At 43.7% G+C, this 60,948-nt stretch overlaps 1 protein-coding gene across 1 annotated transcript; it reads right to left on the bottom strand.

Annotated features, from left to right (window-relative positions):
- Positions 1-23,458: 23,458 nt before the first annotated feature.
- LOC127193878 (40S ribosomal protein S12-like) lies at positions 23,459-23,999 on the bottom strand. Its single transcript, XM_051151135.1, has one exon. The coding sequence runs from the start codon at positions 23,774-23,776 to the stop codon at positions 23,459-23,461; it is 318 nt and encodes a 105-aa protein (XP_051007092.1). The 5' UTR covers positions 23,777-23,999.
- Between the last annotated feature and the right edge of the window lie 36,949 nt (positions 24,000-60,948).

Genomic DNA, 60,948 nt, shown 5'->3' with positions numbered 1-60,948 from the left:
TACTGTTGCTTTATAGTACAGCTTGAAATCAGGGATGGAGAGTCCTCTGGAGGATCTTTTATTGTACAGGATTGTTTTAGCTATTCTGTTTTTGTTTGTTTGTTTGTTTTGTTTTTCCATATGAAGTTGAGAATTGATCTTTCAATGTCTTTAAAATTTTGTGTAGTATTTTGATAGGGATTGCATTCAATCTGTAAATAGCTTTTGGTAAGATGGCCATTTTTATTATGTTATTTCTCCTGATCCATGAACAAGGGAGATCTTTCCATCTTCTGATGTCACCTTCAATCTCCTTCAGAGATTTGAAGTTTTTTTTCCAAAAAAGTCTTTCACTTGCTTGGTTAGAGTTACTCCTAGATACAGTATATTACTTGTGGCTATTGTGAAGGATGTAGTTTCCCTAATTTCTTTCTCAGCATGATTGTCATTTGTATATAGGAAGGCTACTGACTTTTGTGAGATAATTTTGTATCCGGCCACTTTGCTGAAGGTGTTTATCAGCTGGAGGAGTTCTTTGGTGGAATTTTGGGGGTCACTTATATAGACTATCCTTTCATCTGGGAATAAGGATAATTAGATTTCCTCCTTTCCCATTTGGATCCCTTTGATCTCCTTTTGTTGTCTTATTGCTCTAGCTAGAACTTCAAGAACTATATTGAAGAGATATGGAGAAAGTGGGGAGCCTTGTCTAGTTGCTGATTTTAGTGGAATTTCCTTGAGTTTCTCTCCATTTAATTTGATGTTGGCTACTGGCTTGCTGTATATAGCCTTTATTATGTTTAGGTATGTGCCTTGTTTCCCTTATCCCTCCAAAACTTTAAACATAAATGGGTGTTGGATTTTGTCAAATGCTTTTTCGGCATCTGAGGAGATGATCATGTTGGGTCTTTGTGAGGTTTAGGTATCAAAGTGACTGTGGCCTCATTTCTATTTTGTGGAGTAGCTTGAAGAGTATCAGTATTAGCTCTTCTTTGAAGGTCTGGTAGAATTCTGCACTGAAACCATCTGATCCTAGGGTTTTTTTTTTCTTTGCTTGTTTGGGTTTTTTTGTTTGTTTGTTTGTTTGTTTTTGGGTTTTTTTGGAGGGGGAAGGAGACTTTTGATGAATGCCTCTATTTCTGTAGAAGAAATAGGGCTACTTAATTTGTTTTTCTGATCTTGATTCAACTTTGGCAAGTGGAATTGGTCAAGAAAATTGTCCATTTCCCTTAGATTTCATGGCATATAAGCCTTTAAAGGAGGACCTAATGATTCTTTGTATTTCTTCAATGCTTGTTGTTATGTCTCCCTTTTCATTTCTGATTTTGTTGATTTGGATAATGTCTCTCTACCTTTTAGTTAGTTTGGCTAATGGTTTATCTTTCTTGTTTATTTTCTCAAAGAAGCAGCTCTTAGTTTAGTTGATGCTTTGAATTGTTTTTTGTTTCTAATTTATTGATTTCAGCCCTGAGTTTGATTATTTTCAGCCATCTCCTCCTCTTCGGTGTTTCTGCTTCTTTTTTTCCCTAGGGCTTCCTGATGTGTCATTAAATTACGTATATGAGATGTTTCTAATTTTTTTATGAAGGTACTTAGTGCTATGAATTTTCCTTTTAGCACTACTTTCAGTGTGTCCCATAAATTTGGGAATATTGTTCCTTCATTTTCATTGAATTTTAGGAAGTCCTTAATTTCTTTCTTTATTTCTTTTCTGACCCAGTTGTCATTAAGTAGAGAGTTGTTTAGTTTCCATCTGTGTGTAGGCTTTTTGTTATTTCTGTTGTTGTTGAAGTCTAGCTTTAGTCCATGGTGATCATCTAACATGATACAAGGTATTATTTCAATCTTCTTGTGTCTGTTAAGGCTTGCTTTGTAACCTACTATATGATCAATTTTGGAGAAGGTTCCATGAGATGCTGAGAAGAAGACATAATATTTTGTGTTCGGGTGAAAAGTTCTGTAGATATCTGTCAGATCCATTTGATTCATGATATCGTTAGTGTCATTATTTCTCTATTTAGTTTCTGTTTCATTGACCTATCTTTTGGTGAAAATGGGGTGTTGAAGTCTCCCACTATTAATGTGTTGGGTCGATGTATGGTTTAAGCTTTGTTAGTATTTCTTTTACAAATGTGAGTGCCCTTGTATTGGGGGCATAGATGTTCAGAATTATGATGTCATCTTGGTTGACTTTACCTTTGATGAGTATGAAGTGTCCTTCCTTATCTCTTTTGATTAATTTTGGTTGAAAGTCTATTTTATCAGATATTAAAATGGCTATACCAGCCTGTATCTTGTGTCCATTTTCTTGGAATACCTTTTTGCAGCCATTTACTGTGAGGTAATATCTATCTTGTGGCTGAGATGTGTTTCTTGAATGCAGAAGAATGTTGGGTCTTGTTTATGCATCCATGCAGCTAGTCTGTGTGTTTTTTTTTTTTTATTAGAGAATTGAAACCATTGTTGTTGAGAGATATTAGTGACCCATGACTGTTAAGTCTCTTGATTTTGATGTTGGTTTCAGTAGAGTGTTTGTGTGGTTATGTTTTGCAACAGTGAAGTTATCTATTTCCTGTGTTATTTTTGTTGTAGTTTGTCACTTTGGGTTTGAGTTTTCCTTCTAGTAACTTCTGTAGGGCTGGATTTGTGGATAGGTAGTATTTGAATTTTTGTCATGGAATATCTTGTTTTCTCCATCAATGGTTATTGAAAGTTTCTCTGGGTATAATTGTCTGGACTGGCATCTGTGGTCTCTTATGGTTGGCAGGACCTCTTCCCAGGCCCTTCTGGCTTTTATGGTCTCTGCTGAGAAAGTCGAGTATAATTCTGATAGGTTTGCCATTATATGTTACTTGGCCTTTTTCCCTTACTACTTTTAATATTTTTTTCTTGTTCTGTATATTTTATGTTTTGATTATTATGTGATGGAAGGATTTTCTTTTCTGGACTATTCTATTTGGTGTTCCGTAGGCCTCATATGTTTATATGCATCTCCTTCCTTAAATAGGGGAAATTTTCTTCTATGATTTTTGTTGAAAATAATTTCTGGGCCTTGGAACAGGGCGTCTTCTCTTTCCTCAATTCCTATTATCCTTAGGTTTTGTCTTTTCATAGTGCCTTTGATTTCTTGGATGTTTTGTGTCAGGAATTTTTCAGATTTAACACTTTCTTTGATGGTTGCATCAAATTCTTCTACTATATCTTCTAACCCCAAGATTCTTTCCTCCATCTCTTGAATTCTATTAAAGAAACTTACCTCTGTGTTCCCTGCTTTCTTCTCTAAATTCTCTCATTTCTGGCTTTCTTCTATCTGTGCTTTTATCATTGTTTGCATTTTCATCTTCAGATCTTGACCTGTTTTATTGATTTCCTTCATCTGATTGTTTGTATTTTCCTGAATTTCTTCCAGTGATTTCTTCATTTCCTCTCTATAGACCTCTCTAATGTCCTCAATCTGTTTGGCTGCATCTTCCTATATTTGTTTACAGATTTTTATTCATTTCCTCTGCTATCATCTTCATTAGTAAGGATTTGAGGTCATTTTTTTGTGCTTCAGTTGTGTTTGAGTTCCCAAGGTTGAATTCTTTGAGATAGCTGGGTTCTGGAGATGGCATATTAGTTTAGTTTTTGTTGTTTATGTTTTTACACTGGTCTTTATTCATCTTGCTCTCTCTGACATTGGGAGGTAGTTTCTGGTGTCCTTCACTGGTCATTGATAACAGTTTGTTGCTGAGTTCTATAGGTTGGGAACCCTTACCTGTGGGGATCAAGGAACCCTTCCCTGGATCAGGCAGGTTACTTGGTTTCAGTTAGAGGGGCCTTTGCTCCACACCCTGGGCTCCCCACTGGGTCAGCAGAGCTGGTGCTGGTGTTCTGCAGCCCAAGGATCAGTTTGAGGTAGTGTAGGTATAGTCAGTAGTCCTGCCTTTGGCTGGGCTTTGAAAACCCTGCTGTCAGGCACTGGGGCTTTGGGGGCCTAAGCTCAGTCTGCCCTAGAATGCCAGATCCCCTACTGGCTTGTGGTGGTTGGCAAGGCTTCCCCCTGATCTGCCCAGGCTGTGGGGCCTAGGTTCAGTCCGCCTGAGAAAGCAGATACCACCCTCAGGCTTGTGGTAGCTGGCTAGGCTTCTGCCTGATCCCTCCAGGCCGGTTCAGTCCTGCCCAAGAGCACAGGAACCCCGCTGGGTTGTGGTGGCTGGCTAGGCCTCCACCAGATCTGCTCAGGCTGGTTCTGTCCCACCCAAGTGTATAGGAATAGCCCACCAGGGCAGCTAGCTAGGTTTCTGCCCAATCCGTTCAGGCCTTGCCACCTTAGATTAGTCAACCCGAGAGTGTAGCTATGGAGCTATAGCTGGAGAACATGTCCACAGCCACCTGGGCTGCCACATGGCCCTAGGTTCCTCTGTGGACTGGCAGGATGATCTGAGGTCAAATCTATGCCAGATCCACCCTCTGGGTTCCCTCTGGGCCAGCAGACACTGACGCTGTTTATCTATAGCCCACAGTTCAGTCAGAGAGAGAGAGAAAGAGTGCAGGTTTGGCATAATAGACTGTTCTGGGCTTTGGATACTGTGCCCTTGTGGTCGCAGGCCCCTGGGGCTTTCTGTGGACTGGTGGGGTGGTCTGAGGTCAGATCCACCCATTTTCCTGGTTTCTCCCCAGTCCAGCAGATCCAGACTCTGGTGCTTCACTACCCACAGTTCAGTCCCAGATACCGCAGCTCGCAGGCATGTATGGGTCCAGAGTCCTGGGACTGGGCACCCATCCTCCATTCTCTATCCTCTATGGGCCAGTTGGATGGCCCAAGGCCAGACCCACCTGTGCTCTGCACTGTGCAGACCCTTCTCACCTAGGGCTCTCCAGGTCTTGCAGTATGTAGCTGCCAGCTGGGCCCCTAGTCTCCGTCCTGCAGATCAGATACAGTGTTTGTTCAGAGCTGCCATCTTGGATTCCAAGTGATTGCTTTTCTAGTGTGATTCTAAGTAACAAGTGTGAATGAGGGGTAAATGACCTCGTACATTGTATTCTTTGAAAGTAATAATTTAATCCACACAATATAACTCCAGGGATTAATGCACTTTTCACATTAGGACTGCTCTCCTATCAGCACTTCCAGTAAATTATAGAAAAATGAGCCCATTTACCAGGAGTGCGTTCTAACTATTCCTTTGAGATTGTTCATGGAGACTTTTTAAATTTATAGTTAAATACTCAAGATATACATTACATTTTAATAGCTGAAAACCCATTAACATTCTGGGTAATAGCTTTCTTGTGGCAAACAAAAGGTCTTATTTGGGAAAAAATATGCAAATATCTATAAAAGGGAAGAGAGAGATTAAAATGTAGAAGCAGATGTTGTGATACAATGTACAAGTTCTTCAGAAAAGATCCGAATCAAAAGGTATTTCCACATGATAGCAATACAGCTACAGGAAGAATTCTTGGAATCAGTTCAGTCCTTGACATGTACCTGATTTCTTTTAGCATATGCTGCTTTTCTTTTACCAAAAAATGAGCAACAAATGTCAGGGGAAGAAATAAAACATGATGACAGAAGAGAATATTTAAACCTTTGTATTTTAAAACTTCCTAGAGCTATTTCTTTGTCAACTGCAGAGCCACTATTTGCTTCATTTTAAGCTAATTGAGCACTGCCCCCTATCTCTACTTTGCCCTTTCCTTTCTCTCCTAGCTTATCTGCCCCTACTAGACCTTCTCTGGCATGTTCTGCTACAATTTCCCTCTAGCAAACAACCCAACTGAGTTTCTACCTTGTCCCTAGTGACTTCCCCATTCTGATCTCACCAAACCTTCAGTAGCATGGCCTCCTATAGAGTAAGTGTCTGCTCAAGGCAGACCTCCCCACCTTTGGGACTGGAGTGGTCCTGGCTCCTCCCTCCTTTGACATATACTTACTTTCAGTGCTAGTCCTGGCTCCTCCCTCTCATATCCATTTGTCAAATCCTGTTCTCCATCCAAACCTCAGTTCAAGGGCCTTAAAAATCCTTCCTGAGTCCCTCCTTCTCACTAACCAAAATATTTGTTAATGACTTTATTTACTTTAGTATTTACTTTGCTTTCAGACAAGGCTGGCTCAAATTCGCAGTAATTCTCCTACCTCTGCCCCTGAATGTTGGGGTTGTAGGTGTGGGCCACCAGACTTGGCTTGGTGATGAATTTAAATATAACAGGAACAGACAGCGATCTGTAGAAGCTGGTATCTGTCTTGGTACTAGACAAGGCAGTGTATAAAACGGGAAGTGAGGGTCGCTTACTTTCTACACAATCTCCACTGAATTTCTTATATCAGTTGCATCTACTAACAGAAATCACCGTAAAAAGTTAGTTCTGCTGGTGTCTGGAGCACTTCAGACATTACACACATGCGTGTGCACGCACACACACACACATACACACAGCGTTGGGGTGAGATGTGAAGGGAGAAAGAGGGAGGGGCAGGGACATACAGAACAATGTCTAAACTATCACAACTGAGGAGACAGTTTAGCATTTATTGGCACAAAGACAAAGCTACTCACTAGCTGACCTCAGTAGACTCTTGCATTTATTTCTGAAAATGTGTATAATTTAAGAGTACAATATGTCCTACAGAGCCGTGTCCAGTGTAGCAAAGAATAATGCTGAACAGCTAACTTAGAGCTTCACCCTGTCAGGCTGGTTTTCAAAACTGTCACTATCAACCCCAGGAGGTGGTTCTCTGGTGGCCAATCACCGATGCTTCTCAAGTGCCTGCTGTTTGAGCAGTTGGGTTTCTATCATGCTCAGTCCGGCCTCAGCCTGCAAGCGCTACCACAGCTAGTGTTTGCCTCACTCTGGTTTGGTTGGGAACTTTACATGATTGTGTATTTGTCACTGGACTGACAAGCCTTGGTTCTCTTCAGCAGACACTCCGGTATTTTCTCCCTGGAGGCCATGCTAAATCTTGCTTCCTAACCTCTCTAGTCCCACACTTGATGACTCATTCTCAGCGGATTTACTGGGCTCCAACTCAGCCAAAATGACCACGAGTCTCTGAAATTCAAAGAAACCTCCAGGTCTTTGTAATTAACTTAACACCTCTTCCTAATGCAGAGGGAACAATAAAGGGACCACTGTCTCTTTTGAACACCAGCTTTTGGGGACTTTTGCACATGATTTCTGATCATATGGAGAATTACAGTAGATATTAAACTACCTGCACTATATTATTGATGAGAGCTAAACTTGGAGTGTGGCTTACTGAAAAGTACTCACATGACATTGGCCATGCTGAAACAGGTCAGAGCTCCCAGAAGAGCTCCCACTTCCTCCATTTAGGATGTAAGACTAGAAGAGCAAAGAATGTTCTGTGGCAAGGACTGCTCCTTGAAATCAAAAGGGAGCTGAGCAAAGCACACCTGACTGTAGCACATGATGTGTCTTCCTTCTTAAGAAGTGAAGACACAGCCAAGTCTCTCTGCTACAAGGAAGGAAATGACGGAAACTAGCCACCAGCACCCCTCTTCACTATACTTAGACCCTTATTGCCTTTCCTGTTTCTCTCTCAACAGTTTTTTCTTTCTCAATAATCTCCCCCTGTTCCTGACATCAGAAGGTCTCTATCTTTATAAATGAGCTACCCCTGGCCCTGTTGCCAGTATTGATGTACACAGTTCTAGGGATCAAACGCAGGCCTTGACACACTTCCACCACTGATGACATCTCTGTAGAGATGTCCTACAGTTCTGTTTGCTAGTTTATCCTGTTTTTACTTCATTGGACTTTAAAACTTCTTTGGGCACATTCAATCCAGATCTCTTGTTTTACAGCTATAGACCACAAGACCCAGAGAGGCACAGCACTTTGGACAAAAGTCGAACATTTCTCTTCTGTTTACAAGAGATGAACTTTTCCACTTGCTGAGACTTTACCTTGGAGATTTCCCCTCCAGGTCATATGGCGTCTCATTTATACTGTTCAAATTACTATCACTCAAAGATTCTTCATTTCCTTACCTATCTTTTTCAATTCATAGTCCAGTAGTTAGTTACTCACTCTTGTGACTCTTTTTTTTTTCTCTTCCTCCCTCCCTCTTCTTCCTTCTCTCTCTCTCTCTCTCTCTCTCTCTCTGTCTCTCTTCCTTCTTTCTTTTCCCTCCTTTCTTCTTCATTCCTCCTCCTCCTCCTCCTCCTCCTCCTCCTCCTTCTTCTTCTTCTTTTCTGTCTCTCTCTCTCTCTCTCTCTCTCTCTCTCTCTCTCTCTCTGGAGGTCTGGAGGGGAAAATGTATTTAAAGCCACTCCCAGGAGACAATGAACAGCAGTTCGTCATCTAAACTGAGTGTAATATGTGACCATGTACCTTGCTGCTCTCTCACCAACTTTTCCTTCTTGCCTTGAATTTGTGCATGAATTAAATCTTCTCTGGAAGTACACAGATTTTGCTGGCGCCAATTGAGGTCACAGTCCCACATTTGGGGGAAAATGAACTGACTGTGGTTGCAAACGCATGTCTGTGGCTACTCTGAAAGGCTTTCTCAGCAAATGGTAACCATATTTCTAAAAAGTCTGTTGACTTCAGCACTTCGGGCTGTTACTTTTCTGATTTTAAATGCCAGCCTGCCTCACTGAAGCATTTTCCACTTGCTGTCATAAGCTGTAACATGGAAAAGCCTCTCTCGGCTGGCTTTCCTCGGCTATGCACTGCCAATCTGAAGCATGCATGCTTTGTGTTCCAACGCTTAAAGATTCATCTCAGCAACCCCAGAAGGCTCTGGAGGATTCATGCACTTAATGAAGCTATGAGTCAGTGTGGCCTGAAAGCGACTTAGACACATTCCCCTCCTCCATGAGAACCACTCCATGCTCTTTCCAAGCCCTTTACGTATCCTACGCTATATATGCCAAGGGACTGCTGATTCATTTCAGGTTCATGACTATGGTGAGTGGAGAGCACCGTCTACTTTAACTTCTCCATACACACCTGTGAAGCTGACACTGGAGACACTTGCGACTTTAACATATAGATACTTACAGAACAGGCTCAGCTCGCATCTATCTACAGTCTAGTAAACATCATCACCTGACAAACCTCCTCCGGGCTGATCATGTTTCCAGGAAACACCTGTGCCTCCTTCACACAACATCTTTTTCACATCATTTTCACCCTTGCAAATTATTCGGGGCCAAAGGAGGAATTTCTGACTATGTTCACTCTTCTGAGTTGCACAGTGAGGGCAACTCTAGCTTTTACTCTGCAAGGTGCTAGTTCATATAGAAAGACAACTTTACCTGAACTGTGCACGTTGGCTCTTTAAGAGTCAGCAAACATGATGCCTCAAAAATCTGTATTCAGGAAAATTTCAAAACAGCTAGCTAGATCATCCAGCATCATAGACTGTTCCAGTCAGGACTTCAGTTAAGTTCTGAACTTTCTCAGCATTCAGAGACTGGAAAGCAAAAGTTTCAGCTAGTTTTCTTAATGCTAAACAATATCACAAATTTCTTGGGCCCCCAAAAGGAAAATGACACCCCAAATCATCAGGAAGCAATTTTAAGAGAAATATGCCCTCTTCCTAAGTGGTGGACTGGATGGTTTTATTCATTCTATGGGTGATGGATATTTGTTATTGTTTTAAAATGGCTGGTTATAGTAACTATAACTAAAAGGGTAGATTATCAAATCTACTTTTAGACCAAAGAGCATTAATAAGCCAAAAATCTTACATTGGTATAGCTCTTTGCATATTAATACAGATTTAAGATTATATTTTCTCACAATATGCTAAGGCATTGTACCTTTTTAATTCTTAAAAATGCAGTGTTAAGTTATAGTAATTTTGAAAGCTGCTATAGCAAATTCTTTAGGATAATTAAGAAACGCATATTAGTAGTCAGATATTACCAACATACAGTTCCTAGATAGAACAGATAATAAATAGCTAGGTTCAAACAATTTAGATACAATATAGATAGATGGTCTTCAAAAACCTCAAAGATCTACAGATTATGTCATTTAAAGATAATTTATTAATTTAAGGCTTTTTTGAGAACAAGATAGGTCTGCTCCTGGTAGCACCCCTATTCCACTTCAAAGAACATCAAAGAACCTCCATGAGATCTGCTTCATATGAGGTAACCTAGTTGGAGAAGAAAATGCCCTAGTTTTAACTGCAGACAAAACACTGTCCAAATATGACAAAATTGTCAGAGGAAAGTCAGCCACTAAGCTTTGCAAGGACAATGTAGGCAAGTCCTTCATAATTCCTACTTCAAGAAATCTGTCAGATATTCTGAGGCTGAAGATGATACTCTAACAATATAGAGGAATTTGGGGGAACTTTCCAGGCAATTATATATGTTATTTCTATAGTTTTGGAAGCTGTTTACCTACACTTCCTAAATATCCAGGTAATATTTATTCCTTCCTAAGTCTGGGATAGGGTTGAAGACTAGATAGTTAACAGTCTCATAATTAAACTTAAGTTGTTTAGAATGATAGAAATTGATTTAGGTACAGAACTTTAAACTCATCAAGATAGAATAGATAGTAGAATACTTTATCCATGGGTGCCAAATACATAAATGTAAATCTTACCAAATAATTTTCATAATTATTATTGCATGTAGTTTATTATTACAAGAGAAAGATCCTTTTACTAGTCTAAAAGAGGGAGATGTGGGCATGTTATTGTATACTGTGTAAAGATTCAAATGATGATAATTTATGTATCTCATATACCTGGTTGCAATCCATATTATGAGAATCTCCTGTTTAAACTTTGCTCCTCAACCATCCCCTGATATGTCCATAAAGCAGCTTTACAGCCAATCACTGAGAAGGGGAGAGAATAAGGCTGGACTTCCTGACAGACAGGGAAGGAGAACAGGGAGAAAGAGGGGACTGAGCCATGGGCAGAGAGGTCTAGGAGACATCATGAGAAAACAGCAGTCGGAGCAGAGGAAGCCATAAATGCAAGTATCTCAGGGACTTTGGTAAAGAGGCAGTCAGACTAGCTTAGAGGGCTAAAATAGATTAATAGTGCTCAGTTCTTGTGCTGTAAAGCTTGTTAAATAAATAACACAGTCCACTCTCTCCGTGCCTATTCAATATAGTACTTCAAGTTATAGCTAGAGCAATAAGACAACTGAAGGAGATCAAGGGAATACAAATTGAAAAGAAGGAAATGAAAGTATCTTAATTTTCATATGATATGACATTATACATGAGTAACCCTAAAAAAAAAGTCCATCATGAAACTCCTATAGCTGATAGATATTTTCAGCAAAGTAGCTGGATACAAAATAAACTCACAAAAATTGGTAACCCTTCTATGTACAAATGACAAATGGACAGAGAAAGAAACCAGGGAAGCAATGCCCTTTACAATAGTCTCAATAACAGGAAATAGCTCGGTGTAACTCTAACCAAGCATGTGAAAGATTTGTATGGTAAAAATTTTAAATGGCAAAATGGAAAGATCTCTCATGGTCATGGATCAGTAGAACTAACATAGTATGTAAGAGTATCTTTTATTTGCCTGAAGTAATTGTCATCTTTGAGGTTTACTACCTCTCTCTGCTAACCTAGTGTTGGGCTCAGAGTGGAAGCAAAAAAAAAAAAAAAAAAAAAACAGGGCTGGAGAGATGGCTCAGTGGTTAAGAGCGCCACCTGCTCTTCCAAAGGTCCTGAGTTCAATTCCCAGCAACCACATGGTGGCTCATAACTATCTGTAATGTGATATGGCGCCCTCTTCTGGCTTGCAGGAGTACATGCAAGCAGAGCACTGTATACATGATAATAAATAAATAAATCTTTAAAAACAAACAAACAAACAAACAAAACCCTCACTTCAGAAGCAGAAGCTTAAAATGAAAGCTTTATTTTCTGAGCTCAGGGAGGCAGCCAGCTCAGGATGAGGACTGTGTCCTTGAGGGGACGTTGTATTGCATATTTAAAGGTGAAAATCCACAATTAGCTCATACAGGAGAGTGGATGGTGAAACAGGGTGGTCAGCTCTGACTCAAGTTATTTTGCTAACAAGAAGTTCTAGTTAAGCCAAAACACTAAGAATGTAACATTCATATACTTCCTGACTCTGTCATGATTCTTCTTGCTATAGATAATCTATTATCTATATGTGTAATAATATAAATCTGTATGTAAAAAATAATAATAATAAATGAGAGAAAAAAAGAATAAATGTAAAAATAAATAAATTAAGAAGTAGTAGTAGTTCTAGCTAACCCTGAAAGTGTTCCTGGCAGTTGGGGCCAGCTGGGCTTAAAGTTGGGGAATTTTTTGCTGGGTAATAAGGCCATAGGGTATGTTGATCATAAACATAGTTTATGCATAGAGATTTGTTTTACATCAGCAGTGAGCTGAGAAGATGGGGCTTTGGGGCCTGAAATAAAAATATCTATAGTTATCCTACCCAAAAGGAGCAGGCCTCAACTCTAGCCCTAGTCCTGGAAGCTTCTAGCCTCCATACAATCTAATCTAGGCCTAGAATGTTTTCAGCCTCTGAGATTTACTTCTGAATAAACTCACCCTTTCTTGTTCTTTCTGAACTCTAACTGGATGGTTCAACTCAGCTGTTCTGGCTCAGACTGCACACCCAGCTGGCTGACTGATGCAATCTGGCTTCTCTCAGTATCTGACTTCTTGCTCTGCTTGGCCTCAAGCTAACTCCAGCAACTTGCTTTAATCTTCTGGCTTCTTCTCATTCTCTGCTCATCTCTCTTCACCTGTGACTAGCTTGTTCTCTCTTCAACCTGTCTCTGAAAAACTGCCTCTGAATTCCAGGAACTGAACAGCTAGAAATTCAACTCTACCACACTGCCTCACTATTCACTCCCTCAACCAAACTGCCTGAACAGAACTGACTAGAACTCAGAGATCTGCATGCCTCTGTGTCCTGAGTGCTGGGATTAAAGGCATGTCCCACCACACCTGGACCTAAGCTTTTCTTTACCTGAAACTTGTTCTATGCCAGGCTGTCCTTGAACTCAGAGATCTGTTTGCCTCTGACTCCTGGGATTAAATGTGTGTCTGCATTCTAGCTGGAGCACACAGATCTAGAAGGTCTTTGGATGTGATCTCTTGCCAGAGCAGCCATGTTCTGAAGTAAAATTCCTTTACAATAGGAAAAATGGCCACCCTACAAAAAGCATCTACAGATTCAATACAAGCCTCATCAAAATTCCAACATCATTCTTCATAGATCTTGAAAGAACAATTTTCAGCTTCATATGGAAACAGAACAAGCCAAGATAGCGAAACTATGCTGAATAACAAAGAACTGGGAGAAGTCATCACTGCCTCTGATTTAAATTGTACCACGGAGCTACAGTAATGAGGACAGCATGGCACTGATGCAAAAACAGACACACTGATCAATGGAATAAAACTGAAGACCCACACAGAAGCCCACACCTATGCACAACCAATTTTTGATAAAGCAGCCAGAAAGACATACTGAAAAAAGACAGTATCTTCAACAAATGGTGCTGGTGAAACCCGATGGTTACATGCAGAAGATTCCAAATAGATCCATACTTATCACTCTACCAAAAAATCTCAATTCCAAATGGATTAATGACCTCAACACAAAACCAGATACAGTGAACCTCCTAGAAGAGAAACTGGGGAACAGCCTTGAACTCATTGACAAAGGAGCAGAACACTTTTAGTGCAGACACTAAGATCAACAATTAATACATGGGACCGCGTGAAACTGAGAACCTTCTGCATGGAGAAGGGCACTGTCATTTGGACAAAGCAACAGCCTACAGGATGGGAAATGATTCTTACCAATTACACATTTGATAGAGGACTAACATCCAAAATATATAAAGAACTCAAAAAACTAGTTATCAAGAAAATAAGTAGCCCAATTAAAAATTCTAAGCAGAATTCTCAAAACAGGAAACTCAGATGGCTGAGAGTGAGAGATCTTGGAGCACTCAGACTAAACTGGATGTTTCTATCAAACCCCTCTCAGGGAACCCTGCAGATGAGGAGGGAAAAAAGTGTATGAGCCAGAGGGGAAGGGAGACACCAAGAAAACAAGGCCCTGTAAATCAACAAGATCAAATCTCATGTGAACTCAGAGTCTGAGGCAGCCTGCACAGGGCTTCCAGTTTAGTGTTTTTAATGGGATTCCCAAGTGTGCAGTGAGTCTCTGATTCTTGTGTCTTCTCTAAGCTCCTTTCCTTCTATTTGTTTTGCCCAGTTTTGATGCGTTGGTTTTCTATTTTATCCTATATTTTATCTTATCATTATCCCTTGGAAGCCTTTTGCATTCTAGTGAGAGACAGAAAGGGTGTGGATCCAGATGGGAGGAGAGGTGGGGTGGACCTGGGAGTAGTAGAGAAAGGTAGTGGTAAGGAACCATAATCAGGATATATTATGTGAGAAAAACATCTAATTTCAATAAAAAGAAAAATGTAAAAGAAAGAAAAAGATTCAGCATATGTTCTTAAAGACAGTTCACCAATTGAAAGATGCTTTCTAGGCATAATTCCTTAGATACATATAATTACAGGAACACAGCCAAATGATGTTAAGTTCAATGAAATAATTTCAGTGTCAGAAATCAATTTATTCTAAGTCCAACCACACCACTCTGTGTCTGGAAGCAGCACATCAACACTCTGCAACGTCTTTCACTCAGTAGTTTTGAAATACACATGCTGCCCAGGTGTGGTGGTACATGCCAGGAGGCTGAGGCAAAGTTGGCAAATTTAGACCTAGCATGTGTGAGGCTGTGAGGTTAATATCCAGTACTGGGGTGGGGATATGTATACCTTCTAGGTTTACTCCTGAATAATAAATAGCCACATATGATATAGTTTTTGCAGAAGAATCACCACCTGTGCTGGCTAGTTTGGGAAATTTCAATTGAGAAACTGCTTCCATAAAATCAAACTGCAGGCAAGACTGTAATGCATTTTCTTAGTTAACAATTGATGGGGGAGGGCCCAGTGCACTGTGGGTGGTGTCACCCCTGGGCTGGTGGTCCTGGTTCTGTTAGAAAGCAGGCTGAGCAAGCCATGAGAAGCAAGACAGTGTGTAGCGCCCCTCCATAGCCTCTGCAACAGCTCCTGCCTCTGGGTTCCTACCCTCCTTGTGTTCCAGTCCTGTCTTCCTTCAAAGATAAACAGTGCTGTGCAAGTGTAAGCCAAATCAACCCTTCCCTCCCTAAGTTAGTCATGATGTTTTATCACAGCAATAGTAACCCTAACTAAGACACCGTGAGTGTGTGCACATGTGTGTGAGCATTGTGCGCATGCCTGTGTACACAAAAAAGCCAGAAAAGGGCATCAGACCACACAGAGCTGGAGTTACATGCTCAGCTTCATATGTGGGTGCTGGGGTGTGAACGTCAGTCCCCACAATTGTGAAGCGAGTGCTCCTCACCCCTGAGCCCTCTCTGCAGTGCTTAGCATCAGTTTTTAGGCTGGATTTGTCAGGCCACTGTATCAGCTAGATTGGCTGTCAACCACAGGCAGGACTCTACTTGTCTCCAGTCCCAGTGCTACGAGTCCCAGGCGTCATTTTGAGAGAAGAATCAAAGGCCAGTGCAGATTTAAGCAGAGAGAAACTGACTCTACCAAGATGCAGAAGTGGTAAAAGATTACATAGCAGAGGAGCACAGGGAGATGGGAGACACGACGAGGATCATTTTAGAAAAACATCACCTCCTCCATTTCCCACGTCTTTAAAACAGGACGAGCCTTTTGGGAGCTTTTTCAACAGCTGTGTGCAAGGTCTTAACTGAAGTGTCATGGGATGATGGTGCAGACTCTGAGGCTGATGCTGCCTCCACTCTGCACTGCAGATACAGCACTCTGCCCTATGACAACACCTCTTTGTGGTGGTGTCTGTTATTGTTTGCCTGTCTTTATACATATTTGCCGTGTTTTCCCTCTGACTCTCTACTGTGTTGTTTAGCATGTGTGACCGAGGAACTTGATTTTTACTTCTAGATGACTCAGAATGCTATTTCAGTCTGAAGTTTTAAGAATTCTGCTCCTGTATAGTCAGCCTGGGGTAGACAGAAAATTCCCTCAACCCTTTATTGGGAAAGAAAAAAAACTTCCCTCTCCACCCAGTGTAGGGGTCCGCACCCTTCCATGGCTTGAGGCTTCATGTCTGTAACTACACGTTGGTTCTGTGCATTCTGGGTAACCAGCTGTGGCAATTCCCTTATATCTTCACAGCACAGCACAGGCTTGGTTTTGCATTTGTCTAATACTGTTCTCCCATCAATGCGAGGGAGTACCACATCCTATCAGAGTAACCTCCCACTGTTAGCACTTAGAAGCTCTCGGGAGCAGCAACAGTGTGCACATGCATCAAGGTGGAAAAAGTAGCAAAGACTGTAGGAAGATGACACTTAAAAGAAGACAATAACACTGGGTTTCACAGTCTCAATTTTTTTCTCCCAAGAGCAGGTTCTACCTAGTTGGTGCTGGGCTGAGCAGCTAAAACTTACATTAAATCCCACAGTCTTGCTGGCTAAGGAATCCAAGGTGTACTCTAGGACTAACTGCATACATAGTTCTAGGAGTAAAACAAACAACTTTACAAAATTGACACCCACAAAGCAAGAGCCTATACTACACAGTGCCTGGTGATTGGGTTTTTTTTTTTTAGACAAAATCTTGCTAGGTAACCTTGCCTGGCTTGAAATATTGTGTACACGAGCCTCAAACTGCAGGATCCCCCCTGCCTCTGCCTCCCAAGTGTTGATGCTGGGCTACTTCATCAGAACTGTGCATGTTACAGTGCATTCTTATCAAGTTCAACAAAGACCAGAGACTGAGCTAAACTGAGAGCTTGATTGCTGCCCACCAGAGAAAGTACAGTTAGAGGTTTGGGTTTATCCAGTTAACTGCCTGCTTGTATACAATATTACCGTTCTTCAGGGAGCAGGAGAATCCAGAGCCTTTACAAAGTATGAATCACAGCCCCAAAGTACTCAGCAGGAAAAAAAAAAAAAAGAGGAAATATGAATACACAGGGGAACCAACTGGAATGGGCCAAACATGAGCATTAACAAGCAAGTATTAAAGCCACATTTAGTTATAACTAAGAGAGTAAATACTGTAATAAAATAAACTAAAGGGAAACTTGGAGAAATAGAAATTACTTGAGATAAAAGAGGAGGGTGCTACATCCTGCATAGCTTGTATCTCTGAGCATTGAGTAGGGACAGTGAGGGCACAAAGAAAGAACACAACAAACACACAGAGGAGAGCTGGGGTCAGTGGTCTGCATGCTCTGGTGGAGCCATGCCTACAATGTAACACAACTACCCAGAACCTAGAACAACGAGTCAGCACAGGGGGTGGGGCTAGTCAGTCAGATTCATACTTGCACCACAGGAAGATGACTATGTGCCAACTTTAAGCCTGACTCAGACATATGGGGAAAGGTTTTGCCAATTTAGCAGTGTCTGAGGTTTGGTCCTTGTCATGGCTGTGCCCATGTCAACAATACACATCCATCCATACTTCCTCTGCTCACTACAAAAAAAAAAAAAAAAGTTAGGGCTTCAGACTAATGCACATGAAATGAAAGTGACTAGACTGGTTTAACAGCAGCTTAGAGATTCAAAGGAAAGAATAAGAAGAGATCAGTATTTGCACAGGTATTATTCAATCTGAAAAACAGAAAAAAATAAGTTGAAAGAAATTGACACAGCATCCCAGGTGCTTTTGGGATAAAGTCAAAGGTTAAATATCAACAGACTTTGAATCTAAAAGGGGATGGTAAAACAAAATGAGAGAACAAAGCACTGTAAGAAGCCATGCCAAGCAGAATGCAACCAGCTCCCAGATCTAGCTTTAATTACCACTTTCCAGCTCCTCGGACAAACAGATGCTTACAGGATGGAGCAGGGAAAACACAAGATGAGCCTAGAGGGTGTCAGTTGATTCCACATGGAGTCAAATGACAACCAAGATTGGCCACCACAGCATCTTCCAGGGGGAGGGAGGAGGCACGGACAGGAAGGGAAGCAAACCTCAAGAGCTGCTAAAGGCAGACCCAAGGGGAGCATCAAGTAAGTATTTGGTGATACTGGGTAGGAACTGAGGATGAAAATAGCTCCTATGACTCTCTTCTCATACAAACCTAAGGTCGACTGGCTGGATGAAAATGACTTGGCAAACGATAGACAACAGAAAAGGAAAACTGCTCTTCTCGGTAGAGAAACCCTGGGATCTTCTCAGTCATCACGCCACACCCAGATAGGATGCAGTGAGAAGGGCGCTTTGCATTAGATGGGAGACCCCCTCAGAAAGCAGGCCACACCCCACTATGGCCTCTCTCCAGTTTCCAGTAGTTTCCCTCCCATATTCAGGTGTAAACAAGCCCAGCTCCACTCCACAGCTTGCTATTGCAGGTAGTATACTCCTACCTACTACTGGACCCCTCAGCATGTAGGCTAAGCCAGACTACATTGTGTGGTGTAAAACTTACCGCCACACTCCAGAAACATATGAAAGTCAGAAACCCACTTCTGAGGGAAAAGGAGAGAGTCTGTCCACCCCTTCAGGATCTGTCATGTTGTAACACGGTGGCAGTCTCTCCTGATGAATCCTCTACCAGTTTTGAGGAAAGTTTTCTCTCTCTCTTTAAGATCATGCTCTGCTGTCTCTTATGTTACCCTCCTCCCAACCTGTCTTCTACTTCAAGACTTGCTGTGGGTCTCCCGTACCTAAAGCAGTTCATTTAGCTCACACTCAAAGGTGACCATGTGCTAGTCCTGTCTCAGAGCTGCTGAATCTGACCTACGTTTTTGTGTTATCACACCCAAAGCCACGCCTCCCTGAGCATGAGAAAACACCATACATGCTCACATGGACAGACATCCGAGAGACACCTGGCCAGTACTGAACATCAGGGCTCCGAACAACATGAACGAGACAGTTGCAGAACGGAGGTGTCTGATGGAAAATGTGCTAAGACAGAAATAAAACGACATTAGTGGAAATACTATAGTTAAAAGCTCATACAAAGACAACTTTTCAAATTTAACAAATACATACTACACAAGAAAGCCTAGGGGAAGCAGGTGATGGCTATGTGGTAATTTCCTCCACTATCTGTGCAACTTTTTGGTAAACCTACACATATGGCCATTTGTGCTGGTACTGGTGCTGGTGCTGGTGCTGGTACTGGTGCTGGTGCTGGTACTGGTGCATGCCAACAGTCAGGGCGCTGAAGAGGCTAAGATGGGAGGTGGCAGCTCAGGGCCAGCCTTCCAGAACTGGCAAGCCTTGATTCAAAATGAGTAAGATCTTCCAAATTAGATGCAACATAAACTTAAAGACCAAATAATCTGACAAGAGCAAGCATAGTAAATCTAAAGGAAGCCAACTGAACCACATCATTGTCAAATTGAAGGGGGGGAGAGAAAAACAAAACGAAAACGGGAAAAAAAGTAGCCAAAACAAAATGATGCAGTCTCCACGGGGAGCCTGATGCAGTCAATACTGACTGCTCACACATAGGGAGGCCTCAGAAAACGGGGGCCCATCTAGCTTTGAAGCGATGCACGGAGGAGCAAGCTTTCCTCACGTGTATCTGTCTTCAACCTTATACTGCCACAGGTGGAGTATGAACTAATTTTTGTTTTACTCTAAATAGAAATTTCCTATTAGTTTAAAACAAATACAGTATGAGTCTAACACTCCCTCCAAGATTTTTACCTCCTCCCTCCCCAGGAAGTGTCAGGAGCACTGGCTCAGAGGAGGTGCCCTGATGAGGAACCGCACCTGCGAACTTTGCAGCTCACTTTGCTGTCTTTCCAGGATAGGGATGCTTGTCACTGATGTCCTTAAAGAGCTCATGCATTTTAAAACTGAAGAATTTAGGGACACCAGACATGGGTTGACACAGGACTGTTATCAACTCTGGGACAATTTTAATCTTTGCATTCAGGCAGCTTTCACTCAATTTATTTGGGCTCTAGCACTAGAGCCAGCCCTTAGCCTTTTCCCTTTGCTCTTTATTTTCTTTTACTTGGAGTAAAATACAGCGTTGAAACAACAGAAAACTGTGTATCCAAAGTTACCAGGATATTCAGAATTTACATTCCCCTTGGGGCTGTAACTCCAACCATGAGTATAAACTACAATGGGGTCTTTCATTGCAGAGCTCAGACCCATGAGGCAATTCCATTTATCACTGAGTAAATAATGCAGGAAATGTAGTCAAAGAGGGATTTTGCTTTATTCCCTTAACCATAAATAAAAACATGTAGCACTTTGCAGGATTACCACATGTCGTAGCATGTCAGCTTCTCAGCCAGCCTCTCAGCCCACATGGGTTAAGAACTGTAAGAACTGGGGTGACTCCCTTGCTAGAGTCACGGCTTTCAGGAAGTGCACAGGAACGTCTGCGCACAATTCACAAGCGTGTGTGAGAGACCCCATTGTGATGCATCTGCAAGATGTAAGTATAAGGTGGGTACAATGCAGAGCTTTGAATGTCTGAGAATTTCCCAGTGTGCATGAGGATGCAGCAGGAGCCCTGGCAGAGTCAAGACTGACAGGGAAAGGACACATCACCCTTAGGTGAGCTTGACTTCACAGCTGACAACCATTTAATGGTGGGGGAGGTGGCCGGGACATGAAACCAAAGCTAATTGTATTTTGCTCCCACTTGGACAAAACGACCCTGAATTCTGCTGAAACAGGGCAGGACTTGTCAGGACGGGTTTCTGACTTTCTGATATCGGTCTGGTTTTTCCTGGCTAAGCTGATCACATCCACGCACAAGGAGACCATTGCTCTCTGCCTGCTTATGCTGTGGTACAGCAGTACTGCCTGCAAGTGATTCCCAACTGTTCTAAATCCCTTTGGTTATAACCACGCTTGTGAAGCGCAGCACACCTCAGCTCTGCAGCGTGCTACTCAAACTGGGTCACAGAGGGATGATCATAAAAGACTCCTGTGACAAGGGCTCCCCAAGTTACAGAGGAAGGGCGCCTTCGCTCTTCCACTTCATTGTCAAGACTGACACCTGCTGCAGAGGTTGACCAATGAGTCAGCTGCAGTCTCTGACTTCTTAGATGTGCTGTGACAAACACTGACATATTTATTTCCTGGCACCGTCACTGTTAAAGCAGTGGATGACATACAGGGTTTCTAATACTTCACATAAAATACCTATATTTAAAAATTAGAAAATCATCTTTTGGTGTGAAACTCACTAAAGACCTGCCCACAGACTGTGACAGCAGACACACCTCCTGCAAGGTTGCCGTGTCCTCCCTCAGCCTTTGTCACTTTGCTAAACACATCAAATTTCAGCTAACTCTTCTTTTCCAGTGACAGAGAGTTTAATTTGTAAGTTAAGAAATAAAGTGGAGGGCTGGAGAGATGACTCAAGAGGTTAAGAGCACTGGCTGTTCTTCCGAAGGTCCTGGAATCAATGCCCAGCCACTACGTGGTGGCTCACAACTATCTACAATGAGATCTGGTGCCCTCTTCTGGCCTGCTGGCTCACATGCAGGCAGAGCACTGTATAAACAAACAAACCAACCAACCTACTTTTTTTTTTTTTTAAAGAAAGAACAAAAGAAAGAAAAAAGTGAATCTATGGGAAAAAAAGGAAAAGGCCAAACCTAGAAAAGAGCACTGAAACCACCCCTTAGAGATGATTTGCTTAAAAGAAAGGTAATTGCTATTATAGAGTGCTTAGGCCACATCCAACATATTTTCTGTCTTCTGCAGACCCTAGTATTGTTGTTTCACGGGCAAGGGGAAAGGCAGATGCTTCGCGATATAGCCCCAGGATTGTGAGGATTTGAGTCAAGCGGCAGTCTCCAAAACCCTCTTTCTTACCCACTAAAGTATCCAGGACAGGCCTGCCTGTGTGAAGGTCACATGGAAAACCAGAAGCTCATGATTGGCCACTGCAAAAGCTAAGAGAACCAATGGGGAAAGAGGAGCTCTGGGAAGGAGATGGGCACTGCCCTTCCACTAACTCACATCCCACTTTAACACTTATGAGCCCAGCACAGAGGCTGGCACGAAGGGTGCCCCCAGGGACCTTTTATCTGCTAAAACTCAGCAGTTTCCCAGAATACTTCCTCTCTTCTAAACTACCCTCTTACAGGCACTAACAATGCTGCCATTCACCCTCTACTAGGTACCAGGCTTTGCTCGATTCACTTTGACTGCCTTAACTCACTTAGCATTCACAGCAACTATGCTGTCAGTACTACCATTAGGCTTACAAGTATGAGACCTACAGCACAGGCATTCTACAATCTGCTTAAGGTCACGCCGTTAATAACTAAACAGTGGAGGCAACGTGAGCTCATGGCCCTCAAGTTCTGATCTTCTCTCCACCTCCCCAGTGCTGGGAATACAAGCATGGGCCCCACATCTGGTTTGTGCAGTACTGAGAATTTAGCACAGGGCGCTGTGAATGCTTGGGAAGCACTCTACAAACTGAGCTATATGCCCAATTCATTTTGCTGCTGCTGTTGTTGTTTGTATGTTTTGATCAGGTTCTCCTGTACCACAGGCTAGCCTTGAACTTGCTATGTAGTCAAGGACAGCCTTGAACTTATGACCTTCCCATCTCTTTCCCAAGGTCTGAGACTGTAAAGTGTGAACAACCATGCCTGACCTTTAGGGGAAGTTTTAAAATAGGAAAAAAAAAAAAAAAAAAAAAAAACCATCCTATGTGGAGCACTTTGGCAATGCAGACCACACACTTGTGAAGGGGAGGTTTCCAGGGGCCACCGTGGGGAGGCCCACTTGGAAGGAAGGGCCTGCAGAGGTCCATGTCCAGCATGACACAGAAGCCTACTTTGATGTCCCGGTATAGTCTGAGCAGCTGCTACCTCAGTTCAGAATTGGTAGGCACAAGTTCAAAGCATCAGATCATTAAACTTTGCATGTGTTAGCCCTAAAGTCTCCAAAGAAGATCTGTGGGCAGCCATCAGATCAGGAAAACGTAGAGGCTAAGGAAAGTGTGGCCAACATGTAGCCAGTCTTGGGAACAGAGAGGAGCATGGATGAGGCAGCTCTGATTGGGGGCGGGGGCAAGGGTGAACCCACCTCTGTTGGAGCGGACAAGTCATCTCAGCAAGGTGTGGCCAGGGGGACTCTGGTATCATGGTAGACAGAGTTAACACCTAGAAAAGATCTCTCAATTCTGAGAGTCTGAATTTTTTGATGAGCTGGGTTTCAGGTGCAGTTCACACCGTCATCTCACTCATCTTGGATTTTCTGTCCCTCCCCTCCCCCTTTCTCTGTCCCCCTCTCTCTCCCCTTCTCTCCCTTCCTTTTTCTTTCTGTTTCTCTGTGTAATCCTGCCTATCCTGGACTTGCTTTGTAGATCAGGCTGGCCTCAAACTCACAAATCCACCTGCCTCTGCCTTGCTGAGTGCTGGGATTAAAGGTGTGCCTGTCCTGTCCTTTTCTTTCTTCTTTCTTTCTTTCTTTTTGAGCAAAAAAAAAAAATTATTTATTCATTTCTTGCATTTGAAGCACACCTCGATGACATCCTTGGCCTGAGATTCTTTGCCATAGTCCTTAACTACTACACAACTGCAACCAACTACTTTCCGTGGCTTTCCCTCTCGATCAATTTTACACAGTGCACAGTACTCAGCACCCAGTGCCTCCACCAGCTTGACATACATAGGCTCATCGCAGTCGGATGCCAGCACACAAAGGTGGGCCTGGCGCTTGTCTAAGGCTTTGGCAACTTCGTGTATGACACGTGTTAGGCCATCATGGATGAGGGCAGTCTTCAGCACCTCTTGAAGAGCAGTATTGACATCCATTATTTCAGTGAAGACTACTATGTTGTTTTCCTTTCACTCAGGGCATACAATCTTCAACGGTGCTGATGCTGAACTCCTGTGGTATGGTTACACATTCAGTCCCGCACCTCTGAAAGGCACCTCAAACAACCACTATCTTTGTCTTCCCATCCAACCAACACCACACCTACTGCCTGTCCCCTAGGAATGCTATACTGGATTGCATACCCTAGATGTGAGGAGTGACAAAACCTCACACGTTAGTCAAAGGTGTATTTTAGATGTAATCTAATACAACTTCACCACACACATTGTATCCCATCATGCTCATGTTCCACTGGCTGTTATAGCTGGAAGCAAGCACTGAGCATGGACTGTCATGATGTGACCCTCCATGCATCCCAACTGGGCAAAACACAATCCACAAGACATCACTCCTACCAGACTCCAAAATGGCCACTGTGGGAGTCAGATGACGGTGCAAAGGTATTTAAGAATGGAAAAACTGGGAAATAAGCCCATTCTTTAGGCCTACTTCCAAGGAGCACAGGTATAGCCTTGCTGGCTGACACCTATGTAAAGGATGAGTCCAGTTCCCACAGAGAAGTTCTGAGTGTCCACAGGGGCTGCCGGAACCTCTTCGACAGGAAACCCACCTCAGTTCTCCCTCCACCACCCCTGTTCTCAGGATACGGTTTTGAAAGCCTTCAGAACTTAAGTAGCCCGTGCCAGGGCAAAGCAGTGGGCCCAGTGCTGAGAACAAGGCTGAGACAAGGTGACTTCAAAGTGCTCAGCCCACAAAGACCAAAGATCAATGGCCACTGAAGATTTTTGTGGATATAAATCCATTGGTGCAGCTTCAAAAGTGAAAGAACTGACTTGACTACCCACAGAGTTTGGTGATGATGGATAAAAATGAACAAAATATTCAAAACTGTGTTAGAAGCTACAACGTGTTTATTTATGTTTGTAAGTAGTGACACTGGAAACAGGCCTAGCGTATAAGGAAGGGTTCCCAGGGTCAGCACAGCAAACAAAGAGACTGGAGAAATTATAAATATAGACAAAGAAAATCCCCCCTTCGAGAACTGTGAGAAACTTCACTTTAAAGGCAGCTAATGGGGAAATTGAAGCTGGACTAGAACGTGGAAATATTTCCAGTGTTAGTAACAGCTGCTGTCGCACAGTGAATGCAGCTACTCCTGCTCCTAGGACATATTTTACTAGCAAAAAGAAATTAAAGATAGGGATTCAAATGCCAAGTCCTCCTCCCAAACACAAGCCCTCTAAAACACAATTACAGAATAGTCTGGAGGAAAGCTACAAAATATTTGTTTTAAAACAGGAAAACCTATCCAAATGTTCATCCTCTGATAATTGGTTACACAAAATGTGTTCTAGTCACACAATGGAATACTATCCAGCCATACAAAGGACATGGTAGTGGTTGCTCAAAATGGATGAACCTCGGAGGCACTGGGCTGAGAACAAAGTGAAACACAAAGGCCACACCCTGTTGGTTTTGCTACGCATGCCTAAACTGGGAAATCCAGCGACAGCACGCAGGCTAAGCAGATGCACGCACTAGGAGTGAGGGAAATTAGGCTACAAGGATCCGTTCTCAGGTCATAAAAATGTCCTCAGGTTACAGTGGGAGTCATGCAGCTCTGTGGATACACTGAAGCCACCAGACCTTAACAGAAAGGTCCTACGGTGTGTGGATTACATCTCAGCAGTGCTGGGGAGGGGAACAACACAGACAGAGGTCAGTGCGAGAACCCTTTAGATAAAAGCAGAGCCCTGATACAGCATGCACATGCTGGCTGCTGAGGGCTGCTGTCCGCTTGTATTTTTAAGAATTGTTGGCTTAGGGAGATGTATACACCAACCAAAGAGCATGCATGGTCTGGCCCTAGGCCCCTACACATATGTAACTGATGGGCAGCTTGGTCTTCATGGGGGGGCCCCCAGTAAGTTGATTGGGTGCTGTCTATGACATGAACTCTGCAGCCTGCTTTTCGATCACTTCCCCCTTAATGAGGCTGCCTTGCGTGGCCTCAGTGGATGAGGGGAAGCTCAGTCCTGGTACGACATGATGGGCTGGGGAGGGCTGGTGGGACGGTGGTCTTTCTTTAGCTTCCTGCTGTGGGTGTTCTGTCAGGCTCTGATGATGGAGAAGTCAAGTGTCTGATGAGCAGGTGAACCAGGCTCTTTACAAACGCCTGTAACAAAGTGTGCCAAGCTCTCCTGAAGGCCTGTCTCCTGGGTGCAGGCAGAAACCTGGGCTTCCTGCATCCATGCCGAAGGAAAGACGGTCTAGTGTGAAGGGGGCTGGAGCACAGCAAGAGGAACTCAGCCCTCATCCTGCCTGCACACACTGAGGGGCAGAGGCCACCCACCTAGCATGTGACACAGGACACACAGGGTCTGTACCTGATCCCATTTGAAGCCGCTGTGACTAAAGCCTCGCACAGAGAAAGGCAGACGCTGCCAGCCTGCTCTAAGGAGAACTAAGGAAAGAGGAAAATGACTCCTGGCTCTTCCTTGTTCCTTACTGTTTCCTGAATCTTGATATAACAATTTATTTTGACAGTTCTTCATAGGAAAAATTCCAAATCCCTTAACCCATCTCTGCCCTGACCTTGCTTCAGAGTTCCTGCTTCATGCAGCTTGCGTGCAAAGCCACACTCCCCCAGCATTTCTCAGGCTGCCTGTTTCCAGTAGGAAGCTTTGCCTTACAGCCTTGTAACTACAAACGTAGGCTTTCTACGAAAGACCAATCAGAAAACTCTGCAGAACTGAAAAATTCTGTGGCCTCGGGACCACAGCTGAACGAGAGTCAGAAAGAGCCTACAAAAGTCAGGGAGGACCAGATCTAAACAAGTCTTCTAGACGTGGCAGGACAGCTATGCTCTTGAACTCACAGAAGCCGTGGTTGCCTGTACAACATCAAGCCAGTAAACACCCCCAGTTCCCTACCCTGAGGAGCCATTGATACTGGAAGGCTTCTGGAGGAGGGAAAGTAAGTCAGCCTTCTTTAAAAGTATGGAGGCCTGGAAGGCCAAGCTCACTCTGGGAGATAGCCCTACACCCCATGAGTTGTGAGCGACACAAACTAGACTTGATGGATTCTTAAATAAGAGGACATGAAGCTGAGAAGTGGCGGAGGCACAGGTATGGAGTCATGAGGAGAAGTGGGGGTAAAATTAATTCTTTCAGAATTTCATCAAGTGTCATTAGGTTTGTGTTACTCTGTTCTAGCCAAGCAATCTTCTGGAGCATTTTTAACCTAAGATGACTATTCGTGAGGTCCCAGATCATTTTCTTCCCAGCATCTCTGTATGCTTTCCCAGGGAATAGCAAACAGCTGGTGCTTTAGTTCTAGTAATTAAGATTCATATTTATGAATATTCTCAGAAACTCATAAAATCATTTATATCTTGGAATTCCCCAGGGTAAAGTTATAATTAAACAAATCACCTCCTTCCTTGGAAGCAGATCATAGTGTTTCTCCGGGCTGCTGTGAGGACCACATGCACTACACACAACCTAGGGAGGCAGGGGCCGCTGGGAATGCAGAGCCTCAGAGGAGTGACGCCGGGGCTACTAAAGGACAGCCCCCAGGAGGGCAGCCAGCCACCCACGCTGGAACAGGGCATTCAGAGAATTCTCAGAGAATTAAGAGTGTCTGAGCTACCTGAACCAACCCTTGCCCTCACAGCCATGGAATCAGGTTCTCTCAAGCCCTTGCAGACATAAAGTTTAAGAAAATGCCTGGTTGAGGAGATGGCTCAGTTGGGAAAGTACTTGTCATGTAAGCATGAGGACCTGAGCTCAGTCCCCAAAACCCAAGTGAGGAAGCCATGTGTGGTGGCCACACACTTGTGATCCGAGCACTGAGAATGTAGGGACCAGTAGATCCCTCAGCACAGCCTAACTGTAGAAGTCCAGAACAGTGAAAGACTGCTGTAAAAACACCAACATGGTCAGTACCGAGCAGACAGAGTTGACCTCTGGCCTCCACATGTACGAATGTACATTTGTTCTCACAGCCACATACACATGTACACACGCAGGCACACATATCAAGGGATAGATATTTAAGATTAAAAAAGGAGGCACAGCGAAAGGCTCTTTTTCATTATGTCATATACTGTATAGCTCCAGGTTGAACTGTAGCCATGAGCAGAATGTAACTTCAGAGTGGCTACTCTGAAAACTGATGCCATCCAGCGTAAAGACGCTCTACGATGTAACAAAATCTTTACTTATTCTTTTTCATCACCGTGTTTTTGTTTTTGCTTTTTGTCTCAACAACCAAGTTGACCTACACAGACCGTTAATCTCAGATTTACACATGTTCTAAGAACTGCTTGAATCTTGTTAAAAGAAACTACTGAGATTTAAGGATCTCTGTGCCTAACAGAGCCCATGAGATGTTGGAACTAGTCCCAGGCTTATCTACTACCAACCACTGTAATGTGGCGTTCAATCTCAATGATTCTTCAAGGAAAAATCCTTGTGCCACTTGCCGTGGGGCTTCTCGGGCAGGATGCTTGCTGCTTAGTATACTGAGGAATTCGGGTCACTCAAAGTTTGCAGGATGGGTGGTAAACATGACCTTTCTGGGCCACACCTCCCCCAGTCCTGGCCCCTGTTTGACCCGACAGCCCCCACTTCCTAAGCTACACTAACAGACTCTTTGTCTTCTCTGTAGGAATGCACACAGGAAGGGCAAGAGGTTCCCCTGTTCTGTCCTAGGATACACACTTCCTTCGCCACTAAGAGGACAAGCTCCCTCACTTAGAGATAGGTCTGGTGATCGTGTCACCTGGCTGTACAGCTGGACTCAGAGGCAAGGCTTCCAGGGCCCAATCTAGGTCAATGGTAAACTCAAAAGTTCCCTCAAAACAACAGACACATTCAGGCCTCAGTATTGAAACTCTAGCTCAGGGTGGGAATAAACACACAGCACGGCACAGCTTCCGTACAGAGGTAGATCCAGACTGTACACTACAACTGGGTGCCCTGTTCTTAGGAAACGCTTTGGCATTCATCTCATCAAGATGTCAATATCCAGTGAGAGCTTTTTTGCTCATGATGGGTCACATTAAAGTCGTGAATATGCTGTGACAGCAGGCATTCTAGCGTCCTACCCTTGAACTACATCCTACACCTTTCTATACCAACACCTTAAAAATACCTCTAACATCAGAAGTCTATTTACAATAGTTTAAATATCTATGTGAGATCTTCAGGGACTCAATCAAGTTTTTAAAATGTGCCTGGCCTTTTTGCCTGCATCATGTCTGTGTACCATATGCCTGCCTAGTGGGTGATCTGAGTTTGATCCCTGGGACCCACTGTGGAAGAGAATGAACTCCCCAAAGCTGTCCTGTGTCCTGTGACCTGGCGGCTCACATTGGCACAGTGGAGCACACAGTACAATACAAACACACACACCACCACTACTCCCACCACCACCATATTTAGATTCACTGCCATTCGTTTTCAATCAGCAATGCACAGACACACACACACACACACACACACACACACACACATACACACACCCTACATCCACCCCCACCACTACCACCCCTCAACCCCATCTTTAGATTCACTACCATTCATTTTCAATTAGCAATGTAGACACACACACACACACACACACACACACACACACACACCACTACCACCACCACCACCACCCCATCTTTAGATTCACTGCTATTTTTTCAATCAGCAATGCACAGACACACACACACACACACACACACACACACACACACACACACACACACACCACATCCACCCCCACCACTACCACCCCCTACCTCATCTTTAGATTCACTGCCATTCGTTTTCACTCAGCAATGCACAGAATGCCATGTGAAAAATAAAGATGAGACAATAAGCAGCAAAAACAGACAGAAGAGTGAATAAAGAGGGAAACAATGCTTGAAGAAGTTGAAGCGTTTGGGATCTGTTGAGATTTCTTCTGTGTCATAATCATTTATCCAAATGCATTGGAAAGGCTGTAAAATCAGGTCACCTATCCCAGAGATCACAGCTTTCTGGAAAATGGTGCATTTGGGCCAAAGGAGTACAAATCAGATGAAGACAGTACTGAGGGGAAAAGAACTACCCAAAAGTTGTTACGAAAACAAGCCAGATAATCTCATGAATGTCTAGGGACAGTCAGGGAAGTAGCTGCTCCAGGAAACACTGAACAACCTTCTTCCCCTGGTAGGCTTCTCTGCTGCTGTGATAAAGAAATGCCACGACCAAAACCGATTTGGGGAGGGAAAGAAACATTTAGTTACACTCTGTGTCACAATCTATCACTGAGGAGTTAAGGCAGGAGCTCCATGCAGAACAAAAGCAGGGACCATGGACTTCTGAGTAGCTTTCTCAGACTCCTTCCTTACACTGCTCAGGACCAGGGATGTTACCACCTACAGTGGGGTAGGCCCTCCTACAGCAATCGTTAAGAACATGCCCCCCCAGACTTGCATACTGGCCAACCTCACTGAAGCAATTCCTCCAGTGAGGCCTCTCTCCGGGGAGGGGGGGCAGGTCTAGGTTTGTACCAAAGCTTATCCTCATATGGCATATGCAGGGCTATTGCATTGAGTCAAGACATTAAAAAGCAGAACGAAAGTCACACTGAGCCATGGTGTCTACCCCAGGAAAGAGAAGGTCTAGCTGCTACAGAGGGCTCTGGCTGATGTGCTTCTCTCCCAAGGGACTGTATAAGGCTGCTGATAGTAGTCCATTTAAAGCATATACAAAGGCACTAAGACCAACAGCCCATTTCTGGCACAGTGGTGTGAACAGCTCAGCTGTGTGTGACTTCAGCAGTCTGCAGAGCAGGCTCTCCCAATCTTCCTCCCCACCAGCATGTCTATCACACAGATGTATCAGTCTCTTAGATGTCCCACTGTGTCCAATCCATTAACTCCCTGTCTCTAAGACAGTGACTTCTAACTGGGGGGTGACTTTGTCTTTTAAAAGATGCTTGGTGTTGCTAAAATGTCTTCCTTGGAAGAGACTTAAACAACACTACACACACACACACACACACACACACACACACACACACACACACACACGGGGTCCCAACAATAAACCAGGTACAATTCCATTGAAGTTTACTCTGGGAACCAACGAGGCTATTAAGGTTACTTAGAGAGCAACAGGTGAGGAGTTACAGGCAGGAGCATGGATAAGCCCACAGCAGACACACAGGGAGGTGTTTACCCAGCAAGGCTGCTGCTGCTGCTCTGGCTGAGTAGCTGGAACTCCTCCCCTAGGCCTTGTGAAATTAGGGCAACATTGCTTTCAGCTAGTTCAGAGGAATGGCTAGATGCTTAGATGAGGGCCCCATGACCCTCCCTTGCCCCCTTTTCTATGAAGGAAAGTCAAATGCCATCAGGCCCAGCTGTGATGACCGTATGTAAGTGGGCACAGCTGAACACATGGAGATAGTGGCAGTTTGGCATGGAGGACAGTTCTTTAACACTTGGCAATATCATGAGACGTCACCAAGCATTGCCAAGGGCCTGCTCCTAACACTGTCACCAGAGAGCAGAAGCTGAGGTACTACTAAGTGCACAGGACAGTATAACCTAGAGTCAGAAACAAACATTCCCAACACTAAGAAACCAGGTCCCGTCGCATTCTTTAAACAGTACAGCTCAGGGTTTTCTTTCTTTCTTTAACATTTATTTATTTATTTATTTATTTGCTTATTTATTTATTTATTTATTTGTTTATTTGGAAGGGAGGTCATGGCACACATGTGGAGGTCAGAGGGCAACTGAGGTCAGAGGGCAAGTTGTAGGAGCTGGTTACATCCTTCCACTAAGCAGGTTCTGGTGATCAAACCCAGGTTGTCAGGCTTGGCAGCAAGACCTTGACCCTCTGAGCCATTTCACCACACTGCATAAGAAATTAGCTTTAATTTTCCTGTTCTTTCATCCTCCTAATACAACTGTTCTTCAAAACCTACCTCTCAGGAGAATCATCCAACTTCTAAATTGCAACTAAGCCTGCCTATATAGGAAAACAAAACTTAAACAAGTAACACCATCACAAGAGTGCTTGGTGTAGTAAGAGCTCTGGATATTTTGTTTCTTTAAAAACACAGGAACGTAAGAATATGTTTTCATTGTAATCCCAGGTGTGGAGATATGGGATTGCTCTGGACTGTGTGCAGCAGCTGACTATGATTTGCCTCATGCTTAGCAGAAGCAAGGTTTTGCCAGCTGCAGACAGTGTCTGCAGTCATGTGACATTTGGGGCTCTGGGAACTCTTCAGAGGTTATATAAATGCCAGAGCCCCAAAGGTGGGGTTGGTGGTCAGTGGTCATTCAGGGGGTTGGCTGCCATTTGTGAGTAGTGATGCTCAAAGAAGAAACAAGAAGAAAGAAATTAGATTGGAGATTCTCTCATTCTCTCTCTCTCTCTCTCTCTCTCTCTCTCTCTCTCTCTCTCTCTCTCTCTCTCTCTTTCTCTCTCTCTCTCTCTCTCTCTCTCTCTCTCTCTCTCTCTCTCCCTCTCCGCCTCACCCCCCCATCTCCTTCTCTCCCTCTTCCCCTTCCCCTTCCCCCTTCCTCTCTCTCTCCCACCTCTTGCCCTCTCTCCACCCTCCTTCCATCCTATCTAATGATAGGGGATGAAACTGAGGAATAAATAGTGAAAAAAAGAAGAATTCCCCAAAGAAGCAATGACTGGCTGCAGGTTGGCTCTACATATTCAAACCTCCAGCATGAGAAGAGTGTTGGAGTGGCCTCTGCAGTGATTGGTGGACACCTCACTGCATCCTCAGCCCCTCACTCACTACATGAGCGCTCGGTATCAGAAAATCCATTTACTTCACTTAAAACCTCCTGCTGCAGTAGACAAGGGCTTCTGCGCATTCTCTCTCCTCCCTGCTCCCCTTCCTCACCCTCACTGTGGAGAACTGAACACAGGGCCGCCTACCCATCAGGCAAGGGTTCCACTCACTGAGAGGTCTGCCCTCAGCCCCACAGGAACTCATTTTCATCTCTTCCTACCTTTTCCTTCTCAGAACAGAAGTGTCTTTGCACCTGAGCATGGCCTCCCTGTGACTTCTGTTCTGGATAGAATCGTAATTAGCCCTCTGGGCTAGTGGATGCCACCAGCATCTACCCAGTTGTTCAAGGTAGATCTCTGGAATCACTCCAGATTCCTCTCTCACACCCAGGATCAGGCCAAAGCCATGCCACTCCAGCCCAAGTACTCCTGAGGTCTGTCACACTGGTTTCATCTCTCTACAGTCTAATACAGGTCACATATCACTACAGGAAAAAATAACTACATCTGAGTGAAAGACTTGGAGGCTCCTCTTATGGGATGGCTCACCAGAACACAGCATGCTGGCATTCTGATTTTACAGAATGGATTGTTCTAACTCTGTGAATACAGGCAGATAACTGAGCATCCTGGTCTCCAGATTCTCAAATGTCCAACAAAGGGTAATAGAATCTCTACATTCCAGACATAACAGGATACTGTGACATAGCCTGATGTTACTGTAATAAAAAGAACAAGCTAATTTGCCTTTCATGCCAAACTAGAGCAAGCACATCTTGATTTCCATTTCTTTCCAAAACTAGATCTTCAATTGTAAATGTCAAAGAAATAAAGTGTGAGCAAACAAAGCACTGAGAGAATTACAAGGGAGCTGATAATGAATACATAAATGCTACTTCACAACAATTTCTTCAGGAGTCGAGCATCACAGAGTAGTAAATTATCAGCAAAATGAGAGTGTCAGAACCCATTCTGATGGTCACTAAGGCTAAGAACAAAGAGCTCCCTACCCTCTGAGTGTGGGAACTACACAGTGTTCAAATATAAGGATTTGACAAGACTAGGGAATCAGCTGTGGAAATGTAGTCTAAGTCCCCTGTAGGTGTGATTACCCCAGGAGAGCTGGGCACTGACTGGTTGTCCTTTCAGAGTGTCAGTTGGTTCTTGCATTGGCCAATGAGCTTAGACGTTATGTCCAGTCCATAGCAATTCTGTTGCAAACAAGTCTAGCACAAAGTTAGTATTGACCAAATCTAGGGGTAGAGGAGCTTTGGAGCCACAGAGCTCAAGTTCAGAATGCCGACTTCAGCACCCAATTTTAATTTTAATAATCCATCCTATTTACCTATGCTATGTAGAGTTCTTTTAACTCAGAACGTGGCTGCTCTGGCAAGAGATCACATCCAAAGACCTTCTAGGTCTGTGTGATCCGGCTGGAATACAAACATGCCTTTATTCCAGCAGACAGAGGCAAACAGATCTGAGTTCAAGGCCAGCCTGGTATAGAGCAAGTATCAGGTAAAGGAAAGCTTAGGTCCAGGCATGGTGGTAAGTGCCTTTAACCCCAAACAATGAAGGTAAAGTCAGTTTGTAGAAGAAAGCACCCATGTTTGAAAGTGATGTCTAATTGAGTGACAGAAAAAGAAAGTGACAAATCAGAGAAGATTTAGCAGAATAGGATATGCCCAACTCTCACAAGAAGAGAGAAGAAAAGGAAGCTGCTTAAGGGGCAATGCAGAGAGAGAGGGGAGGCAGTTTTACTGGGACTGTAATAGAGAGACAGATGCAGAAAGCGTGAAAACTCAGATGAAGACCAAATAAGCCAGAGAATTAGAAAGTGCCAAGAGATTAGAGCAGATTTCTGGAGTTAGTTTGAGGCTAAGCAGAACAATTTAAAAGCTGAGAGAGAAGACAGATTGAGTAAGTCAGCTGGAAGAAGAGTTTGAGTCAGAACAGCTGAGTTGAACCAGCCAACCCAGGGCTCAGTGAGAACAAAAAAGGGTGAGCTTATTAAGCACTAAGTCTCAGAGGCTGAAAACATTCTAGACCTAGGTTAGATTGTACAGAGGCTAGAAGCTTCCAGGACTAGGCCTAGGTTAGCAGACAGCACCAGTAAATCTCCCAGACAACAATTACATCAGGCAAATAAAAGTTCCTTTTACAATGCTCCATATTCTTCATGTATAAAATAGGAAAGAAAAAGTTCTTACTTCATGGGCAAAGTGCCTAGAACCATGTGTGAATGTTGCATAACAACAGCAGGTGACATCATCATCATTTTTAAACTATTTTTTAGGCTCCATATCACACTACAATCTGTGCTTCACCCCAGTTTACTATGTCCACTGAACACTGTGCAAAGCAGCATCACTCCAGGTGGCACCTCAATCCACGCTGTCTGCAAGCTCACAATCATTCACTAGGACTGAGCTCATGCCAAATGTCAACACTCCACACAAGTACAGCATATGGTACACCCGTACAGTGAAATAGTACTTATCTTCAAAAATGGATGAGGGTTTGGTACATGCAACAGTATGAATAAGCTCTGAGAACATCCTGGGTGAAATGTACCAGTAACAAGTGGGAAGCCATGGCAGGATTCCATCAACACGAGCTCTCTGGAGTTAGCAATTACAACAGAGCAGGTGCAGAGGACGTCTGGAATGCGGGGCAAGGAGGCTAATATTCAACGGGTGCAGCATCTATTTTGGGGATGATTAAAAAAAAAAGTTCTAGATATGCACTGCAGTGGTCACATAGCTCTGTGAATGTGCTTGATACCACCCAAGTACATGTTTAAAGAACTTAAGGCAATAACTTTTGTTCTGTGCATTTTCTAGTACACATACATAAAATAAAAATGAGCATTTAAACCCCATAGAATGTATCTTCAAAGCAAGCTGTAATGTGAGCACGAGCCTTAACTCATTCTCAAGCTCCTAGGTAATGAATCACAGGAATCAACATCAACTTGTTGCTGGCCTTGGTCTAAAGTGCCCAACACACACAGGGTGGAGCACAACTTAAAACTGTCATAAGTGGGATTATGTCACTTTTATTTTAGACAGAATCTTGCAAAACTAGCAATCCTCCTGCCTCAGCCTCTTGAGTGCAGAGATTACAAGTGTTTGCCACCATGCATGGATTTCATTTTCTGGGTTAAAACAATTTTTAGGCCCCTGAAATGAGAAAGGAGAGAAAAGGGAGGTGAGTACATGTGGCATGTGACAGCACTTTCAAAGGTGACACTGATCCTTACATGCCCATAATAACTCACAGTTCTGCAGGGATTCCACCAGGCAACACTGAAATAACCTTAAAATTCTAACCAGAAATTCAGAGTCCATGTGACACACACAAAAAAAAAGTGCAATATTTTAGGCTGGCAAGATGGCTCAGCAGGTGCTAGCCACCGAGTTGTGACCTGAATTCAGTCTCTTGAGCTGACATGGTGGAAGGAGAAAAATAACTCCCACAAGTTGTTCTCTTACCTCAAAACATGAAGCACACACACATGCTTGTACATGATCAGAAATACGGGGTTTCTCTGTGTAGCCCTGGGTGGCCCAAAACTCTCTCTGCAGGCCAGGCTGGCCTCATACTCACAGATTCACCTGCCTCTCCCTCCTGAGTGCTGGGACTAAATATGTGTGCCTCCATTGGCTCATAAATAAACTTTTTTTTTTAAATGAAATATTTTCTATCTCCCCAAGCAAAGTGTTTCTTGTATAATAAAGACATAACAAGGGAACATGTAACAAGTGATCACTCCCAAGACAGCAAGATTCCAGTCAAGGTGATCAATTATCTGATAAGCATCATACACCCATTAAGTATTTCTCAAAGAACAACAATTTCCAAAGAACTACAGTGTCATTTTCAAAGGTGGAAAGCCAAGAGCAGACAGCAGCATCAAGTGCTTAGCTGGCCCTTGCAGGGAACCTGACACATCCCGAAGCTTTTCTTTTCGTGGAAACATAATTGTCTTCACAACACCCACCTCTGCAGTCCTATTGTTACCACCTGACAAATAAGAAAACTGAGGTGTAGAGTGGCCAGGCACCTCACCTGGGCTCCGAGGTGCCTACTAAGCAATTGAGCCAGGGTGTAAAATCTAGATGGCTACTTTACAACCTGAAGTTTCACTGTTGCACCTTACTGTCCACTGGTGACAATGAAAAACAAGCCACAAGAAGCTCAGCAAACTCAAACGCAAAGCAACTGGAGAGTTAGTTAAAACCAACAAAAGCTCTGAGAAATCAGCACATCTCAACACAGGAAAAGCGTCAAATGTAAATGCGTACTTTTCTCGGAGCTCTGAATAGAAGGTATTTACAAAGCAACATCATTTGCCTTTTATGTCACAAAAAAAGGATGCTATGTGTGTGTACATGCGTGTGCACGCGCAAGTGAGCACACATGTAGGGAGAAGACATATTTTCCTGATCTGAGAGTTTACAACATAGTTACAAGTATCAAAACATAGGCTTGAGAGGCAGTTCAGTTGGGAAAACACCTGCTTTATAAGCACCAGGACCCAAGTTCAATACCCAGAACCTGAGTAGAAAGTTTCACACAGGTCTGCAACTCCAGTGCTGGGGGATGGAAATACACACCTCCTGGGGTTGCTGGGGCACATAACCTACCTGACAAGCTCAAGGCCAGTGAGAAACTGTTTTGGCCAGCATCTAAGAAACCATGGTTGATGTTATCCCTTGTCTTCACTTGCCGCACGCATGAGCGTGCATGCACACACACACACACACACACACACAAATTCAGTTGGACAGGTGAGTGAGCAAACGTATGGAATCACATGATGAATATAAAAAGCCTGGAATCTGACTGCTAATGGTGTTTTGTTGTTGTTGTTTGTTTTTTTAAGAAGGATGAGAGTAGAGAAAAAGAGACAGAGACAGACAGACAGACAGACAGGAGAGAAGGAGGGAGAGAGGGAGGGAGGGAGGAGAGGGAGGGAGGGCAGGTGGGTTTTTGCTTTTGGTACTGATAATTTTCACCCAGTCAATTTCATGGAGCTATAGTTATTTTCTGTGTAAAGCAAACAAAACAATTCATAACTCATAAGAATAGCGCATGAACTAAGAAGACAATGAAATGTAAAGTGTTGAGCACTGCCCTGGAATCTAAAAGATCGTCAACAGTAAACAATATTCTTCTCTGTAGCCCCCAATACTGGGCAACCTAATCCTAACCAACTAGAGAACCACTGGCAGCCTTCTCAGAATCACGCGAAACACAACATACTCTTCAGAAATGAACGCACATGGAAACAAAACAAAATCACGAGGGATCAGAACTGAACTTAGCATCAACACAAACCCACAGCTCTAAGCACCGCAGGCCGGTGTGGATTCCGTCTACCCTAAGCGCCACCTTTGCAGTTAACTGTTGCCACTACGAGAAAAGCACAGGGCGCTAATGACGCGGTTACAGTTTACGTGGATAGCATCCTACTGGATCACCCCACGGCAGGTCCAACAGGATCCCACCGGCTCACCCTACAGCAGGTCCAACAGGATCCCGCCTGCCCGCTCACCCCACAGCAGGTCTAACAGGATCCCCCAGCTCACCACAAGGTAGGTCCAACAGGATCCCCCGGATCACGCCACAGCAGGTCCAACAGGATTCCGCCGGCTCACCTCATGGCAGGTGGCGGGTTCGTGTAACCCGGAGCAGCCTGAGTGACAGCTGAGCTGCTGGTTACCTGGGTCAGCTTCCCGTGCTGCAGCTACACTTCCGCAGACCCCGGGTTACCCCGGGCTACCAGGCAAACGCCGATGGCGTCATCAACGTGCGCCAGGATCCGACGCTGTTTTCTTCCTGCAGCCGTGTACCGCGGCCGAAGACTGCGCAGGCGCAGGGCCGTGGTTAGCGGCCTTGGTATCAGGACTCTTGATTGGTAAACTACACGCACCCTCGCTGAAATACAAACGTGTACTGTTCGCGTTTCAGACAAGGTTCTCTCTGTGTAGTGCTGGGTGCCCTGGACCCCACTATGTAGACCAGGCCTCGAACTCCTCGAGATCCGCCTTCCCCTGCCTCCCGAGTGCTGCGCTGAAAGGGAGTGCGCTTTTAATTCTGTAGTCCACATTTCTGCCGCATGTGATTAAAGTTTACATATTCATTCCACCACAGCGTCTTAAATAAGGTCCAACTATGCGCCAGACAGACACTGTTACAGTATCTGCGACCTGTTGTGTCTGCCTTTGTGGAGATGATCTTTGGTCGAGAAAGCGGGTTCTGAGTAACTTGACAGATGCCTCTCTCTTAAAAATACACTTATTGTGTGTGGTGATGTGTAAGTGTAAATACCTGACTGTAACATACGTATAGGTACATGAATGTACAAGTGCCTGAAGGGGCCAGAGGAAGGTGGCAGATCCCCTTGGCACTGGACTTGCAGATAGTTTGGAAGCAAGACTCCAAGAAACGGCAGTCAGTCAGAACCACTTCATTATAAAAGCTCCACTGTCCTCTGGGGAGACTCGTTAAACTGGGAAGAGAGAGGAAGCCTGTAAACACCTGAAAGAAAAGTGTCCCGTGGAGGATCAGAAGCACCTGACATAGGCAGCTCTGGCACCTTTGAGGAAGTGGGTAGGGGAAGACCGACAGGGCACAGGAGCCTGATCCTATAGCACTTTTCTGGACCATTGTAAGGAGTATGGATTCTGTCACCAGTGAGGAGTGACAGGACCTGGGATTGTAACACTAAGCAAGGCTGCTATGTATGCTGGGCATGAAGAACACAGAAAGATGGGTTTGATGGGATCTGGTGGAGGAATTGGACACATAGAAGAGATGGTTGGGGGCTGGAGAGATGGCTCAGAGGTTAAGAGCACTGCTTGCTCTTCCAAAGGTCCTGAGTTCAATTCCCAGCACCACACGATGGCTCATAACCATCTATAATGACATCTGGTGCCCTCTTACTGTGTACATACAGGTAAAACACTGTATACTTAATAAATAAATAAATAAATCTTAAAACAACAACAAAAAGATGACCAGTTGACATTTAAAAAGCTAAATTTATTCTGTACCTCCAACTCATGCATTGTTAATTGATATCATTAATGCTTTGCTGATAAGCCAAGCCAGATACCAAAAATCATCCTATCTTCCTCCCAAGGTCAGGGTCAACCGACGTTGCCCATATCTGCTCAGCACCTCTACCCTTATTAACCCTTCCCTTTGTTCTAGTCATCACACCCGTTTTGTGGGCAAGTCATGTGATCTCTCTGTACCCCAGGCTCACTTATAAAATGAGATGCTTGAACCAGATATTTCTAAAATAAGTTTCACTTGTACAATTCTGTGTAGCTAAACCACCAAACATAACAGAATAGTCACCTAGAATTTGTGGAGAAGTTTTGGTTTTTTACCTTGCTATTGTAATCAAGGATATTGTGATAGATAGGAGGGAAAGAGGATATTTGACTTTAAAGAAATAGTACAAAAATAAAATTAACATTCATTAAAACTAGCCCATGTTTATCATAGAATGAAACTCACACACACACACACACACACACACACACACACACACACACACAAACCAAAAACCAAAACAAACTACTGACCAAAACCATCAAAAATTGGGAAAATTACAAAAACAGACATGGTAAAACTATTAATTTGTTGAAAATTGATTTTAAAGATTCATTATTGACAAAATTTAGATTATAACGTTCAAGGAGAAACAAAATCATGCTAGTTACTTAAAACTCAAATGAGAACACCTGCTGTAAGGTACCATAAAGGCTATTATATGTCACGAAGGGAAAGAATAATGCTAAATTGTAATGTCAATGCAAAATTTGCATACAGAATGCTGCAACTGGTTCTTGAGAAAATATTTTAATGTAGTAGAAGTTTTTAAAAGACCTTAAGTATATTATAAAATTGATTGTGTTATGAAGTTGGCATATTTAGATTTTCCCAAGAAAATACTTGTGTTGGTGAAAATAATTGGTATATGCATAATTTTATTTAAATGTTTATATTGAGGTACAGTGAATTAGTGCCACACAGAGTCAAAGCCACAGGAGTCAGCGCAGCATCCTGGATGCTTCTCTTAGGCATTTAGTTCTCAGTTTATGTTTACAGCTATTTATTCCTAGTGCAAGGATAGGTTTGTCCCTGAGGGTGGGCAGAATAGAGGAACTGTGGCCTGGCTTTGCTGATGGGCCTCATTGATTACTATCTGGTTATGAGCTTCACTGATAACTGTGTTCCCTATCTGATCAGACTGTGAAATCCTTTCCTAGCCCACACTGAGATCATGTGGGTCAGACTGAAAAAAAATCAACAGAACTTTTTAGGTGTTTCATCTGGACAACAGCCAATGAAGCAATGGATAGTGGAGACTGATGACTGCCCCCACCCCCCCACCCAACATCCAGTCTTTTTACTTCATAGGAATGGAAACTTAAAAATTTAGGTAAATTTTAGGGAGAAGGAGCTCATAGCAGAACCCTTGAGTCCTAAAACCAAAGCAGAGGCCTGCAAGCTATGGTGAGACAGTGACCTCAAAATTCAGGCACTTAGGCAAGACAAGGTCTCAGTGTAGCCCAGGCTGGCCTCCAACTCACTGTGGCGTGCATGATCCTCCGGATCTTGCTCCGGTGGTGCCTCCCAATTGTTGGAATTAAAAACAAGTGCCTCCACACCTGGCTTAAAACAGCTTCCTCTTGAGGCAAACACTCCATTCTCTCCTGTGGGGCCATTCCTCACTCTTCCCCTTACAAACAGAACTGTGGGTTTTGTTTTCTTATCTTGCTGTTGTAATTGAGGGTATTGCAATAGGCTGAGGCGGCGGTGTGAATGTTATAGAGAGTAACACTAATGAAAACTAAGCTGTTTGTTAGAAAATAAAAACTCACTGAAAAATCACTGCTGACCAAAGCCATTGGAAAATTTGAAAATGACACAAAAACAGACATGGTTAAAAACATCATTTATGAAGGAATAATCTGATTACTTCAGAAAAGACCAGTGGGTGCCTCCTCCAGCATCACTTGATAAACGGTTTTATAGCTGAGTCAGATATGAAACCCTGTTTCCCCTGGCTTCACAGTCGTGTCCCAGATAGCCTTAGAGCAGGGGGGTCATGAGACAAAGGCTGCTAAAGGATTATGGGAAATGGGTTTCCTTTTACTAAAACAGACCCTTCTAAATATATCCTACAGGCCTTTGTATGGACATTATGCTGTTTCCTTATTGTCTGCAATGCCAGAATGGGAGGAAAGGTGGTTGAAGCTCCTGGCAGCCGTCTGGGACTCAGGTGGTGAGCATGAGGGTGGAGAGCCAACTAGAAAAGGAGAGCGGCAGCGGGGTGAAGCAGTCTGCCCAGTGCTTCCTGCCCTGGCCTTGGTTCCTGTCCATCAGACAGGCATCTGTGACGTGACGGTGCTATTCTTATGTTGCCATGGATCGAAGCTGGATAGAGAGGTGGGGGAGGGAGGGAGAGAGAGTGGCTTGCAGCATTTTTTCGGATTTTCTTTTTTCACTTTTCTAAACTAAGTCTTGTTTTCTCCACTCGGACAATATTAACTGCTCACATTTATGTTGTTTGTCATATTTTGCTTTTGCTGCCCCTAATTTTTTTTTTTAATTGTGTGCTTTCCCATAGACCAGGTTGGACTCGAACTGGCTATGTTGCTGAGATGACTTAGAACTTCTCATTCTGCCTTCACCTCCTGAGTACTGGGATTACAGACATATGTGACCACGCCCAGTAATGACGTGTTGGGGGTTGGTTCTCCAGGCTTGTGCTTGCTAGGCAGACACTCAACCAGCTGAGCTACATTCCTAGCCCTTCCCCACTCCACCCCCCACAGTTTCCAGAGGTTGACCTTTAGCACCTTTATGGTTTTCTCCATTGCAGACTGTATCTGAACCAGTGCTATGATCACTCTGTTTGCACAGCCTTAGTACAAGCCTGCCTTTCTTATGCCTTTCCCAATATCCTAGGCTAACCTAAAAAGAACCCACAGGAAGTAAAGAGGATGTGTGTAATTAGTGGGGGAAAAAAATCTGTGCCATGACTTCATAGAGACACTCCACAATTTCTGGGTGCAAGAGACACTACATTGTCACCACTAAAGGGAAACCCAGACCCCTTCCAACTCCTACTACCAGAAACTCTAAGCTCTCATTTCTCCCATGTGATTAGCCAGAGAGTGTCAATAAATGATTTTATCATTTTTAAATTTTTAACATTAAATTCTTCTACCTATCCATAGTAGGACACATAGTCACACACACCTGCAATTTCTTAAGCCTAAGAAAATCAGTCTTGGATTGATGAAAGACAGGTGGGATGAGAGTCAAAACACAAATGCAAGATTTGAACTATTTTGTGGGATTCTGAAAGAAAAGCCCTATGACAGCATGGGGGCCTAGCAAAGGAAAATGTGATGGTTGCTCAGTGATACCTTGGTGGTACCCTAGTGATCCCCACGCGTCAGAGAGATTGCTGCAGACATTACGTTCAGCCTATGCCTGTTTGGATCCCAGGGCCTATAGCCAAGTATGATACTGTTGTCTGATGCCAGATATAAATGTGGGGAAGGGTTTGGCCAGAAGAGCTACTTACATTGACCACTGAGAAGCATGGTTGTTCTATTAAAAAGTAGAAAATAAAAGGCAAATGCAGTGGGCTGTAGTGTACATGTGGAGGCCAAACGACAACTTTGTGAAGCTGTTTCTCTACCGCCACCATCAAATGAGTTCCAGGGATCAAATCCAGGTCTCCAGGGTCACATAGCAGTCCATTTACTCACTGAGCCACACTGCCAACCACTTGACAAAAATTTCTATGGATACTTTTTGTGTGTTTTGTTTTATTTTTTTAAAAAAACCATCTTCATGGACTAAATCAAAAGTTATTGTTCAGTTATTTTGTGAGAGCCTGTGAACATGTATGTGGTATCATTCCATTCTGTCATGTAGGGTAATTTGGAAGTACACAATAGGGTAGTAGGCTTCTACTAAAAGTTATATTCAGAGGAACAGGGAAGGGGAATTGGGGAAGTGGAAAGGAGAGTAGGACTGGGAGAAGAAGTGGGAAGGGGCCATAATTGGAATGTAAAGTGAATAAATAAATAAATAAATAAATTTCAAAAACAAAACAAAAAAAGGCAAATGCAGAAATCACAGTGTTGTTAACAAGGAGAATGGGATGTAGATGCAGAGAAAGTGGTCCAGAACCTGAGAGCAGATGCACGTGCTGGTGATCCCGCACTTGGGAAGCAGAGGCAGACAATCATCTCAAATTTGTTCTATACAGTGAGAGATCCAGGTCAGCCAGGACTACATAGTGGGGCCCTGCATCAAATAGAAGTGTTTCAGCCCTGGTTACAGAGTCACGGAAGGAAGAAAGTTAAGCATTAACATTGCTATACTCCTATACTGTGTGTCCTATACTCACATTCTTTTTTTCCTTCAGAAACATTGACTGCATGGTGCCATGCACTAGGTATACTTCTGGGCTCTTAGAACATGAAAAATATATCCCCAACATCAAAGAACTTGCTACCCATTGAGGAGATGAACATAGTTTATTGCATTAGAGGTCACAGCTCTAGATTTGTGTCCTAATGAGTAAATCCAGGCTTGGGGGAGCAGGAGGCAAACCAGATAAAATTAGGATGGCAGGGCAGATGTCTGAGAAACCTAAAGGAGGACACCACAGGAAGTGTCCAGGGTGTCTTGGGAGGGGAAGCTACTCTGGATCTGGTCACTTTGTCCTCATTAGGAGAGTCTTTTAAAATCATCGGGCAGGTCTCAACTTTGCTAATGAAGAAATAATAAAGAAAATGAACACAAGTAATAAAACTATTGATTTTAAAAATACTTTTACTTAAAAAGGTAAAATAAAGGAGTGCAACATAAAGCCAATAGGGAATTTGGCATTGTATTTGAGAACTAATGTATCAATATCCAGTTTGAGGGTTAAAGAGAGGACTCACTGAGGAAGAGTGCTTGCTACACAAACATAAGGACCTGAGGTCAAATCCACATGGTTTTGCACATGTCTTTGTGCAATACACACCACCACCACCACCATCACCGCGGCCACCGCGGCCACCACCACCACCACCACCACCACCGCGGCCACCGCGGCCACCACCACCACCACCACCACCACCGCGGCCACCGCGGCCACCACCACCACCACCACCACCGCGGCCACCACCACCACCACCACCACCACCACCGCGGCCACCACCACCACCACCACCACCACCGCGGCCACCGCGGCCACCACCACCACCACCACCACCACCGTGGCCACCGCGGCCACCACCACCACCACCACCACCACCGCGGCCACCGCGGCCACCACCACCACCACCACCACCACCACCACCACCACCACCACCGCGGCCACCACCACCACCACCGTGGCCACCACTACCATCATCATGGCCACCACCACGGCCACCACCACCACCACCACCACCACCGTGGCCACCACTACCATCATCATGGCCACCACCACCACCACCACCACCACCACCATCATCACCACCGCGGCCACCACCACCACCACCACCACCGTGGCCACCACTACCATCATCATGGCCACCACCACGGCCACCAGTCTGATTTGATGAAAGAAATTGTAACTCTCAGTGGATTCCCCAGACACTCATCAGAAACTCTGACTCTAACTTGCCTTTTTTAGTGCTGCCAAAAAGTGGGAAAACGCATAATTGGTGTGAAATAAGGACATTGTTCCTGGGAAGACAGGACCTATGAAAAATTAGTAAAGAGACGTGAGCAAATTCTTTGAACTGGACGCCAAATTGCAGCTCCACAACTTCTATTTGAGAATTGGCAGGTGGCATATTTATACCGAATGAAGATAGAGTTGAGAAATACATCAAAATATCATTCCCCCCCCCCGCAAAAAAACTTTGATATGTTTTCAAATATTTGTATATCAAGTCAAAAGCACGCTGTAGGTTTCCACTGTTCCCAGGATATGTTTAGCCAACGTGTGGGGATGTAGGTTGAGGACAGGCATCTGTTATGCCTTCAGAAGCCTTAAAGCAGAGCGAGAGAAGCTGGCTGGTTCTAGTGTCTCCACAGGGGCTCCACAGGGCCTCCACAGGGGCTCCACAGAGCCTCCACAAGGGCTCCCCACTTGCAGAGGGATGGGTACAGAAGCAAACTTTCCCCCAGCTTTTAGCTACCTGTGGAGCTCTGTAAGGCATCATGGCTTCTTAGCAAAAGCAACCTCAAAGTGGCTGTTCCCTCCCTGTTAGCCATCGTTCCAATCCCATGTCACTGCAAGAAGACCATCAGGCCCACTCTAGTGTGTTCAGGAGGCAGGTCACATGACCAACTTTGACTTCTAAGCCCTCTTCTTTGGATGAAGATGGGAACATAAAGTTCCTGAGTCTAACATTGTAGGAACCAGGCCCGACTGGGCTGCCTGCCTGTCTTGCTGTTTCATGTCCTGTTTCTAGCAGCTTCCATGTCTGTGTTTATCTTGGTTAGCTAGTCATGTTTACTGCTCTGAGAACGTGCCCCTCCCTTCCTCGAGACTTTTCCTCCTGTGTGCAATCACCTCTTGAGGGATTTCACCTGGGAGGAAGATTCCTGTTTTGCCTATAAGAAGGCTCTTTGGAACTCTGAAGGAACGAGAATAATAAACCACTGCCACGGCTGCTGCTGCGGCTGTTGCTCTCTTAGCACGAAGGACCCGCTGTGTTATTGTGTGTGTGTGTGTGTATGTGTGTGTGTGTGTGTGTGTGTGTGTGTGTGTGTATGAGTTAAATCCGCAGTCCCTCACCCTCGACTCAGTACTGCGGTGGTGCGGGCGCCACATAACATTTTATTGCCAGAGATGTGAAAGTCCTCTGACCAGCAGACAAGTGAATTATTAGCCAGTCACTAATGATTTCTAGACAATTGGGGGCACATTACATTAAGCAAGGGAGTGTTGGCTGACATAGAAGACATAGATAAATCTTGGTGATTGACAGGACTTGTTCTTCGTGCGTGCCTGCATCCCATAGAGGTGTAATTAGAATCTTCACATTAGCCAGAGGAGAGTCTCATGTTACATGTCTTTGAACTTGAGTGTGTGCAGCTGTGGTATTTGGTTGTGAGTGACTATAGCAAAGCAGCTTACACCATGGAGACCTGTTGAGTGCCAGAACACCATATGCTTTTTCTCACAAACTTTAATTTCTTAGTTCACTAAAATATAGTTTGAATATATAATCTTTGTTTGTGGGTATATCTGTGTGTCTGTGTAGTGCGCTCATGTGCCCATAGATGTGTGTGTGTGTGGTGTTCACATGTGTGTGTCTTTGCATGCCATGAGTGCTTTTGTGTGCGTGCTCAGGTGCACATGCAGATGGCACGCAGAGACTGGTATCCAGTAATTTTTCTTGATCATTCTCTATTTACCGAGGCAGAATCTCTTGCTAAAACCAAAGCTCACTGGCTCCTCTGTTTAGAAGCCAGCCTTCCCCCATCTCTGCCTCCTGAGTGCAGAGATGACAGGCGGGCCACGACTGGCCAGCTTTTTAAGTAAGTGCTGGGAATCTGAACTGTAGTCTCATGCTTGCACAACACACATTTTTATGCACTGAGCCATCTCCCCAGCTTGAGAAATTGATATTTCCTCTCATGTCCTTAAAAGAATCAGTTAAGGAGAATGCTATCCTTCTTACTATGCTAACCTTCCCCATTTCCAAGGAGGGAGTCCAGTGCTAAGGTGGCATGTGGAACTGACTCATGATCATTCTTCAACTTTCAGCTTAGCAGGGAGTCTATATTTTAGAACCTCAAATTGTTCATTTTCGTGAGATAGGTTTTAGAAAGCAGGGGGACTTGGTGTAGAGTCATGCCACAGCGGCTCTTGGGAGATTCTTTTGAACACGGATTTTTAAGGCTAAAGCCTTAATATGTCCTGTTTTCCATTAGTGTTTGGGGGTTTTGTTCAGAGAAACCATTATCATAGTTCTGTGCTTTGTTCTAGATGGATTAAAACAAGAGCAACAACATGAAACCACTTGTATCCCTTGACTGGGATACAAGGAAAAGGACTGTGGTCAACACTCAGTGTGACATCCCTCACAGAGGGGAGGGAAGAACATGTCTTTAAAAGACAGTAATAAGTCAGAGGAACTCTGAGGACTGAGCAGTGTTCCACACTGGTAATAAACAGCTAAGAACAACACTACAGAACCAACTTTCAACAGGATAATCATGACAGAATATCTAATATATTCCATTATTCACTCCTTAGTGTCGGAACGGCAGGGACCTGGAAACTCATCCCATGCTATCGGGCTCATGAGTGATGGGTGATGGTGACAGTAGGATGAACATAAGGGCCCAAACAGGGAGGGGAAGAGAACCCTATCCTACAGAGTACTGACCCTCGTGGTAGAAGGCCAGGTTAGTCTCTAGACCACGCTTGGAGAGGTAGCATACAGAAAGATGCATAGTCCATACAAGGGGTTTACCAATACCAGAGTAGGGGGGGAAATGTGACATTAGAAACTTAGAGCTAATGTTATTAATGTTGGCCTTGTCTTCTGAAAGCAACAAGTTTTCACCAGGGGGAAAAATCAGAATGGGCCATTTTCTCTCTCTAGATTATAAAGCATCATAAACCTTATAAGATTAAACCTATAAAAATTATAAACCTTATAAACAAATCTAAAAAGTAGGTGCAATGGCAGCCTCATAGACATAGCTTGATGGACACTTGCCAATCTTGTAAATTACCAGGCACACAGAACAAGTGGACATTGCTATAAGATGGTCAGGTGGGTGCTGACAGTGGCTATGCACCTCCTTCACAGCCCCTACCCAGTCCTGGCACCCCTTGCTCCATCCAGAGCAGCACCTGGACAGGCGGCAGCAGCAGCAGCAGCATTCATTCATTCCCCAAAGTGAACAAACCAAAGGCTAAAGAGTGGTGTCTGGTTCACATTCACTCACAGATTTCACCTCAAATGAATGACCTGTCGCCAGTGAGAGCTTGTGTTGGGAAGCAGGGAGCTAACCCTTCCCACCCCTCACCCATATGATTCTCAGCTGTGGGTCCTAAAGTCTTCCCAGGGTCTCCAGCAGATGGTGCCCCAGCTTCCTAATCATTTAATCACTGTGTTGGCTTCATCCTTCCTTCTGTCAGATTTCTCACCAACCATGAATCTTCCTGGCATAAATTATGTCATCATACATAATTATTTCCACCCTAATCCATGCCCCAGGCTCTTCTTTTGGGAGTAGGGAAACACAAATGACAACAGCTCTGAACCGATACAGTCTACTGCTTTGATTCACAGTGCTAGGAGAATTTCCAAGCAAATCCCTATTGTTGGTTGGACTTAATGAGTATTTAATGGGTGCACAGCCTTGTCCCAGTATGTACAAAGGAGACATTATGACATTTTTGGGTCCATTTCTTTGGGCAAAAGTGACAACTCCAAAGAGGCAACACGAGTAAGTGACAAGAAGAGAAATGTGACAGTTGTATGCATAGGTGGCCCCATTTGGGAATAAGATAGCACAATGGTACTTATTTCATAATATATGACTCTCCTGGGATATTAAATGTGTCATGGAAAATAATGTCATACTATTAAGAATTAGTAATACATGATTTCAGATGACATTAGCCTATTAATTCTAGTTCTATCTTAGTTGAACACAAATGTTCTTCAGTGTTTAGATGATTTATCAAGATACAGACTGAAGCTTGCCAAATCCCTCGCTGAAGTCATAAATAATTTCAACATCTTTCATTTCACATTTGCTGTTTAAAAGGCCATAATATTTGCAAATGCACCACGGTTGGACTTTATGCCTCAAATTATATTTTGAGCATGAGCATGAAGTCTGTTCCTCAAAATGCAGCTACATCTCATGGCTTTCTTTAAAGGGGTAGTCTGATGACCCAATGTAGATGCTTCCCTACATCTCCAGCTTTCCTGGGCAGACTACGGATCCCAGAGGAATCAGTGCCCCAAATTCTTAGCTGTGATGTGGTTTGCCTCTTCCAAAACTCATATTGAAACTTAGTTCCCAGAGTAACAATGTGGCGAGGTGCTGGGACTTTTATGAGGTGTCTGGGTCTCATGGGGCTCCAGCCTCCTGAAAGGATTAATGCTAATCTTGCAGAAGTAAGTTACTTCTTGTGGGAAAATGCTGGTTATCACGCAAGTAGATGTACAACAGGCACAGCTTCCTCAGCTCTCGTGTGCTCTCACTCCTGACCTGTGATCCTCTGGCCTTCCACAGGGTTTTCATACAGCATGATACCCTCACCAGATGGCAAGCAGACGCTAATGTGGTGTTCTTGGACTTCCCAGCCTCTAGGATGATGAGCCGAGCTAAACTTCCTTTATAAATCACCCAGTCTATGACATTTTCTTACAGCAATGGCAAACAGACAGGTCAACTTCCACAAAGATGAGTTGATGTGTCATTGATTGAAGACATTCTCTCTATTCCAGGCCTGGATTTCCACTGTGTTGTAAATTTTGTTCAAAAAAAGTCCCCTAGCTGCAACTAGAATCATAGTTAGATACTTTGGTTCATATATAAACACAAAACTCTAGAATGTACCAACCCATTGCGACCATTTCTGAAAACTTGACAGTAGGGTTCCACAGAAACATAACGTGGGAGATGTGGTGGGACCAGTGGTTCCGAGGTAGTCTTTAAAACCTCCTCCAGAAATCCCAGTCACTGCTGGGAAGAGATGGTTAGTGGGAAAGAAGAGGCAAGGACAGGTCCTGGAGATGCTTGAAAGGACCAGCACTGAGAAATTGATAGAACAGTGGTTCTCAGCCTTCCTAATGCTTCAGTCCTCATCTGTGGTGACTTCCAACCATAAAACTATTTTTGTTGCTACTTCATATCTGAGCTTTTATGACTGTTATGAATCATGATGTGAATATTCTTAGAGATAGAGGTTTGCCAAACGGGGGGGGGGGGGAGAGGGTCATGACCCACAGGTTGAAAATCACTGTGCTACAAGCGTCTTCAGTTGGTATCACATCATAGTGAACAGACTCTCCCATGAATCTCACGGATCATCGTTCAAGTTTCAAAACAACCGACTGAGAATGAATGACTTCACTGGGTGTTGAAAACCCCTGGAGATGACAACACTCTCCAACAAATCATACAGGGGACCGAGGAATGAGCACATTGTCACCACCAACTGGATACACAGATGCCCCAGACTTTTAGTCTCTGTCTTAATGAAACATGGCAAGTGTTGAATTGTTCGGGACGAAGTAAGCTATCAGCACATCTCTCCTCTTACATTGTTGTCCCTGTGAACTTTTCTTGTGTGTTTTATTCTTCTGGTGATGCAACTGTCCTTCTAGTGGAAAAATGAGACAAAAAGAAAAAAGAAAAAAAAAAAGCCAGCCCACCATCCCCTGAACTGTGTGAAGGTACCTGACAGGACTGACTGCCTACCTGCTGCCTCCACCCACATGACACCATGCTTGCAAAGCAGCATTTCCTGTTTAAAACCAGTTTATTGTGGTTTAGAAGACATACAACAAACCTCACATATCCAAAGAGTAAAATGTTATATATTTGACAATCAGTATACCTGTATCACCCTAGAAGCTTTATTCTTGTCCCTTAGGAATCCTGTCATACTTTCCCATACATACCTCTTTAAGTGGCTGATTTTTCTAATATCATGCTCAATTATGTATATAGTCAAGAATTTCCAGAGGGCAAGATGGCTTAGTAGGTAACAGCCCTGCTGCAAAGGCCTACTAACCTGAGTTCAATCCTCAGAAGCTACATAAAGGTGAGAGAAGATAACTAACTATACAAAGCTTTCCTGTGAGACATTTGTGCTGTGAGATGTGTATGCCCCCGCAATATAAGAATTTCATATAAACGAAATTCCATTGGTAACATGTATGCTGAAAACTTTTGTCCATTTTCTATTGGGTCGTTTCTTCTTACCAAATCTGAAGTTTTTTTGTTTTTGTTTTTGTTTTCTTGTATGTTTTTGTTTTCTTGTATGTTTTGTGAACTAGTCTTTGTATCACATACATGCCTCTCTCTCTCCTTCCCTCTCTTCCTCTCCCCCCCCTCTCTCTGTGTGTGTGTGTGTGTTGCTAGTTGGGGGGACACATTTAACAGCATGCATGTGGAGGCTGGGAAATAATTTGTATGAATCAGTGCTCTCTCTTCCAGTACATGGGATTAAGGGATTGAGCCCAAGGCATCAGGCTTGGTGACAAGAGTCCCTACCCACTGAAAAGCTATCTTGGTTGTCCCTCTTCTTTTCTTCACATGCAGCTATCCAGTTATTTCAATGTTTGCAACAAGCCTGAAAGTGACGTGGACAGTGAGGGCGTATGCAGCCATATTTTGAACCATACTGTAAAAGACACTACACAGATACTGATATTAAGGACCTATGGATAACAAATTTTATGCGAAGGAAGAAATAATGAATTATCGGGGGGGGGGGGGGAGGCTTGGTTTTGGAGACAGGGCTTCTCTATGTAACCCTGGCTGTCCTAGAACTTGGTCTGTAGAGCAGGTTGGTCTTGAGCTCACAGTTCTGCCTGTTTCTGCCTTCTGAGTGCTAGGATTCAAGACATGCTCCACTACTGCCAAGATAGAACACATAATCATCAGGAGGCCTTCTGGGCTCTGCTGCTTCTGTGTGTTTTGACACAGACACTTCAGCAGGATTCATTAACACTGCGGGCAAGGATGGGAGACTGAAAGGTCGCTACGCGAATTATGCCATCTAACAACAGAAACTCAAGACGCAGCATCTCAACTTAGTCAATGGTGGACAAGCAAGGCTACTCCTAACTCCCATTTGCTATGTGGCTAGAAAGAGTGATAACACAATGCTCTGACTCCAGGATTTAAAGGGTAGAGGCAAGAAGACCATGTGATTCCAGCCGGTTTAGGCTGTAGAGGGACACCCTGCCTCAAAAAGAGCAAATGAATAACAAGGAAGGTCAGGAAGAGGCCTGACATATGCCAGCTGCTTTTTATTAACCAACATTAAAAAAAAAAAAAAAAACTCTAACAATGTGTATTTTATTTTTCTTCTTAAAAAGTCTTGTAAATACAAATATTTTAACAGAGTTGTTTTCCTCAGTAAAATTGAGCCTTTTTTCTCATGAAGAAAAATGAGAATTTCAATATGATTGAATCAAATGAATATGGAAAATAGCCCTTTAATAATTAACTGACTAACCTGTTAGGATTCTCAAGGCTGTCAGTGGAAGTAAAAGTTGTGAAGTTTTTCTCTACAATATTTGTGATACAGGTTTTTCTGTTTTTTTTTTAAAGCAATTTACAAAAAGCATTACATACAAATTGTATCCGACTGCTTTCTTTACAGTATTTCATGTAACAATTCATGAAGAAAATATAAATTTGTAGATGAAAAATATTCTTCTTAATTTCTAAGAATGAAGCTTAATAACCTAATATAATTAAAAACTAAACATATCTTATTAGCTACCAGCATTAGTGGAAGTATTGCTTTGCAGTATAACTGCTTATTATAATGGATGTGTGGGATGAAATTAGCAATAATTATAATCTGGTAATACATTGACTATGTTCATATCTTGGGGAACATAGCTCAGTCTTTTGTGTTTTTCTGGATTCTGTAAATATACAATTTTTATGGCAACAAAGTCTATATTTAATACATTTTTAAAGCGGAAGATAAATATTGAAAAGACTTGGTTTGAACTGCTAGAAAACATCTTTGGTAGATCTAATGAGTGTACATAATACAAATTTAGCCAAAAAAAAAAAAAAAAAAAAAAGAAAGAAAAAGAAAAAATCACACTACTTTCAAATTGTTTTAAGGACTATATTTTCTTTGGTATTGTTTGCTTTTCTAAATGTAATTTAGTTTTAAACTAGAAAATTGTCAGATGTGGATTTTGTGACTGGCAACTTTCGAATGCGCATTTCATTAAAAATATTACTTTTGTTCGAAAAAATATTTGTGATATTTCTTAAAATGACCGTTGTATTTTTGAAACTCAAATGCTGGCAGCCTGCGTATTACCCAGCAGCCTTACCTAATGAATACTGGGACTCACGGAGGTTGGTGAAAGGAAGCGCTGGTGGGGAGGAGGGCTAGCAAGCTTTTGCTTACTTATTCCAGTGAAGGGAGCCCAGAGGTGTTGTTGGGATGCTGCTGGGATTGCAGGGATTATATGGCCTGATCTTGGAGCAAGCTCAGGGATTGTTGATGTTGTCATTCTCCTTCCTCCTCCTCCTCCTCTTCCTCTTCTCTCCTTCTTCTTCTTCTTCTTCTTCTTCTTCTTCTTCTTCTTCTTCTTCTTCTTCTTCTTCTTCTTCTTCTTCTTCTTCCTGTAGGACAGGGCTTGACCACTCTCCTGCCTTGGGGCTGGGAATAGCTGTTAAAGCTGTCAGGTCATTAGGGAAGTCTTGGGGTAGGGGTGGGGCAGCCAGGCCACGCGCTGCCCTGAGGGGCTAGAAAGGCAATTACTCTGAGGGAAGGGGTCTACCCACTGGAGCTCCTCAGGTTGGAGCCTGGCCACTTGCGTGCCTTGAAGGCTTACAAAGCATATGGAGTTTGCAAAGGGAATATCTGCCCACTCTGCTTGGGTTGGCCTGCTGTCACAGTTCTCTGGGTCTGTTATGGATACTTACAGCAAATGCATTAAGCAGAATGCAATTGTGACCGCCAGAAACAGAGCAAGGGTGCTCCGTTGTCTGTGGCTCAGGGCACTGCTCTGGGCATTGCTGACTCTGTGATTTCGCATTTTACTCTTGCACAAAAATTCCTGAAAACACATGTTTCTTGGTGTTACTGTGGGAAAGTGTGTAGCAAGGCAGTGGCAGAGAATATAGCTCAATGAACCTCCATGTGCCCAGCACCCAGCACCGCCAACAACCAACTCACAAAGCTTTCTCATCTTATCCTTATTTTCACTCCTTAACTCTCCCAAGTTATTCTCCGGCTAATTCGACACACCATCTAATTTTAGCTCTTAAATATTTCAGTCTGCACTAAGATCTCCCCTTTAAATATAACCACAGCACCCTCATCTCACACACACACACACACACACACACACACACTCCAAAATCAACAATAATTTCTACTACCCAAAAAGCATTTTAAATAAAAATTATTACATGGAACAAAAATGACCTCACAGGATTGTAGTTAATACATAACCTGCTGGCATTAATTAAGCACCACAAGCAGATTTAAGCATCATTCTGGTGCCACTTAAGAGGAGCCAAATTCAAACAATCTAACAGGGAATAGAAGCATATTGTGCAAGCCCCTCCAGGCACACAGTGACCGGGCCCCTCCCCTGAGGACCTCCAACCACCCGATTCCACCCACAGAACACTCTAACTGCCCTAATGGCCTGACCCAGCCCCCACTCTACAGAGTAAAAAGCCCAAGCTCTAGACTTGAAATCCCACCGATCCCCCATCCTGGAAAGCTCTGCCCTCTCCTCAAGAAACCCCATATAAACCCCGTCTTCTGCTTGGTTCTCTGCTGCTGCTTTCCCGAGCAGAGGAAGCCACCCTCTTGAGTTCTCTCCCCCCACCCCCCCCCCCCCCCCCCCCCCAAAAATCTCCTGTGTGAGGTTCGTTGTGTGGTATGACTGTGTAGTATTCCTTCACTCTCGACTGCCATGATACCTTCCCACTTTACATACGGCCATTTTGTTTTTTTTTTTTAAGGACGTATCGATATGGTGTGCTTATTCACTTGTGGATCCAACAGCCGTTTATTGAGTCTGTGTCTTGCTGAGGATACACAGATCAATAGTCTAGGTTGGCTGGCCAGTTAGCCTCAGGGCTCCTCGCATCCTCACTTTCCCACACTGGGATCACAGGCACATGTAAGTACCTTCACACGTGCAAGGCACACACTTTACCTCCCGCGCCCTTCTCACAGCCTGGGACATAATCTTGTGTACGAGAATAGTATAGTACAAGAAGCCGGTCTTCCTTGTCCTTAAGGCTCAAAGTGTATACCTAAGAAGATGAAATTCAAAGCAGGAAAAGAAATCACCAATAAGTGGGGGTAGAGCTGCCCGTTGTAAACAAACAAACAAACAAATAAAACATAGAGAGCTAAGGGGTGGCTCAGTGGTAGAACACTTGCCTAGTTCTGAGTTCAGTCCCCACTACTGCTTAAAAAAAACATACAAACAAAAAATACTGAAAAATCTATGGGCAGTGGAGGGGTATTGCTGAAGGAGCTAGCATGAACATATGTATAAGACAAAAATCACATATGTTATTAATTTAAAGAATTATTAATTTTATTTGTATTAGTGTTGGCCTGCGTGTAAATCTGTGCACCACATGCATACCTGATGTCCAAAGAGGCCAGAAAAGGGCGCTGGATCCCTTGTAACTAGAGCTACAGATAGCTGTGAGCCCCCATGTGGCTGCTGGAAACTGCAGGAACAGCCAGGGCTCTTCACCACTGAATCATTTCTTAAGCCCTTAAATCATTAATGTAGTGATAATCCATTAATGATGGAGAGCAAAGATGGGAGGGTTCCCTGTTTCTGAACCTCTTCTTCCTGCCCGTGATACTTGGTGAAGTTCTGGGTGCACAGTGATGAGCCCATTAACATCTTATGAAGAAAGGGAAATCTCACTTTTACTCAACATAGTCCTAAAACTACTTGATACACAATGTTATTTTCATATCCAAAGATCATGTCACAGTCTGGGGAGGGGGAGTCAGGAGGAAAAGTATGAAGACACTTGCACACGCCTTTTGCCCCAGTGTGTGTAAGGGGAGACCAGAGAAGTCCTGAAGCCATTGTCTAAATACCCTAGACCATATGGTGAGTTCCAGGCCAGTGAAGGACACTGCCTAAAAACAAATAACACCAGCTATTTTCCTCTGACCTCCATACGTGTGCTCATGCATGCATGTCCACATGCTACGTGTTATCTCATTAAACCCCTGCCACCTGCAGAAAGAAGTGCATATCTAATTATTTTCTAACCGAGCAAGTGTACAGAATATTTGGGGTTGGGAGGGTTATGCTTCCTTAGGCTGTGGTTTCCTTCTTTACACAGCTACGCTGACGCTCACTGAAGGATGGCTTCTGTCTGTCCGTATTTACTAGTCAAAAGTGATCTGACCATCTGTGGCTCTGCAGTGGTCCTGGCCTGCCTGCTGGCCTTTTAATGAGCAGAGATGCGATTTAGTTTGGATCATTTTGTCAGGGAGTCAATCCCAGGGTGAGGGTTTGCTAGCCACCTGCTTGTAATGACCTGGGTCTGAAAGGATTTTGCTGGAGTGTGTGAAGGTTGGGGTGGGGGGGGGGGGGTGGGGCGGGGAGACTCGCTGAGACGGTGAGTTAAAACATAAACAACTTGGCGCAACGATGACAAGGCTGCATACTCAGGCAGCTTCTGTCATGTACTTGTATGCAAGTGTCCGTATGTGACACAGTACTGTGAACTTACACAATGAAAAAAAAAAAAAGCCATACAGAATTTAAGAAAAATAAAACATATTTCAAAAGGAGAATCCAAGTTATGGTGGGGGTGGGGGGGAGGGGAAGTCTAGATGTTTCCCAGCTGCCTGCCAGTGCTGTAAATGTCCATAGGGTTCCTTACCATGTTGCTGTGTTTATTTATGTAGCCTTGAGTAGACCCTTTTAAAGGCTTAGCTTAGTGTGGCTGTTGTAGACAGCTAGTTTACAGCAAGTTCTTCTTGGCATGACTTAAAAGCCAGCAGTAAGTGGTGTAAACAATTGTATATGATTATAGGCTGCCAGATAGTGGACATCTGGGGAACAAACAAATCGTATTAAACAGACAACAAATAGCGGAGGTGAATATCAAATCTGTGAGGCTGGGTCTCCTCAAAACCTTACTAACACGGCACAGCTGGATTAAAATTAAAAGAGCCATTTAAACATAAAAAAAGGGGGGAGAGAATCTCCAAATTAGAACGTCTGGGTTCCGTTCCTGTCTCTGTCACTAATTCACTAAGTGACATTAATCTTCACTCTGATTTGCCCGTGTTTTCCCGCCAACAGCAGGGATTTCAGGCTGTTCCTGAGAACGTAGGACAGGCAGCCGCCAGATGGCTTCTCAGGGCAGGATCAAAAGAAAACCATCCTCTGCTTCTGTCCCTTATCCTGTGGTAGCCAAAACCTTGTGGTCCCTCATAATAGAGTTGGGGAAGGGAAAGATGGTGAAGAAGATGGCAAGTCAAAATCAGGCCAAGCCAGGGACGGGAGAGCCCATCCATTAGCCTAGTATGTGGGAGATTGAAGTGTCTCTTGAGTTCTAGCAGAACCAACCTGGGCTACACAGCAAGACACTGCATCGGGAGGGGGAGAGTAAAGAAGGGAAACAGTTAGAGACAGACTAAATGAGTTGCCTAGAATGACCTTGACTTTGTGATCTTCCTGCCTTAGCCTCCTGAGCTGCTAAACTGACAGGTGTGTGTGTGTGTGTGTGTGTGTGTGTGTGTGTGTGTGTGTGCGCGCGCGCGCACGCACCACTACACCCGGCTTCTGTGGTGATTTTAAAACTTTTTTACTCTTTTCTTTATCTTCCTTCCCTTCCTTTGCTCTAACTCTTCCTCCCTCTCTTTCTTTCTTCTTCCACTTCCTTAAGTTTTAGTTGATTACAGATGTAGTCAAGTTGACAACCAAGATTAACCATCTATGATGGCTGATTGTGATTGTCAACTGGCGAGATCTAGACCCACTTATAAGACAGGCCTCCGCAGCCTGTGGGGTAGGGTCTGGCTGTTTTGGGTCAGTGGAGATGGGAAGACCTACTTTAACTGTGGATGGCACCATCACATGGGATATGGCAGCATGTGGACCAAATAGAAAAGAGAATGCAAGCCGAGTCCCATCATCCATCTCCCTCTGCTTTCTAAATGCAGACGTGGTGTGAGCATCTGCTTCAGGATCCTGATGCCATGACTCCCACTGTAAATGGGCTGTGCCCTGGAACTGCAAGCCAACATGAACCCTTCTTCCTGAAGTTGCCTTCCTTGGTATTTTATCACAATAAGAGACTGGCTACTCTTCTCTTTTAAAAATTTAAAAAATACATTATTTCATTTTTAGTTGCCATGTAATATTTGTGCCTATTTCTAGGGTACAATATGATTATTTTTAATTTTTTGAGATTATAATTCCACCACTCCCCCCTTCTCATTCCTCTCTTCAAACCCTCCCATGTACTTTTCCTTGTCGTCTTTCAAATTCATGGCCTCTTTGGTTTTTTTAAGTAATTGCTATTGTTTGCATATATGTATATACATATATATTCCTAAGTATGAACTGCTCAGTCTGTATAGTGTTATCTATATGTCTGTTTTCACAACTGACCATTTGGTATTAGATACCCAAGTGGTGCGCTCTTCCTTGGGAAGACTGTGTCCCACTATCAGCGTTCTTTAGTTACCGACAGTTCAATGTGTAGAACTGAGACTTCATGGCTTTCTCCCCTCCACTTTGATATGTCTATTGTTACTACCCTAGAATGATACGTGTGTGTGTGTGTGTGTGTGTGTGTGTGTGTGTGTGTGTGTGTACATGGCTGAGCAAGTATCTGTGGTATAGAGTGTTGAGTTCTTTGTGTATATGCCAAAATATAGCTGGAGGCATATACCCAAAGGACTTTCGAATTCTCCACACTGATTTCCAGAGCCACTGCATCAGTTTGTTATTCCACAGAAATGGTGTGAACGCTCCCTTTTCCCCACATACTCACTGGCCAGCATTTGCTGCCGATCGTTTTCTTGATCTTACCAATTCCAACTGGGGGAAGATGAAATCTCAAAACAGTTTTAATATGCATTTCTGGAGCTGCCCAGGATGCTAATCACTTCTAAAGATATTTCTTAGTCATTTTCACTTCTTTTTAGAACTCTCTTTTCATGTCTATAGTCCATCTTTCGATTTTTTTTTTTTTTTTTTTTTTTTTTTTTTTTTTTTTTTTGTGGTGGTGGTTTGAATAAGAAGTGTCCTCCAGAGGCTCGTGTGAGAGACTCGTGTGTTTGAGCACCTGGTCCCTGATCTGTGGTGCTTCTTGGAGAGGTCAAGGGACCTGTAGTGAGAGGAGCCTTGCTGGGGGCAGAGCCTTGCTGGAGGCGGAGCCTTGCTGAGGAAAGGACATCACTGGGGGTATGTAGCCTCTGCCCACGTCCAGTTTGCTCTCTTTTTCTGCTCTCTTTTTCTCTTCAGCTTCCTGCTCTGGCTGTCTGTGCCAAGCTGTCCATTATAGACTCTAACCATCTAGAACTAGAAGTCAGAACAAACCCTTTATTCCTTAAAACAATTGGTTGTAGTACTTTTTCACAGAAACAGAAAAATAACCAATAAATTTTTCTCTTGTTTGCTTTTTGAGTTCTTTGTATATTCTGTATATTAGTCCTTTGTCAGATATATAGCTGGCAGAGACCCTCTCCCACTCTTTAAATTTACTCTTTACTCAATTATTTCCTTTGCTGTACGTAAGGCTTTCAGTTTTATAATATTCCACTTGTCAATTGCTGGCCTCAATTCCCGAGCAGATGTAGTCTTCAGAAAGGGCTTTACTACACCTACGTTTGTAGGATTCTGCCTATGTTTGCTTCTGGCAGTTTCAGAGTTAGATATCTGATCCATTTGGGGTTGATTTTTATGCAGGGTGTTAGATATGGGTTTAATTTTTATTCTTCTACGTGTAGACATCTAGTCATTAAAGATATTGTCTTTTAGGGACTGGAGAGATAGCTCAGTGGTTAAGAGCACTGAATTCTCTTCCAGAGGACCTGGGTTCAATTCTTAGCACACGCATGGCAGCTCTCGACTGTTTGTAACGTCAAGATCAGAGAGTCTGAGAGAGTAGCGGTGGGGAGAGTCCTTGCCTACTGAAGCTCAGGGCTTCATCGCCAGGACCTCATAAACAAGGCACAGTGGCTCACTTTTATAACTCTAATAGGAGGAAGAGGCAAGAGGATGAGGCCCTCCAGGTCCTCTTCAGCTATACAGCCAATTTAAGGTCAGCTAAAAGTCAAAAAAAGGAAAAAAAAATCTGAGCAGTAGAAGATGGGGAGATGAGACATAGTAGGGAGGCCTGAACAAATGCTCTCAGTCAGTGTCCTTACCTCTTGCAGGGTCAAGGCTTTGTTCATCAGACCACAGTGATACAAAAAAGCTAGGCATGGTGGTTCAGACCTGTCACCCCAGAACTCAGGAGGCTGTTGCAGGACAATTACTAGTTCAGGGCTAATATGGGTTGTGTAATGAGATAGTGTTTCCCATCTCTGCCCCCAAAATCAAGAGGAATATAGTTGGCCT

This window comes from Acomys russatus, chromosome 9 (genome assembly GCF_903995435.1).
Source record: "Acomys russatus chromosome 9, mAcoRus1.1, whole genome shotgun sequence".
Taxonomy (NCBI): Eukaryota; Metazoa; Chordata; class Mammalia; order Rodentia; family Muridae; genus Acomys; species Acomys russatus.
Note: the sequence above shows the minus strand (reverse complement) of the source record. Positions and strands in the feature narration are given on the sequence as shown.

What these genes read in the sequence shown, in the direction of transcription:
- LOC127193878 (XM_051151135.1), bottom strand. Translation starts at nt 23,776, where the DNA reads ATGGATGTCAATACTGCTCTTCAAGAGGTGCTGAAGACTGCCCTCATC.